Source organism: Balaenoptera acutorostrata, chromosome 16, assembly GCF_949987535.1.
Source record: "Balaenoptera acutorostrata chromosome 16, mBalAcu1.1, whole genome shotgun sequence".
Taxonomy (NCBI): domain Eukaryota; kingdom Metazoa; phylum Chordata; class Mammalia; order Artiodactyla; family Balaenopteridae; genus Balaenoptera; species Balaenoptera acutorostrata.
The window spans coordinates 47,049,221-47,119,982 of NC_080079.1; the positions used below are offsets into that span (position 1 = coordinate 47,049,221).

Consider the following 70,762-nt stretch of genomic DNA (forward strand, 5'->3'; position numbering starts at 1 on the left):
TAAGACGTAGCCTTGAAACAAGGTGGGGGTCATTCATTCAAGGGGTCCAGCATGTGAGAAGACACACAAGTGGCAGTGACATTGTGGTTTAGTAAAACACCAAAGTAGGTGGTCAGGCCAGAGACACAGCCAGGGCTCCAATAGTTAAAGCCACATATGCCAAACTGAGGAGTTTGGGAATTGTCCTCAAGGACGAGGGGATGCTGGGAGGTGAAGTGGGACCTGAGACATCAGGTTGGAGTTTTAGCCAGTTTCTCTGCTGGGTAGAGTAAGAAGCAAGTGGGCTTGGAGAGACCCAGCAGAAACACCCAGCACAGCTGATGGAGCGGCTCAGAATCCCACTGTTCACTTTCACCTTCGTCTCTTACTGACACGTGTCTTCAGCATGTTCCTCCTGGCCTACAGCCCTCAGTTTCCCCAGAGGTAAACAATACCCAAAACCATAGGGCGTCCCCTTCACTGCCCACCACCCTGGCAGGGGTAGGTTCGCTGTGCAGAATTTGAGGACAAGACCTCAGCAGTCACCCTTTCTATCAGATACTCCCCTCCTCCTCTTCCTCCTCCTAAGGAGGTTCAGGGGAGGGCAAGATGGTTCCAGCCCCGCCCAGGGGAGCCCACGGCAACCTCGTGGCCACCTCCACTCTGGGAACCCCACCTTACTCCTGGTAAGAGATGCTACAGCGGTCAGTGCACACAGGTTCAGTGGAACCGCAGCTGGTGGATCACGTAGGCAGGCGCAGGCCCCCAGGAGTGCTAACGCAGTCACAGATGCAAGGCAGGAAGGGTGGTGAAGGTCAGCCGGCCAGCCACTCTGGGCCCAGCCTGGAAGCTGAGCATACACAGAGGACATTTACTAACGGAGAAAGTTCTCTGACCTTCATTCTCGGCTTGGAAAAGAAAATGTGTTGAAACAGGTGGGGAAAATGGTAGCTTTAGGAAGGTTCAGACAGAGGAAGAGAAGAGATGTTACCTAAGACATTTTCAGGCCAGAATTTTTCCAGGTGGTACCAATCCCACTCGGGTGTGGAGTCCTGGAGAGCAGTTCCCCCCCATTTTGCTTCTGTGGCTTCTGCTGAAACATTGGTCAGTGAGCAGGTCTGCAGGCGCAAGTCAGAGCCAGGCGACTGCCAGAGACAAGGCTAATCGCAGTGCGCTGAAGACCAGGCTCGGCCACATGTGCTGAAAGTCCACTCGGAAATGTCTGTCTGGGCCTCAACAAGTCCCTAAAAACCAGTCGACCACACCCTGATGGGTGACTGGACCATTGGGCACTGGAGGGCTAATTTAATGTTTTAAATTTAAAGCTTTTAATGTTTTAATGTTTCAGTATTTCAAATCTGCAAACTTGGCAGATTTACCAAAATATTTATTAAAGTCTCTAGCGACTTATATTTGATGGATTGGCAGGGCCTAAGAGAGCTGTAGGAGTCTGGGCTCTGGGGCCTCTATATTCTGCTGATACTGCCAGCCCCTCCCTCTCTGAGTCAGGCAGTCCGGGGGGATCCATGTGCTGATTGCCTTTGCCTTTCCTCCCTCAGAGAATTCCTTTACGTCCCGGTGCCCTCCAGGATCCCTACAGCAGCACAAGAGAAACGTCCCTTAAAACATCAATAAGCTGATAAAATCATCACTTCCAGTAAGATTGCCAAAGTCTCAATAAAGAATCAAAAGAAACAAGTTGTTGACAGATCTGTTTATTTATATATATGATCACTGAATTAGTCATTTTGCCAATTGATTTGTGACTTAATTGGCTTTCATTGAATTGGAAGGGCAGCTGGGGACAGCCCAGAAAAAGAGACAATGAAATCTGCAACACTCCAGTGGGGAACTGGGCCTTGAGCAGGGAGAGAGAGGGAGGCACCAGGAATGGACGTGGCCTGGGAGCTGAGGGGGATGTGCGGATGGGGGAGGAAGGGGCAAGAAGCACTGATTCTGCGGCATCTCTCTGAGGATGTATAGCCTTGACTATGATTAAAAAGTAAAGAACGGTCTTCCCTTTTTTTTCTCATTTGATCCTCACACAGTCTTGTGAAGCAAGGCAAGACTTTTAATTCCATTTGCGGAAGACTAAACAAGCCTAGAGATGTGGTTTACCAAGATTAAAGTTAAGACTTTACAAAACTTAAAGCTCAAACCCAATTTTTTAGAGTCTAAGATCCATGTTCTTGTCTGTTTCACAGGTGAACTCTCAGTAAAGGATAGACCGACCCAGAGGATGGACCACTACGTTCTCAGTGCTTTGCACACGGTAGGTGCACAGAAAATGTATCTTTAATAAATGAATAATGATGATGACAGCAAGGATGATAATAATTAAAATAGCTAATGTATATTGAGTTTGCAGGAATTATTTAATTTTCAACCATATGTGATAGTTCATATTATTAAACCCATTCTGCAACAGCGTGATGGAACCAACAGACCTTGTAATGAAGCATGAAGAAGAAAATGCTGGACCAAGCAATGCTTTTCCCCCAGGAAAACTGCAGAGAGTAGCTTGATTGTGTAACAGGAAACCGCGTCTGTAATCCAACCCCTGGGTCCTCAGTTTATACTTAGGTTCCTGGGCCACGTGGTTCAAATATTTAGACAAATTCTAAATAGCCCAACTGTGCCTGTTAGCTATTTGTCCTTGGAGGGGATGATGTGAGGAAGGGCTCACAGCCCTCACCAGTTTCCAAGTCCCAGGGCTTTGCCTGTCCCGGTGCCTCGCCCATCACTTCTGCCCCATCCTCCACTCCGCCTGCACTTGTCCGATTGTACATGACCTCTTTCCTGGAGACAAGTATCTGCTTTCTCATTTCAGCCTGCCCAACACACCACAACCAGGGCAATCTGCTTTAAGAGGATCTCAGATCACAGTACTGGCTTGCTCAAAACTGCTGCGGGACTCCCCAGTACTTGGGAGCAGAGGGTCTCAAACAAGAGCCTGCCTCAGAGCTTGCTGGGCCCCCTCCCCAGAGTTTCTCATTTAGTAGGTCTGGGGTGGGACTGAGAATTTGCATTTCTTGTAAGTTCCCAGGTGGTGCTTGTGCTGCCCAGGCTGCTGGTCCAGGGATCACACTTTGAGAAGCTCAGCTTTAAATAAAAGCCAAAGGCCTCAACCTGGCATTCCAGCCCTTTCATCATCAGGTGGCAGTCCTCGTGTCCTGCATCTACTTCCATGAAATGTCTTATGCACATTCCGCTGTTAACAGTTAGGGCCGCCACGTGTGTTCTTGCCTCTGCATATCCACTCATCCTGTGTCTCTGCCACAAATGCCTGTGCCTCTCCACCTTCCCCACCGTTCCCCCAGCTTCTCTGTACATCTGTGTCTTACACAGATCCTTCCCCCTCTGCTCCAAGCCACCTGCTTCAGGAAGCCTTTCCTTACTTCTCTGAGCAGGACAGGTTCATTCCTTCTTTGCCCTTAGAATAATTTATCAGCTCCTTTCTTCTAGTGCTTATCAATTTCAACCTCAATGTCTGGTCCTATACGTCTGTGTTTTATGTGCCCTGCTACAACGTGGGCTCACACAGAGGCAGGGTGTAGCTGAGCCGATTCAAGTCTCCTCCCTGCTGCTTACTAGCTGTGTGAACCACCACACTCACCGCAGCCTCTCCAGATCTTAGTTTCCTCATCTGTAAAAGGAGAGGAATAATAACCTGCAATGGTCTTTAGCATGTCTGAAAGTGCTTTGATACTCAGTGGTGCTCGCAGCTGATAGAATGCAGTGAAGTGATGCTACGTGATTCCGAAGTGAGGTCACAAGAAGCCGGCCAGCTTCTGCCTGGTTCTCTTGGGCTGCTCCCTCTCGGCACCCAATCACTCTCCATGAAGGACCAATGCAGATGTTCCAGCTGACGGTCCCAGTGGATGTTCCGCGACAGCCTCAGCAGCCAGACCTGTGAGCCTCAGGTGACTTCGGCCCTCACTGCCGCCTGAGACACGTCCATGGAGCGCTGCCAGCTGAGCTGAGTCCACCCAGAGCCACGAGGATGGGTAACGAAATGATTGTTCCTGCCGCACGCCACTAGATCTGGGGGTGACTGGTTCAGCAACAACGGATAACTACTCTACATGCTTATTTGAAAAGTTAAATGAGACAACGAAGAGTTTGAGTTTGAGTACAACCTTATACAGTAAGCACACTGAGAGGAGGCGTCTTGGGGTGCATGCACTCGGCCATCCCCTCAACCTGACCCACAATAAAATTTTAGGTTTTGCCTATATGCCCTCTTCCAAGTTGTCTACTCTGTCACACAGATTAGACCCATGGTACACAAGCCACAGGCTTCTCCCAAAGCTCAGAGCAAGGCAGCAGTTCTCTTGACGGCTGGTCCTACCCAAGACCTAGGACAAATGTGACCTTGACCATCCCCTCTTGTCTCCAGTAAGGAAATGCATTCAGAGGCTGTGTGATGATGCCGGGGCTCTTGGCACAGACATGATCTTCAATCTGTACTTCCTCTGGCTCCTTAGATAATTATCGGGAAACTTTACCCTGTGTCTGATCCTAGTTCTCAAAGGGCCTTTGTGGATTTTATAGTGGGCAGGCTGGAAGACATGGACCCACATTCCTTGACACGCTTCCTGTTGAGAGGTGGTCTACACCCCCTCCCCCTGAATCTGGGCTTAACCAACAGAGCATGGAGCAGTGACGCTCTGTGTCTTCTGGGGTTCAGCCAGAAAAGGTCCAGATGCTTCAGCCTTCCAATTAGGTCTCTCGGGATTGTCCCTCTTGAGCCCCTAGGTGTTAGGGTTCTCTAGAGAAACAGAACTAATAGAAACAGAACAAATAAACAGAACTAATAACATGTTTTAAGGAATTATCTCACCTGATTGTGGAGCCTGGCAAATCCAAAATCGGCAGGGTAGGTGGATAGGCAGGCTGAAGACCCAGGGAAGAGTTGATGTTACAGTCTTGAGTTCCAGGGAAGTCTGGAGGCAGAATTCCCTCTTCTTTGGTAGAGGTGAGTCTTTTTCTCTTAAGCCCTTCACCTGATTGGATGAGGCCCACCCACATTATGGAAGATCATCTGCTTTATTCAAAGTCTACTGATTTAAATCTTAATCTCACCTAAAAAAACCCAAAACCAAAACCACAACAAAACAAAACAAAACAAAAAAACGCTTCACAGTGACATACAGACAGTGTTTGACCAAATATCTAGGTACTATGGCCTTGTCAAGTTGACACATAAAATTAACCATCACAGGTCCTTTCACTTGGAATCCAGTGGCCAAGAAAGGCTACATGGAAAGGCAAGGCCTTCGTGCCGTGGTTGGCAGTCACAGTGGAGCTTAACCTGCCGGCCGTCTAGCCCAGGTGCCAGACATTGAGAGAAGGCACCTCCAGCTGACTCCAGTTCAGCCCTCAGCTGTGAGAATCACTCCTGCCCATTCAGTTCTTTCCAGCTGAGGCCCCCAAGTGCATGGAGGGGAGACCAGTCACCCCCTTCTTCCCTGTTCACGCTCATGAGCCACAGACCCCATGAGCACAGTGAAGTGGTGGTGAAGTGGCTTTATGTCACTGTGTTTGGGATGGTTTGGTGGACAGTAATACATAACTGAACTACTCACATCTTTAGGAGAAATATTCCTACGTAGTCCTCAAATATTGCTGAGGGAGGATTTTGTTGGCATGGCTGAAAGCCTATAGCTCCCCAAACAGTACTCATTACACCAAATACTAAGACTTCTCACCTCTTCCTGTCTCATCTTTCTTTGTTTTCCTTCCCCAGAAATACAGCCTTCTCTGAACCAGCTCAAGAAATCTCAGTTTTAAAGTATTAACTCCCAAGTTCCCCTCATTTCATCTTCTCATGTTCCACTGAACCCTCAACAAAAGAAGTCTATAGGATGGATCACTTTAAAGCTTTAAAAGGAATCCAGTTATATATAGGCTCTGGAATTTATATTTGATAAATTACTTAGCTGAGGCTACGTCGGGGGTTACTCTATTAATAAAAAGAAAAAAAACATCATAATTACTTGAGTTAGTGAGTGTTTCTTTCCATCTACAAGGGCTCTCTTGTGAATTTCACAGTTTCCCTTGAGCTGGCTGTGAGCCACTTGTAATGAAGGACACTGGGAACATACACAAATAATAAGATTGCTTTGGAGGGAAATGCATTTCTTTAGGAAGGGAAGAGAAAGGAGCAGGCTATTTGTTTCCCGGACTCCACCGCCCAGCCCAGACCGGTGTAAAGAGCCATGTCCACTTTTGTTGAGTGGAGGGAACAAGGGGATGGAAAATCTGGCTCTCTGCATCCCGCCTGCAGAAGGACTCTAGGCTCATCCTTTCTCTTTAAACTTTTCTGAGCAAGAATGTTTGGAAATATGTCATTAGAACCTTGGTGTATCTCTAAGATATGAAAATAGGATTGCAGTGGGCAACATGGGGCACCCTTTCCACATGGGGCGTAAATGAGTCACAATCCAGCTGAGAGAGGCAAGGATGACTGTCAAATGAATTAGATAAAGGGGAATCCTTGATTCCACCTTTTCCCCTGAGGGAGCGGGGAGTCTCAGAGTCCTGCTTTCTAGTCCAAACTCAGCTCTTGGTGCCATTTCTTAAAAGGCACCTAAAAAACTTGAACAGTACGGAAGAAATCCATGGCAATAGTGAAGGAATTAAAAGACACGTCCTAAAGGAAAGAAGGGGACAGAATGCAAGTTAGTCCTCAACAAGACCTGTCGCCCAGGTCTCTCTCATCACCTGCAGACTAGGGGAAGAAGGGTTGAGGTGCCGAAGGGCATTTGAGACGTTGGTCCACTATAGAAGTTCTGATCAAGACTTTGACCGCATGTAGATGGGAGGAATTTCAAATGCCTTGGATGAAAGAACCAAGATTCAAAGTTAACTTACCAACCCAGAAATATGTACACAATTTAGCAAGCCCTACTGCAGAGAAAAAGACAGATGAGAACTTGAAAGCCTTGGACATGCAGCAATCATGCATCTTAGGGCTGCCTTGAAGGTTACTGAGATCTTGGGGCGTGTAGATCAGCTACAGCCTTCCGAATGCATGCACACTTCTCCTCTGCACTGCTCAGGGACCAGCCCTTTCACCCCACATTTTGGAGACTGTCGGTCTGAAAAGGCAGAGCCCCAGGGGCAGAGGACAGGGCAGCCGTGGGTGCACGGGCAGTTAAGAGTGCCTCCACAGGGTGCCAGCCACATGTGAACCTGGACGTGGCAGCTGCCCAGATCTAGCTTCCCAACCCGACCTGCCACATCTCATTTCTTAGTTAAACTAGCGTAGCTTCAGGGCATAACTTTTCTTGCATTTAACTTTCTGTACTTTCTTCCAAGGTGAGGCTTGGAAGCATCATACTAACATAGATTCCTCTGAATTGCCTGTACATTGTTAAGTTGTCCCTGGGTCTCTTTGGGGGAAGAATCCCATGACTTTTTTAGGGGGTGGGGGGACTCTGAAAGGTTAAAAAATTACATGTCCTATACTTTTAAAAATTAATCAATCTGTTCTTACAGTCAGATTCATACCAACCACTCATCCCACCCAAAAAGTGCCTTCTTAATACAGGGTCACCTGGAACTTGACAGAACACAGGACGTGCTTTCGAATTTCAATAAATTGGGGAAAGAGAGAACTTGGATTTCAGGGACTTGAAGGAAATGACAGTAATCTGCCACGAACTCTTAATTAGTGTACTGCATGTTGAAGCTCACGATTATTTTTAATGACCTGGAGTAATGAATCCAAAGTTTAAAAACACCAAAATTACTTAACTGGCAATAAAATCAGAGTGCGTATTGGAAGAGCAATTATTTATTTCTGCTCTGGAATTCTTTTGAAAGGGTTTGGACATACTGACCTCCCTGGGCGCAAGCTGGTCAGATGGAGTTCCCTGGTGATGATGTCTCTTTAAGGAACGTTCATAGTGAGCTCTGAGGAATAGCTCCCCTTTTAGTCTGGATGCTAGGAGAAGGCAGCAGGCCCAGGAGATATATATATATATATATATATATATATATATATATGTGTGTGTGTGTGTGTGTGTGTGTGTGTGTATACACACCACATCTTCTCTATCCATTTGTCTATTGATGGACAATTAGGTTGCTTCCATATCTTGGCAATTGTAAATAAAGCTACAATGAACACGAGTTCATTTCTCTTTTCAGATTAGTGTTTTTGTTTTCTTTGGGTAAATACACAGAAGTGAAATTGTTGGATCATATGGCAGTTCTATTTTCAGGTTTCAGGTACTGTTTTCCATAGTGTCTATACTAATCGACAATCCCACTAATATTGCACGAGGGTTTCAGTTTTCCTCTTGTACAGGGATGGGGGGAGAAATAGGGGTACCGGCGTAACGTAGTGACTTTGATGAGCAAGTTAGCCCATGTATGTGAGATGCTCAGCACAGGGCCAGGCACACAGTAGGACATATGTGTACGTGTCAAATATCAAACCTTGGCTTGAGAAAGATTTAGCTGGCCAAATGCATTGGAATGGAGGAAAACTGAAGAGGGGGACAAATGAAGATGCTACCGCATAGTACTGTTCAAAGAAGAAGACTTGAATTGGGGAGGCAGAGAGGGGACAGGGAGGATGGCAGGGGTGGGGCTCACTGGGCTTCACAAGGGAGTGATTTCCATTTAGGTGGATGGTGGTGTCTCTTACCGATTTATTCACTCAGTGAACAGCCATTGATCACCTGCTGCATGCAAAGGACCTAGTAATGTGTGGGGAGGTGGAGGAATACTGCAGAAATACAATTGCTTTCCAAGCAATCCTTCTATTTCTCATTTTTGATGTATTCCTTCTATCTCTGTATATTACTTGATGCTCAGAGGCCAGATTTCAGTAAGTTTGAGGGGTTGATGGGGCATCAGGCTGGAGGTGGTAATAGAAAATGTGAGACTGAATTTTGGAAGTGAAATGAGGACAGAGTGGAGACTTGGGAACGATTTACATGGAACAACTGGGCTAGATAAGCTCTGTGCGGGAGACTGGATAGGAAGCAGGGAGAAGAGGGCTGGAGAGACCCGGCAGGGATGGCGCTAAGCTGCCTTATCTCTCTTCTCCGAAGAGAGCACACACTAGAAAACGGAATTTCTGACGAGACCCATTTCTGGAAAGAGAGTGCTTCTGACTCGGGTGTTTGCAAGCAAGGGCTCCACAGAAGTTCTAACCTATGAAACTTCATATGTTGATCCCTTCAAAGTACCTCTAGCTTTTCAAAGTTCCATTTTGTTTAGTTGGTTTTACTTCAGAGAAATTACGTAATCACTCAGCTCTTCCATTGCTTCTTCCTCTGCTTCTTTCTCTGTGTCTCACCCTCTCCTTCATTTTCCTAGTCTTATTTTCTTCCGCTTTTCACCCTTTTTCTCATGTATTCCTAGTCCCTCCCTCCCTCCCCTCTCCTCTTCTCCCCCCCCTCCCCCCACCCCATGGAGATTGAGTCAGGAAGGAGGAAAGTGTCCACACTTTCCAGTTTGTTTTCCTGCACCGGAGCTGTGGCTTCAAACCAATAGAGAAACTGTTTGCGAGAAAGAGACCTCGGAGGATTCGGCCCTTATCAAAGGCACATCGGCGTCCGGGCAGTGGACTTCCTGTTTACACAGCTCTCCTCCTCTGGGGAGGCTCAGCTGAGCCTGGCCAGCTGTGGTCTGGGCAAGCCGCCTAGCTCCAAAGCCCAGCATCCCACCGGTTGGTGTCGGGCTCAGGCTTGCTGGAAACCCGCAGCGTCCACACCTGTCCCCCGCCACCAGCGCTCTCCACACCTGAACGTCCTCGGTTTCTGAATACCCACTTCCCCCGCATCCCCAGTCTCTCTCCGTCAGGTGCACTGGGGGCCTGCACTCTTCAGAAGCCAGGCTGGGACACTTCCTACCTCTATTTCCCTGTTGTGTAACTGGTCCAAAGGGGGCATGGCTGCCTGGGCTTCTCTGGGCTCTCTGGCCTGGAGCCAGGACCCCCGTGTCTCTACACTGCAAGGCACTTGGGGAGTCATCACCCATCCTCACCTATTTATTTAATCCCTGCTATGTTCTCTTCACTGTCCTAGGGGCCTGGTGCACAGGTGGAAATGAACAGGCTATCTGCCCTTACACGCTTACGTTCACAGACAGACGATGAGGGAGAAAATGTCAAATGATAAATGGGTTGGGGGCAGTTAGGGTGCAGGCAGGACTGAGGAGGAGAGGGGGTCTGCCTGAGGACCAGAAGAGGGCTCCCTGGGGGGACTTCTTTAAGTTGGGGGTGAAGAGGGGCAGTGTGGGAAGATGCAGGGGACAGTGCTCCAGGCAAGGGAACCCTAAGTACAAACGTCCTAGTCCTGAGGAGAGAGCAAGTGGGGCTTGGTCAAGGGACAGAGAAATGGTGGGGAGATTGGATCTCAGGAAACAGGTGATGGGGTGTTTTTTGATGAGCACTGGATGGTAACCAGAGGCAGAACTTCCTGAGCCTGTGCGTGGGCTCTAGAGAGATGCTTGAATTTTATTATAAAGGCACAGAAAAAAAGCATTGGAGAATTTTACTCAGGGAGAAAGGTGTGAACAAATTTATATTTTAAAGATCAGTCTGGCAGCTGGGAGCTGTTGGATACCCAGTAGAGGTGCCGTACAGAACCCCACTGGTGGACACGTGTCCTGCAGCCGGGCCTGGGGTTGCATAGTGGACACCAGGAGCTGAGCCCCGAGCCACGCGGACACTACACCCATGATCTCCGTGATCCTCCCACAGACCTGGGCCATAGATGTGCAGAGGGAGAGTGGCCAGGGAAGGGCAGAAACAAGAGTGTGACACAGTCCATGGGGACCAGCTGTCCTTCGAGTGCCATCCCGAGAGCCTCCCGTGCGAGCCTTTGCTCCCAGCCCTTAGGGGTTGGACAAGGAAGTGGCTTCGGTCTTTCAGGCCTGGAGACGTATAGCTTCAAGGCGACCATTCCTACCTTCACCTCCGATGACCCCCTCCTGATGGACACAGTCAAACACATAGTGCTTTTTCCACTAAGGCCCTCTGACCGTGGAGGAGTGGTTGGATGGACGGAGAGGACAGGGTGCCTTTCTAGGGGAATTGTCCCGTGTCCTGTGGGAGCACTGAGCTTGAATCTCATTCAGGAAAAGACTGTTCCCGAACAGCAAACGTTTAAGATGACAGCCCCCAAACCGCACTGAGCCAGACACAGAGCCCTCGGGTGACCGACAGCAAGATGCTTGTCCCAACTGACCACCAGGCTGGCGGCTGGAGTCCTGGGAAACTTACTGGAGGGAAGCTTTCTTCCTCAGACATCAGGTGGTAACACATCTGTGCGTGAAGTGACCTTTGAATGACTATAGATCCCCAGACTGCGGATCTTCTGCCAACTGTGGCAAAGCCCTTGAGAGTAGGGCTTGCCACCCCAAGGCAGAGCAAATTGGGCCTCAGGTATTTCGGGACCCTTAGCTGAGGATGGACAGAATAGGGGCTGAAGACCTTGAAGCAGCCCAGGCTAGACTGGGACCAAAAATGCCTCTTGCCACACATGCCATGTGAAAAACCAGAAGTGTGTATATCATCATCCATCTTACTGTACTCATGATTGCTCAAGGTATGGAATAGCATTTATAATAATTACATGAGAATTATCTCCATGTTTTGAGGACCTGCTGGGTGCTCATTATGCTAAAGATTGAAAATATATTATCTCATTTAATTCTCTCCACAGCTAATATTCTGCCAATGACAAGGTTGGGGTTCAGAGAAGTTAGATGACTTCTCTGAGGTCACACAGGCTGGAGCCCAGGGTCTGCCTAACTCCAAAGCCTGGCCTTGTAGCCTCTGAGCTTGATGGAGACCTTGAAATGAATGCAGACTAAAGTTATAACCTTCTCACTCCAGAGGGTGAATTGAGTCGTTCTTGGCAAATCCTTTTGCATCATCATAATTCGCTGAGTTAAAATCTTCCCCTGGGTATTTTATGCACAGATGCAGGGACCTGGGTCAGTTCTGTGTCCCCTTGGGGGTTGAAACCTGGGCCCAGAGTGAGCCAGGTCAGGGAGCAGCTCTCCGCCCCACGCAGCATACTGACTGCTGCCTTTCCTTGCTTCTTCTCCTTGCTGTTTACTTCTTCTACTGTAAAAGTAACATGGGCTTGTTACAAGAAATGCAAACATCATGGAAAGATATAATCTGAAAATGTGAAAGTGAATGTAGCAATCAGGGTCCCAGCAGAGATGAGACGGCACACTCCAGTTAACGCCATTTCAGGAGAGTTTAATAAAGGAATTCCTTACAAAAGTGCAGGCGGGACACAGAGTCACCTCCCCTGGAGAGGGGGGAGGGGAGGGAGCAGTCACCAGATACAGAGTCAGGGAGCAGGCCTGGACAGAGGGACAGAGTTCCCACCTTCCATCAGCAGAAGCGGAGCGGGGGGCTGGGGGAGGCGGGACGACTTGGCTCAAGGTTCCAGGGAATAAACATCCCGTCGTCCTCAGCTCCTGCTGGTGGTGCCGACAGTGGTGCTGGCCAGGTTGGTTCCCAGGGCAGAGGTCAGGCCCAAGAGTGTGGGACTGGGTCTGGAAGGTGACAGAAGATATTCCACACACTGCCCCAGAATCCCATCCTATAAAGTAACCTCTACTGGCAGCTATGTCTCTAAATACCGTCTTAGGAACTGAGTCCTCGAGACACTCACTAAACCTGGACCGTTCCTCCCAACCAAAGCCCCCGCAGCCCACTGCCCTCAAGCTCTGCAGGGCACTGAGTGAGTAGCGTGAGGTCTGCCATATACACGCAGAGAATTCCACTAATCAAATGAGAGCGAAAGAAGTTAATGAGAGGAAGCGGGAGCAGCAACCCAGAGGCTGGGTCCACAGTGACAGGCTGAGAAGAGGAAGAGGATGCCCACGGCTGAAGGCAGCGACCGGGCAGGACACCTGCCCCAACAAGGCTGCAGGACTGGTCCTGCCTCTGCCTCTGGACACCCCTCCCACTTCCACGTGCCACTCTCTCCCCGCAAGCCCTGAGAGCTTCCTGGGCAGCCCGGTGAGGTATAGGCAAAAGCAGGTATAATGAGGCATGGGGGCCCAGAGGCTGTGTGAAGCTATTAGAGGGTTTGATTTAGTTTTCAAACAATCCCTGGGGCTTTGCCTTTTCCCCAAGGCAAAGCATCCCAGGTCCAGAGCACAGGCTCGCTGTCATCCTGTGGTCCTGGACCTGCAGCAGCACATCCCCTGGGACCCGTTAGAATTGCACCTGTTTAGGTGTCACCCAGGCCTGCTGAGTCAGAAGCTCTGGGGTGCTGCCAAGAAATGTGTCCTAAGAAGCCCTCTGATCATCTCTCAAACTTGAGCACCTCTGGTCTGCAGCAGTGGTTTCCCACCGTGAGTTTCCCTAAGAGCAAAGAAAGTACTGCCACCTGGTTCCCACCCCCCGCCTCTGATTTTGTTGGTCACAGTCTGGGAATCGTGGTCCTAACGTGCAGCTCGGGCTGAGCCCCTGGCCTGGGCCTTCCCCCAGGAGGACTCTTGCCTCTAGACTTGCTGTTCCTATCTCTTTGCTTTCCTGTATTTCTTTTACTAAATCCTCTTCTTGGATTTGCCTTCTCTTTTTTTCAGCTACTCACGGAAAACAAGTTAGGGTGATAATCGTCTTTCCAAACATGTACTGCAAAAAAAAAAGTGCCTAAACAAGATAGATCCTTGTGAGCAAATCCTCTGGGGGTTTTGCACAGTATGTTAAAAATAATATATTCGATTTTTCCTAACGCTTCAGCCTGTAGTCTTGGGGACTTGCAGTGTTCCATATGAAACTTGCCAAGTGATTTTTTTTAAATAAAATGAATACTATAGTTTATGTTAATGTATTAACATACATTACAAATGTAACCACATGAAAGTTTTTAGAGAAATATTAACTTACCACATTATTCAAATTATGTCAATTTGACCAATGCAAAACCCTCAGGGCATGTAAGCAACAGCAACGAAAAAGGTACTGCTTTGTAAATAGTTAACAGGAGACAGTTTTGCTGCCTTCCTTCTTGGGATAGTAGGTCAGGCTTTGGCTAAAGAGAAGGTAAACAAACTTGGACTTGGCTGTGTGACAGGAGAAAACTTCCAGAGAGACAAGACCAAAGAATGCCAGCTGCCCGCAGGCGCTGTCCTATCAGGGACGGCCGGGGTGTGGTGTGGAGGAGAGTGCCTGCTGGAGCTGGCAGCCAGGGGGAGGACAGACCACAGACACAGACACGTGAGCAAGGGAGTGAAGATGGTGTGGAGATCTGTGCGTTGTGAGGGAAACAGGGTGGAGCAGAAATGGTTATCAGGGAGGCATCTTGGTGCAGGGGAGGGTCCAGCTGAAGGCTCAACAGAGCCATGGGGTGGAAGGTCGGGGAAGACGCTTGGGCAAAGGAAAGATGCATTTGAGGACCCTGGTGAGATGGTGTGATTGAGGATGGGGAAGCGAAGTGGGGCTGCAGAGGGGAGCTGTGGGAATTTCTTGGAGGGTTTCAACTAAAGGATGTTAAGATCCACACAGAGCATTTTTATTTAGTGCCTACAATGAATTCACACTTTCTTGAGCACACAGGGAACCCCAAAGCAAGGTGAGGCTGATCTTTCTTCTCCAGAATCTAACACGTCGCTACCTTTGAGATACTTTTCATTCTTCTGTGAGGAAAGACACTGAATCCAAAATCCTAAAAGGCTCGAGACCATTACAAAGGCTCTCCTCACATTGTTTAAAATTAAATGTTTAATATTATTTTGTAAATTATGTTTTCCTTCCATCCATTTCCATTTTTGCTTGGTTTTTCCCTCCAGGCTCTTCTTAAATCGCTGCATCTCTTTTCTCACCATGGATGACGCCCACTGGCCACGTCCAGGGAATCAGGTAGCCTCTTTTGTTTCTCTTTCTGGATGCTGGGAAGTGCAAAGGTCCGAAAACATGCCTTCCCTTGTCCTAAGCATTGGGGGCATACCCAGAGAGTCACAAACCAGGCTGGAGTTACTCCCAAAGACTGGCAGCAGCTCCCTGACTCATTCAGTTTGGGTTTGGCTGGGTCCTTGAGATGGGAGTTCTCAAAAGTGTCTTTAATTCCAGCCACAATTCCAAGCCCTAACCTGCCAAAGGTGCCTTCTTCTGTCTTTTGTTTCACTTTGATAGTGAATTGTGTGAGCATGTGAGCGAAAACAGTGGGGAAGTTGCATTTAGTTGCTGGAAACTTCACAAGTTTGTTCCACTTTCATCTGATTCCTGTAAAACAGCCCACGGTGTGTGTTGGGAGAAGAGATGCAAGTCATTTCCAAGCTGCCTTGGACATTCTGTATATGTTTCTAAGCAACCTCTGGGTGGAGACCCGTTTGAGCGGTGGGTGGCTTAGTTGAGGGGACGAGGTGGAGGACTCTGTCTTATTTTACTTGGAAACCATTTTTAATTAAAAAAAAGTTTTTGCATAGGAGGCCACCTGACTGCTCTGAGAAAGTATCTGTAACGCTGGCATGAGGTGGCGCTGGGGTCCCCTGGCAGGACAGCTGGTGAAATGAAATTGCTGAAGCTGGAACAGTTGGGAGTGAAGGATGAAAGTCGGGAATTTGAACTCCCAAGAATACATATGTTCAACACTGTGGAGATCTGTGGTTTGTGAACCTTCAGCAAAATTAAGAAATGGTAAAATCCAGATAAAAGAATTTCAGTTCACAGACAAAGGAGCAAAAATGCTTTTCAAATCACATCCTCATTAGCAGACTCATAATCAGATATGCCATGTGTGCTGACATGTCACAGGGATGGGCAACTCTAAGGAGCTTCTGGGTCCAGCCCAGGGCACAGTTCTCAACGCTTCCAGAGTTGCGGGTCAGGGAGCTGCAGCCGGTGGCAATTACATAACCTCGGTTGTTTGTTTAAATATTTTCTTCAGCAAGTAATTAAAATTTCTTGCAATGAGTGAGCGGTAGACCCAAGATGGAGACTTAGGAGCTGGAAATTTCCATGAAATTGGGCAGAGCTGGTGAGTCTTGATGATGGACCCAGGGGAACAGGGCCCAAAGCCCTGGATGAGTGGGAAATCTTGGAGAAGGGCTGAGCTAGGAGCTGGGGTCCCTGAGGATGGGGTGAGACTACAGACAGAGAGCAGCATGGGGATGAGGAAGGGAAGGGAAGCAACAGGCTGAGCCCAGGGTGGGTGGACTGGGGGCCTGTGTACCCTAAGGCCAAGGACAGAGCCTAATCACATGAATCTGAAAAGATTCCTGAATCCTGGCTTCATGAGAATGTCCTGCCCTGGGTACTTCAAACAGCCCAGGCCACCCCAGGAGGAGCCCACTGGGAGACAGCCCCAGGGAAAAAGCTGAAAGGGGGGTGGGGTGGGCTTTAACCCTTTATCCCAGCCTGGTCTCCAGCAAAGGAACAACCTCAACACAGACAGCTGAGGGGATGAACATCACCAAGAGCCCCTGGCACTTCATAAAGATATGGGTTTGATTACAAATGGAGGACATAGGAGGCAGCCCTGAAAAATGAAAGAGCCTCATGTTGGCAGCTTTGAGGGGCAAAACCAGGGAGGGGAACCCCAGCCCAGCACTGCACTCCTTGGAACCCAACATATCAAGCTGCAAAGCCCCCATTGCTAGCCTTCAAACCCCCACCATGCAGAGATGGGATGGATCTGGTCCGCGTCTGCTACTAATCCTGTGTGGCCCTGAGCAAGTCACTCCCTTTCTCCCAGGTTGAATGAGGTCGCAGATCTAGAGCAGCCAGCCCTGTGTGGCACGTAATCAGAACGTGGGGAACATTAGCGGGCATCATTTTTGTCCTTATTATTCCTGTTATCCTTTATCAGCCTCTACCTTGGCTCCCTCCATGCCACCTGCTCAGGGCAAGGTCTAACTGCCCCCCTTTTGCAACCCAAGAATGCATTTCTTTCACCCACACTCCTGAGCCCATGGCTGCGCGTGGCTGGGGGCGTGTCAGTCAACAGGGTCACGTCCAGGAGACACTTCTGCATACGTTGCATGCGCAGACCCCATGAGAGTCGCCGTCACGTCACCCCTCTATCCCAGGGCAGCCCCCAGCTAAGTGGATGGTGAAAGAGTGCCCACTGCCTTTTAGGCTCAGAGTGACTCCCTCCTGTCATCATAACCCCTCCCCACCCCAGCACCTCCCTTTCACCCCTCCATGGCTGATGGTTACTTCTGAGACACACAGGAAGGAGGACTAACAGGTGATACAGATGGTGCAATAAAACACGTGGAGACTCAAGGTTCTGTTACTTTTACACACATGGCTTGGGAAAGTGCTTAACTTGACTTTTCTGATACACAAAATAGGAACACCATCTCCCTTGCAGTGAGCACCCATTAGTGTGTGTTTTGTGCCGGGCTCAAGGAAGATGCAATGAATGCAACGTTGGTACCTTCCCTGCACTCAGACACCTGCCCTGCCCACCTCCAGGGCAATCCAGGGCTGTCCCTTCTCCCCTCTCTGTGAGCTCCAGATGAGGAACCACAGACAAGGAGAGCAGGGCTCAGGGAGGTACAGAGGCTTCCCTGGGTCCCCAGTGTGGTCTGGGACAGGTGGGCATTGACTGTGGGTCCAGTGACTCTTCAAAAGCTCTGTGGATTCTGATGTCTCCTCTTCCTGGGCCAGCCGCCCTATCTTGTACCTGGCCTCTGGGGAGAATGAGGCTCCCAAGGCTGGGCCAGGGATTCAGATACCCCAGAAAGCAGCTCTGGTTTGGGTGAGCAGAGGAGATGAGGGCCAGGGGAGGAAGTGGGACAGGGACCTGAGGCTTGTTCAGGCTTTCCTGAAGGGAAGGGAGGAGAAAGAGGGGAAAGAGAGCTGGGAGAAGCAGGCGTGAACTTAGCGGAGTCCACAAACTCATTCATCCTTTGATAAGGCGGCCATACAATTTATCATTCAAACTAGGACATTCTGAGAGAGAAAGGGCACTATTAGCGATTTTGTTGGGACAATAGGCAGACACTGGGACTGTTTGGGCATATCGGGGGCCAGGATCACTCCATTTTTAAGGACACTGAAAGGGCATCTTAACAGCATCACCGATACTCTTTATTGCCCCGGGGACTACTCCCTCTGGCTTCACTCTTTGGGAATCTTGAGATTCAGGCCCTCCCCTCTCTGGGACCCAGGCTCCAGGCCCTTTCTCCTTGGGCTTCCCGAGTACAGACCAGGCTTGGGGAGGCCAGTTGGGCTCCCCTTTGGAAGTGGACTCCCTGGAAAGGCATAATGATGGGGATCTGGCTCCTGCCCTCCTGCCACTTGAGAACATGGGCCAGGAAAGTACCCTGTGGGTTAGATCTGATTTTGCTATTCTAGAGAAGCCTACAGCTCTTTAGGAAAGAAAAAAAAAAAGTAGCCATTTGATGCATACTGTTATTATTACTGCATCCTCATTTTAGAAACATAAGAATTTTTTTAACTCATTAAATCAAGGAAATCTAGTGCTATCCTCTAACTTCTTTCCTTCTACTCAGGGAGGGTGAGACACATTCATCACTGGGTTTTATGTACACAAGACCAGTACACTTTTGACCACTGTCTACAATAAAAATTGCATTTGACATTATGAAACATACACACACACGTGTGAATTGTTCTTCCCTTTAGAAAGTGTGACATATGCCCATATTTTCCAATTTATTCTCTTCTTTTCTATTCAGTACTGTTTCATTTTTAAAAATTGCTGCTTTTGACGGGCTATACTGACTTCACAGCCAGAGTTTGCCTAGCATTTCTTCTAAATGGATTCTCATTTGGGGTCTGGAAATACGCTTGGGCCATATAGGGCAGAAGGGATCTGAAACCCGGCAGCCCTTGCCCACCGCCTCTGCCCGGGGCTCCGCTTTGCAAACAGCAAGGACGGGTTGTCTGGTGCACCGGAGCCAAAATGCCCAGGATCAGATCTGACTTCTCCACGTTCCAGCTCTGAGACATGAAAGCTCCATGGCCGCCCCGGACCTTGGTGCCTGTGTCCATCACATGGGAGAGGGCTGGTCTCTCGTGGGATTGTTGGGAGGACAAGAAGACCATGCCTAGAAAGTACTGCTATGGGCCTGGCAGGTACAGGCTGCACCAGAAATGTCAGCAGGATGGAAAGCACCTGACCAAGGGGTTTGTTTGTCCCCGCTGGGAACTCTGTCCTGCCCACATAAGGAAACGCGCGGTGAATGCATTAGCCTCTGGTTCCCCTTGGCCTCCTGAGCAGGGGGCAGGCCTTGGCTGGGCAGGTGATCTGTCAGGGGAAGAACTGGAAAGAGCTGGTCCCTCTCAGGCCTCGTTCCTAGGTGCCAAGGACTCGGCATGGTGCTGGGGGTTCCCACAGTGGCCAGAAGGACAGTCCCCTCCCCCAGAGCTCAGGAATGCTCAGAATGGCTGTTTCCTCACGGCCTACAAGCCTGTGTGACCTGGGCTGATGTTCCCGTGTTCAGGAAAATGCCTGGGAAGAGGCCAGGACAAGGTGAGAGCCTGTGGCTGCTTCTGGGGCCTTCTAGGCTGACCGGTCACTCCTCCCCCCGAGCAACTTGTACGGCTGCAGTGCACTGCTTGGTTGCTGCTCAGGAAAGCTGAGCTCAGACCCTGCTGCCACCCACCTTCCCGAGCTCTCGGCCCCTGGCCGGACCTCCTCCCGGGTCTGGCTGCCAGCATCTGCCTTTAGGCCAAGCCAGCAGCATCCAGGTGCCTGGAGCCCTCCACCTGGGCAGGGCAGTGGGAAAGACATGGGTACCCCTAGAAATGAGGCCGGGAATCCTGATGGTTATGGAGGTGGGAACCCCTCCAGTCTGTCACTTCCCACTCGTGTCTATTTGTGGTCACACAGCCTCCGTTTCCTGTAGCTGATCCCTGTAGATTGTTCTTTTCTGCTCAGTATTTCTGGAATCATTTTCCTCTAGGGCTCTTGCTGGGTCCTAATTTCTGGCCAGCCATCCTCTGCCCGTGATGAAGCAGCAGAGATCTTGTCCCTGGGGACCTGTATTGGCTGTGGCCGTCCTCCCCCTGAGCCCCCGGCTGCAGAGCCCAGGCCAGCTGGACCCCAGCCCAGCACTCGCCGCCCTCGTGGTCCGCACAGGGAGTGTGTGCAGGTCCCCATGGGGGGAGGAGCGCTCAAAAGGAGGGGCCTCTGGGGAAAGGGATGATTCTTTAAACTGGACTCACAGGAAATGAACCACTGTAGTTCTTCATGTGATGGGGACTTCAGGGGGAAGGGTCAGGCACAGGGGATTCTAGAGAAGGGTCATGTGTGTGACCACTGACATACGGACAGTAGAGTAAGATGAATTGGATCCAAGTAATGACTGACCAGTGTGACCTTGGGTGCATGAATGAACGCACAACCTTGCGAGCATGGCTATCTTTATTTTAGAGATGAGCAAAGAAAGCATCCAATATGATAGCATCCTGTTGATTTATCAGGCAGTCATTTAAAAAATATTTCTTTAGTACCTTCTGTGTACCAGCCGCAAAGGATAATTAGTGAGTGAAACAGACCGAGCCCCTCTCTTCCTGCGTGGTATTAAACCTCTCCTGTGGGGAAGCAGTCCGCACGCAAGTAAACACGGCAGGGGGTGCTGTGGACAGAAAAAAGCAGGAGAGGGTGCCAGGGCACATGCAGGTGAGGAGTGGCTGTACGGGATGGGGGGTCTGCAAAGGCTTTTCTGACGAGGTGATGGCGATCAGAGATGGAAGGAAGGGAGGGGGTAAACCATGTGCTTCCTAGGCAGAGACCACCAAATGCAAAGGCCCTCTGCCAGGGGCAGTCCTGGCCTGTTCAAGGGAGAGGAGGCCAGTGTGGCCAGAGTAGAGAGAGGTGACATCAGAGAGATGACAGGGGCCCACAGGTGAAAGCCTCTGTTGGCCACTGGAGGGTCTGAGTAGGGGTGACATCGCAATGCCCGGCCACCCTTGCTGCTGTTGAGAGGACACTGCAGGACATGACGGTGGGCCAGCTTAGGGGCTAGTGTAAGGATTCAAAGAGGAGATGACTGTGGCTTGGATCAGATGGTAGCATGGTGATTGGGTTCTGGATATATTTTGAAGGTAACTAATTGGGTTTGGTAATGGTTTAGCTGAGGGCTGTAAGATAATACAATAAATCAAAGACAACTAAAAGGTTTTGGCCTGAGCAACTGGAAGAAATGGAGTTGTTATTTGCAGAAATCGGGATGAGCAGGTTGGGGGAAACTGAGAATTAGCGGTTTCATTTTGCATATGGTAAATTTCAGAGGAGGAGCTGAGTTTACAAGGTGAGAGTCCAGGAGAGAGATCACTGGTTTCCTTAACCTTCACATGGAGTTCAAGGCCAAGAGAGTGAGTGAGTTCACCTGGTGCTTAAGAAGAGCATCTGAGGACTGAGTCCCGGGGTGTTCCTGTCTGGATGATGTCTGGAGGATGAGAAGGAAGCAGCAAAGGCATGAAGCCAAAGAAACAGCCAGGAGTGGTCTCCTGAGAGCCAACCAGAAAACGTGTTTCCAGGAGGGTGTTCCACGATGTCCAATGACGCCAAGAGATTGAAGAAGCTGAGGACTGATAACCGACCATTCGATTTCCCAGCAGGGCTCAATGACGCCCTCGACAAAGAGCAGCTCTAGTGGAGTGAGTGGTAGGGTGGGTTCAGGAAGGATAAAAGAGAGAGGAGGAGAGGAGGTGGATATAGGAAATACAGGCAACTTTTCTGAGGACTTTTGTGTGATAAACAGAAATACTGTAGAAGTTGTAGGGGGACCTAGGGGTAGAAGATACAGTATAGAGGCTGTTTTTATTTTTGCCTTGTTTTGCTTTCCAAGGGAGCTATCATAGCATGTTGGCATGATGGAGACAGTGAAAGATTGATGGTGCAGGAGATGGGGGAAGTTAGGAGAGATGTCCTTTTGCAGGTGAGAAGCACTGGGCTCCACTCCCAGGTGACAGCAGTGACAGTGGGTACAGGATGGACAGACAGTGGATGAGAGGGGAAGCTCAAGGAAATGCCCTTCTTACCTCTTCCTTTTATTCTGACATAGAAGCCAGACCATCAGCTGGGAGTGAGGAGGGAGAGGGGGATGAAGATTTAAAGAGAGAGGAAAGTGTGGAATCAGCACCCAGGAGAAGGAGGAGCAAATGGAACAGGGAAGTGTGGCAGCACTAAGGACCCACTTCTGGTGAGTGTCAGGAATTTAAACAGACCGGATAGCGGGGATGTACTTTTTTCTCTGAACTCCAGTCAGCTACAGAGGTGCAGGCAGGCGCCCTGTGGACTGAGTTAGATTGAACTGGGGATGGGTCGTACAGCAATCTGCAGCTACTCGCTTTCACTGCAAATCCAAGGCTCCTCCCACCCAGCCTCCCAATCCATAAGCACCCCTTGCCACTCTACTCTCCCCCCTCCATCTAGGGCTTCACTCTGCTTTGTTTCTGTTTGGTTTCATGGGCCAAGAGGTAGCTGCAATTCATTTGCTCTAAAATGAGTGTTAACTTCTGGAAACTTAGCAGAACAACCTCCTTGGAATTTGAGATTAGCTCCAGTCCCAGGTAGGACCACCAGCGCTTGGTTGTGGCTTTCCCGGGAAGCTGCTGCTAGGGTCTGTTGATGCCTCACGACTCGAGGACATCAGCTCACATATCAAATGTTTGTTAAACACCCACTATGACAAGCACTCTTCACCGCAGAGCTCCCCCAATCCCAACAGGACATTACAGAGCCTGCAGCCCAGCAGGGGATGCCCTGGGGATGGATGCACTTGAGAATCCATTGTCCCAGTTTGTTCTCATTGGACACATAGGCTGTGGGTGGACTGCAGCCTCCCCTCCACACATCTGGGGCTGGGCTAGAGCTCTCCACAGGCTGATGGTTCAGCCATCTCACCACCATTTACGTTGGGCAGGTTGGGTTGGTGCTCTTCAGGGAAGGAAGGGCATCTTGGTCCTAAACAGAATCTGTGTACTTTTTTATGGGGGGAGGGGCTTAGGGGATGCTTCTGGGTCATTTATCAGTCTTTACGAGGTAGCAAGCACAGGGCTGAGGGGTCTTTCCTTGGAGTTCAAGCTGAAGCCAGGGACAAACCGCAGAAAAGACCCCTGGGGAGGCTGGGGAGGAGGTAGGGAGGTCTCCAAAATGATTCCTTGTGCAAGTGCGAGCCCATGTCCAGAGCCTCATTGCTCCCCACCTGCCTTGCCCCCCATGCCTGTCTAATTGCCTCCAATGATGGTTATTCGGGTGTAATTAACAGAAATCCTCATCCTAGCTCTTGAGAGGGGTTTATCTGGAACACACAGAAGCCGAGGGCAGGGAGTGTGGCCGGACGTCCCTGTCCACTTCTCACCTGCATCTAGGACCTCCTGCTCTCTCACCCCCCTTCTCTCTCTGAATCTGTTTCATCCAGTTGTAGCTCCCTCTACGTCTCTCTCTCTCCAGCTACCCACACTCCTGAGAACAAGGCTCTCAGTTGTAGGCACAGAGAAACCCAGAGAACCCGAGGAAGTGTGAATCACAAATCTGCACTCCTCGGGCAGAAAACTGGACCGGGCAGCCAGGGTCAGGTGTCTAAACCATGCAATCAGGTGTACCGAGGGCACCCCTTCATCATGTTTCCCAGCTGTCAGGACCCCATCCGCATGGGGGGGGGCCAGCCCGTCTCAGCCGCCGTTGTGCAGTTTGTGCCTTACGCAAGGCTGCAGCAGGGGAGTGAGGGGCTGAAATCCAGCTCTCTCTGCCCTCATGCTGGGCTTCCCATGGGAGCTGCGCCCCTGGCAGAATAAGCTCCCATTTCTAACTCACAGCAGGACACCACGTGGGCTCACAAGGGCAGTCCTCGTGGGTCAGTAGATACTCCCCTCCCTGGAAATAATCTACTTCTCTCAGGTCTCAGCTTCAGCAGCACTTCTTTTAAGGAGCCCTCGATGGTGCTCTAAGCTTCCCTGACCCCTGGATGCACCCTGACCTACATTACCACGCTTTATGAAAATGCTCACTTAATTGCAAGACAGTCCCACAGACTACAGGCTCCCTGAAATCAGGGGGCACGGCAGCTTGCTCACCACAGTATCCATACTACCCACCTAGTACCGGGCCTGGCATGGCAGGTATTGTTGGCTGGCTAAATGAGGGCCATCAGCTGTGTAAAGCATGATAGGACATGGATTCATTTATTTATTATTATTATTTTTTAATGCAACATCATTCTGAAGAGTCAACATCATTCCGGGGAATTAATCCAGAGGTTAGGTTGTGAGTTCCTGGTGCTAGGATAGTGGTGGGACATGCTGGGACCAGCACTGCACAGGCACCGGGACACCTACAAGACCCAACCAACAGACTTTTCTCCATTTGTCGGCTAAGCGGCTGAAGCTCAACTTTTAAGATCACTTTGAGCTCCAGCTGGTATCAGAGCCTTGCTGAGGGTCTAAGCAGAGGCAGGCAGGATCTTATTCCAACACTGTAGACCCCGGGGAGCAGTGGGGTGAGAGAGAGGGAGCAAAATGGCTTCCACGCACAGGATCCCAGTCTAATCCTCACAACTCTTGGTGATTCTAAGCTCCAGCGTTATATGGGGAGACTGAGAGTCAGGCAGGGGTCTCAAATCACACAGTGAGCAGAGAGAAGACCAGGATTCAAGCACTGGCCTGCTAATCCTAACTGCCACGCCTGTCCCAGGACGCCACGCTGCCTCTTGACGTGGTCTCTGTAATCCTTCCTTCTCCCTCCAGTTAATCTGCAACTTGGTAACCACATTGCAGTCACCCTAGAAATACCCGGGATGTACTGAGCACGGGGGTGACGTGGTCACTTCTGGGCATGTGGGCAAGAGGGCCTGGAGGACAGAACAATCTGGATTTAGGCATTTGGGGGCTTTCGTGCTGGCCTCTCCTTTCCAGCATGGTTGACTGGATCAGAGAGAATGTGGTGGAAAGTGTGAAAGGCTGACCGACCTCTGTGAGGACAGAACCCTGTCTGTTGGGCTCAGCCCCTGTCCCCAGTATTCAGGACACTGCTGGCTGAATCAACATCTGGCTTCCAGCAGAGGCCCCGGTGCAGGACAGAAAATACAAAAGGTGCTGGGTGTTGGGCCATGCCTTTGGGGACGGGGCCTCTGTTGCCTTCTACTAAGCCTGAGAAGTACAGAGTGGAAGTTTCTTTCCCCACGGCTGACAGGCAAACACCCAGGCCCTTGCACAAAACTATCCCTTCTGGAGTAGCAGGCTGGCTCGCTTTTAAGAAGGGATTCCAGCAAAACCAAGGACATTCAGAGAAAAGGGAGAGCCTTTCCCCCTGCTAAGGACACAGACTAGGAGACGCAAGTCTGCCCCCAGAATTCTTGCCTATGATGAGTATGATTACAATGGCCTGTTTTTCACTGACTATTGCAGCTAGAATTACACAACCCCTCCGTGTTGGGTCTGAGGAAGAAAAACCAAGTCTGGAGAGTTCCAAATGGTAACACTAATTTCAAACCGTTGGCTGCTACATTTGAGTACATGTCTTTATTAGGAAAATTATAAGTGCATATACATCTTTTCATTGATATGACTTCAAAGTAGAAATTGTTGTTTCTCAAAAGGAGTTGTTACTTGTTAAAAAAAAAAAAAGCACACTGCATATAGAAAGCTGCCTTCTCCTGGACCATTTTCACATTATGTGGGAGATGCAATTTAAACAATACAAAATACAGTATTTATCACATTTAACACTGAACCCATCACTGCTCAGAGACTGAGAGTCCAGCGAGGTTGCAGAATAACAGCCTATGGGATTTTTCAACTTGACAATGTCAGTGATCTCCTTAGGGGACTTGAAGGTTTCCAGGGAACATTTCCCAGGGATGGGAAATTTCCCAGGGAATATGCATAGAGAGATCAGGACCCCACAGTTCTCATCCAGCTACAAAAGGATGCACCACCTGGGAAAGGTGATGAACTCCCAGTGAGAGATCCCATAGTGATAACACCAGGGGGCAGTCAGAAAAGGAAGGTCAAATCAGATCCAGTGAAAAGGCTTAGAAGTTCTCTGGACTTCACACAGTGGGGGCTGCAACCTTTTGCTACTCAGGCCCTCTGCTCAAAGCTGGCCCTCCTTTTTCTGGAGGACAGGCAGATAAGCAGAGGGTCCTTCGTGTGTCTCGCTGGGGTCTCAGCAGCTGGCCGGAGTGGGACAAAGAACAGTGCAAAACAACACAAGGCACAGATTCAGATTCCAACACACAGCACGTCTGTGAGTTCAGTCCCCCCAAGTCTTCTCTGCCTGGGTCCTGATGCAAAGGCTGGCAGTGGAGGACCACCCTGGAGGTTACATGGAGCCCAAGGGAAGGTCAGGTAGAGGCAGCGCTGGACCAGGAGGAACAGCTAGGTGACCCCTAATCAAAGTGATCCACGGAACTTGTATTTTGAAAGCAAAAGGGGATCAGGAGAGCCTTTTCCTTTGCAAATGGACTATTTAAATGCATATTTGCTTTAGCTGGGCAGTCTCCACTTAGGAGCAGATTGCAAGTAGAGGGATTGTCACACAAATCATTTTTCCTGCAGTTTCTCCTCTTATCTATTTTTCCCCCTATAGGGGAGAAACAAAAATTATTCTTAACTGTAGTCAAGATTTATTTAGGGCCATGTTAATTTTCTTGGAGAAAGAGATTTAATGGTTCTGGTTCATGGGTTCCAGGAGATGATAATTCCAAATTTTCCATGAGATTTTAAAATGTCTTGAATTACTTGGAAAATGACTCTACAACTGAAAATTAGATCATTTCATGTATACTGCAGGAGCCCTGTAGTGACAGGTTAACTTCAGAAGAGGGTTTTGAAACCAGCTCTGTATCCCTTATAACTAATAAAGGCCCCTCCATACTCTATTGTTTTCAATATAACAAAGCTGGTTTGAGGATGTGAATTTTTGTTTGGTTGATGGATTTGCGTCTATTTGCGTGAAGATCTAATTTAAAGGCATATTTACGGAAATGCCTAACACATGTTACTGATAACCCAAAGATTATTAAATCTGAGAACACCTACAATTCAAGATTATTTTACAAGAATATACTTTCTGCATGTTATTTACATCATCCTGTCAATTGATACATTTCCTTGTTTTGCCCTTCTTTTTTTCTACTTTCTTAATTAAAAAAAACTTAAACAGAGGGGAAAAGTATTAGTGAGACCAAATGAAAAACAAGACAAGCCAAAACCCCTCAAGTGCCTACCTTTTCAGAAAGTGAGATTTTTAAACTGTTTAATGCAACTCTACAAACTGCTCTCAGTAAAGGGAAACACCCTAAATGTCAGGATTTTTAAGCTACTTTCCCAACCAGCCCATTCTTTTCTAAGAGGAATGCCCTGCTGGATGTCCTGTAAGTACAAGATGACAGCGGCAGCAGAGAAGGTCCAGGGGCCACTGTGCAAAGTTAAGAGATGATGGGATCATCAAATGGTGAAAAAAATGAGGTTAGATTTTAATTAGGAAGGAATCTTCATGTCCAGGATTGATTATTTTATGGATTGGGCTTTCAAAACCAAAAAAAAGTTGAAAATTTTTTCTTGTTATTCCCCAAACAATGCTGACACCATGAAGACAAAACTCTCTGTAGTTCTGAGGTACCAACAATTATAGACGCCTTGAGGGTCTGCATCCTCGAAGGTCATACTGCTGCAAACCGAATTCCCTTGGGCTCTGTTGATCCAACATGGGTTTGTGATCATGGGGAAAACAAGGTTCCATCCAAAAGGATCACAGCCCTGATCAGAAACCTGGTCAAAGGCCCCAAGGGGCATCTCCTCACTCTCAGGCTTTGCATTTGAGGAACTGACAGTGCATGCACGGAGGACATTGGCTTTGAACAAAAACACAGGATTGGACAATGGACAATATCCCAAACAAGCCACAGATGTGCACAGTGCTTTCAGGACCGGGTAACACGAGACATTTTGATTTACTTCTTGGTGCCCAGTTTAAAGTAAAGCTTTGCTCTTGAGAGAGTCCTTTTCCTGGGTCATGGAGACAGTCTTGGATACACATGATGATGGATGAGAGAGAGAATGATGAGAAGGACGTGATGGGATGTAGAGGAGAGCTTGGGATGAGGGGTGAATCTCACCCTACCCTGGCCTCACACTCCTGCCTGCCTCAGCTCAGGGAAGCCCTGCGGTATTCGCCAAAGAGGCAGAACCCTGCTCTCACCCTGAGGAAGGGTGAGGCTCCTGCCTGGCGCCCCAGAACCTCTCCCCCCACCCCCCGCCCCTGCACAGGGCAGCCTTCACTAAGGTCTGCCCACGCTGACTGGTGCTGACACCTCCTGGTGGCTCTCCACCCTGGACATGGTGATGTGGGCAAGGCTCCCTCGGTCTGGGGTTCCAGCTTGCACAGCTCAGAAACCTCTGGCTAGATAATGGGTTCCGTGGGAAGGACATTATAACAAAGCAGGTAAAAGAATGGCCTTAATCTAAGTTCCTATCTGTCGCCAGTGATGCTGGATAATCAGACTAAATGAGAAATAAACGCCATATATTTTGCTACATAATCAAATGGTGAAGTAAGGCAAACTGTGCAAGACAAGGCCCTTGGAAATGCATTCAGGCCTGCCTGGGTGCAGGGGAGTGGCTACAGACCCTTCCTAACACTGATTTCAGACCTGGGCTCCTACTGTAAGGTTTCCTCAGGCGTCTGACCCAACCTGCGCCTCTCACATCTTGAACCTCCTGTTAACAAGAACAGAGGGAGACACCATTAAGGCGGGTTCCTGCAGTGGCCGGGCCGCACACCTGAGACGCTGAGTCCCGCTCCAGCCGGGGACACACCCCTGATTTCCAAATCTCTGCGGTGCTTCTGCCTTCCGAGACCCTGAGCAGGGGGACTGAAGTGAGAGAGACAGCATGGCAGAAGCGAAGGATAGATGGAAGGCGGGAAGCGGAGAGGGCAGGTGGGCACAGCAAGCACAGGGCGGATGGACGAACAAGGGCACGGAGATGGCATGGCACAGTGGTCACAAGGCAGGACGAAGTGCGATGCCTTAGCCCAGCATAGACATTAAGCCCCAGGACCTCTGGGCTGGCGCGGCGGAGTGGCCCCGGAGCTAGGCGCCCAGGCAGCCGGCACTGGGACCGCGCATGCGCACCCAGTGGCGGACGCGCCAGCGCTGCCTAGTCAGTTTCAACCCACAACGGAATGGAGGTCCAGCTCTTCGGCGCTTCCACGGCGACCCTGCCTTCAGCGGGGCTGAGGCCCGCTAGTCAGATACAGTGAGGCCCCAGGGCCAATGGAGTCATATAAGGACAGACAGGGGCTTGCCTATGTTTTTTAATGTGGGTCCAACCCTCTGAGTCCCCGCAGCCCCGGCTCCCCCCGGAGAGGTGGCAGATGCTGTCTCCCTGGGCACTGCAGAAAGCAGTTTGTAAGCTATTGCTTACCTCAGGGAAGCAATAGCTTGACCCACAGTTGCTACAGGGCAAACAGCTCTCCCAGAACAGACCTGTCACCCTCTCTGGCACAGAAAGGTACTGCTCCTGCTGTGTGAAAAAGGGAGCGTGCAGTCACAGGTCTGACCCTCTGCAGGTGCTTTTTTAAGAGCAGCGCTACCCTGGCCAAGGTCCTGCAGACCAGCACTGCTGCTGGCTTCCACGGAAAGGACTGCAGCCCTGGGTAGCCCAGCAGCCATCCAGAGGCCTTCGGAGGCACCACAGGCAGGATGAGGTAAGTGGGCAACCCACACGCCCAGGAGCAGGCCTGCCATCCCTGTTGCTGGCAAGAGGGCCACAGGCTGGGGGAGTTAGCCAGGTACAAGGGATGGCAGTGGGAAGTAAAAGTCTTTGGCTACAGTGCCCTAGGGGGACACTTCTCCAGTGAGGAAAAGTAATGGCTGTAATTCCTTATGCTGTAATTAAAAGGAGCGCACTAAAGCGTGAGGGGGACACAGCGCTCCGTGACCCAGGTGACAGGCAAGGGCCTTGGGTTTCTTCTCCTGAAATCCATGTGCTCCATCCTTCAACCATGTCGTCTTTCTGGACCCATGTACTGAAATTATGACCAGGGGTCTGGGGTACAGGGTGAGTGTGTGTCCCTGTGTGACAGGGGGATGGGGAGAAGAGTAGATATTCAAGGTTTCCCTTTTCAAAGCACTACTGAAGTCAGGGCCTTGCTCTCCCCTGTGATCCCCCTCCTTCCAGCACAAATTGGAGAGACTTGGCAAGAAAGCTCAGCCATGAATCTGTGTGTGTATGTGTGTTGAGGTCGGGGTGGTGAGTGAGGACTGAGGCGGCTGCGTTCCAGAACTTAATCACTTGGGGTCACGCAGAAGGGGGAAGGGGATAGGCTAGGAGTCCCCAGAGCTACAGGCCCTCCACACACCTCCTCTGCATCAGGGACCTGTTTAAAGAATCTACAAAGTGAATTGCCCTGCAAAGAGGCTCCCTGAGAAGCATTTCCACAACTGCCCTCTGGAAATGCAGAGCTGTCAGCCATTCTCCCCACACGGTCTGAAGAAACCCACCCAAGCTTGGAGGTAAAGCCACTCATACAGCGCCAGGCCCAGGGAGGGAGCGGCCAGAAAAGTCCTACCCCGGGTGGCAGAGTGGTGGAGAGCCAGGCAACAGGCATTTGGGGAAAGGAGTCAGTTATCGCCTGCAAATGGCACGGCCACAGCCAGCTCTGCCCCGCAAAGGCAGCGATGCCACCGGCAGTGGCAGATGAGAGGGTATCAGGCACATGGCCCTTGCTGGGTGAGATGCTGGCTGCTGGGCCAGCAGACCGCTCTGTGCACAGGCCAGGTGGCCACACGCTGGCCTCAGACGGGAACGCAGCTTGTAAGAGTGTGGAGCTGTGTGAGCTCTGAGAGCTCGTGATCATGGGCCTTGCGAGAGAGGGAGCGGAGGGCAGGGTGGAGGCTCATCAGCCCAGGGTGATGCTGGAGAGAGACCCTGGGCCATTCTAGATGGAGCCCTGGGCCATTCCAGATCCCAGGCTGTTCTAGATAGAGTCCTGAGCACACAGGCTCCGTGTCACAGACTCCAACCCCGGTCTTTGTACAACTACTTTCTTCTTAACTTAGCAGACCAGGAAAGGCCCTAAAAAGCACATAAATACAGGACCCGGGGTGGCCACAGTGGCGGCAAAGTGCTGCTCCCCCACGGAAGTCTGAGCGCCCGCCCGGGAGGCAGGGGCTCTGCCCTGGAGGAGGGTTAGGGCAGATTTACAAAGCGCCGGGAGACACAAGAGCAGAGTGCACTGTGGTCCTTCTCGAGGTGGCAGATAACTAGTTTTTCCTTTTCTGAGCAGCCTTTCTCTTCTTCTGTCGCTTCTTTTTTCCTATCTTTTCTTTTTTCCCCACTTTTTCTTCTCTGCGCCCCCTTAGATAAAATTAGTAGAACCATTAATAACGTTGAAATAAACAGGAGTCTTTCTCAGTCTGCACAATATTTAAAAGTGGCCCGTGTATTTGTTTAACCCTGTCTTTAGTCTCAGGCCTGGAGGCCCCTGGGCAAAGCACTGTCTGTCAGTACTTCATTAAAATAAATCAGATATTTTCCCCAATTCAAAAAAATGTTAGATGGGCTTCCAGAACACAGATACCCGTGAACTGGTGATAGCAGTTGGCCATTTGCCAACTTGCCCCTGGTTCCCGCTCTTGCCTGAGGCTTCTAACAGGGATGAGGACTTGATATCCGAAAGGGTGGGAAGGCACGCCCAAGGCCAGGCCGGACTGGTCTTCTGTCTCACCCCAACCTGCTCTCCTAGGGCTTCTTTACATCTCAATGCAGGGCTGAACTCTCTGCTTTATCTTTAAAATCTCTGCATTTCAAATCGAATAAGCTTTGGAGGTTGGAGGCCCAAGGTTCAGATGGCCAACCAGGAGAAGAGAAAGAAGGCAGCCTTATCCCACCTTCTCCTTTCTGGATGCCTGTGCGCACCCCCTGGGAATGACTGGGATTGTTCTGGAGAGCAAGGGAGAGAGCTGGTTAGCAGAATTTTATTAGAGCAACTTTATTAGAGCAATTGGCTCTTGACTGTCACATTAAAATGATTCAAGCTGAATGGTATTTAATGATTTATGGGGTAAGGCCACCTGTTCCTGAGAAAGCTTGATATTAGCCATGGGCTGGAATTATGGGATTTTTACATGGGAAAATGTGAAAGCTGGATATTATGAGGATTGAGTCTCTGGAGATTACATGGGGATGTTAGGAGAACCGAGGAACAGTAAGAAGGGGAAAAGGAATTAGTGAGCCAAATATTATTCTTCAGACAACTAGCCCCACTGCTTCTACCGGGTTTAAAAAAAAAAAAAGACATAAAAACTTGAGCTGCAGATCTAATCTGCTCCTGAGCAAGGCCCATGTGCTGTCACTTGCATGTGAACTCGGCAGGAGGGATGCAAGGCACCTGACCAGCAGGCCAGCTTATCTGAATAAATTCCAGAAATGTGTGTGAGCCCCATGTCTGACAACTAATGGACTTTATCTCAGGTAAATAAATTCCCACATACAGTAGGAGGTTTATGCCATGAAACGATGAGCATTTTATTGCTAGTGCATATAATGTCACATTTGATACAATTTTAGTACAAGTGAAAAAATACACTGTGGGTAACATTAAAAAGCTGCAGTCACACTTATATATATTTCTTTACAAATCGCCAGTAGTTTATGGTAATAGAGAAATGTAACCTACTGACATTCATATGGCTCCACTTCAAATATAGGAATTGTTCGACTATAAATATATTCTGAAATACATTTGTTTACTAAAGTAACGTTTAAAAAATTGTGCACGAAAATATATATAAAAAAATGCCTTGCAAAAAGTTACAAATACCACCAGGCCCATCTGTGGATCACATTTATGCAGGGGATTTCATCTTGCCAACATTTCTGACTGGAACCTGAAACCATCTTGTGGCTTCAGGAGGAGGGGTTAGTGGCAAGAGGCTCATTGATTCATCTATTTTTTCACTTCTGATTTCAGAAACCTCAGTTTGTAGAGCCTCCATGGCATACATAGGTTTCAGAGGCAATCACAGAAACCAAATTCCTCAAAGCAAGCTCTCAGATTGAAAACTGCATTTGATTCTGCAAAGACCGTCTTTCGTGGGAAGGAGGAGACGTGATCTCATACCCCCAGCAGAGGGCCAGCCCCGTTCTGGAGGAGGCCAGAGAAGGATCTCACAGAGGGCCTGCAGAGGAGGGGCGGGCAAAGGGAGGAGGGGGCCACAGGGTGGGAGCCCCTGCGGTCACCTTCCTCCAGCTGGGTGCGTACAGAAATGAGAAGCAGAAGCGAGATGAAAGCATATTCCGGGAGGCAGGGAGAGGCCGGGAGTGACCCGGAGAGGGTCTCTGAGCACAGTCCCCAGTGATGGCGGTTCTACATGGATCCCACCCATCCAATCACTGAGCTTGAAAGAGGAGGTGAAGGTAGTGGCCGCCGCCTAGCACTGGTCAGCATGTGGGTTGTCATTTCAGGAGGGGCACCCCCTGCAGGAGTCACCCACTGCCTTCCTCCGAGCCTCAGCGTCTGGAGGAAGGATGCTTATCTGAGCTCCCTGCTTGGCCGTCACCTGACTGTGCTCAGACTTCCCGGGGGAGAAAAGGAGAATCTCCAAAACAAACCAAATACAAAGCTTGAAGTAATCATCGATTTAAAAAAGGGTAATGAGAATGATGATGATTGTGATGATGATGAGGGAACCGACTGGTGGGAAATGCTATTGGGATGATACAATTTCTTAGAAAAACCCCAGTTATAAAACAGCCAATGTGAAAGGTACGGGGCACATATGAACACACGCTGCGATATTGTACCGTAGGCTATAAATGCAGTTGTCTACATGCTGGACAAACCTCTCGCCCGTGCCCAGGTCAATGCGCTGCCCCCCAGGCACACCTGTCCTCACCATTCAGGCCTTCCTCCCCCACACACCTTTGCCCTTTCATCTCACACGGGTTTAGCTTTCCTCAAGTGGATCTAGTGGAAAGTCCTTTTTGGTTGTTGTGCTTACTTGTTTAAAGCTTTCTCCAGGTATTCCTGAATCCACTTCAATTTCGGGTCGATGCACACTTGTCTATTGTTGTTCTTCAGCCTTGCCCTGCCAAAACAGAAGAGGCGACAGTGTGAGCTGATCGGAAGGGAACATGGCTGTGACCTGGACATCTGCTCATCCGACACCCAGGTTAGGACCCAACTGGAGCGGGGTGCCCCACTTGGCAGGCTCAGGCTCGGGAGGAACCCCAGGTGTGCTGGGGAGACAGCGCTAGCCGTGCTGCAAGTTTTACCCCAGAGACACCGGGGAGTGAAGAAAAGTCTTTAAGGAGTCCAGGGAGAATTCACACAGGGAACATTTGAGTTGGCTTTTTTAGGATAAGTAGGAGCTGGGCAAGTGAAGTAAAGGGGGAAGGAAAAGCAAGAGCAAATAGCCCAAAGGGGTAACAGTGCAGAGAGGATGTGAGGAATTTGGGAGACAGGACACTCAAGAAGCCCGCGGCCAGATGTAAGGGGCAAAGCAGTGGGGCTTCATCTGCAATTTTGTTTATGACGGGAACTTGTGGGGTGGCAGAAGCAGATTTTACTTTTGATGGACCATCTTGATAGTACATGGAAGACAGACTTAAGAATAAGCCTAGAGGCAGGAGACCTACAAAGAGGTACCGCATAGTCTGGGGGATGGGGAGAGGTGAGAGTACAGTGGGGGGAGGTGGGGAGGGCAGGGGAGAGGTAGGGTAGGTAGTTTGCCAGAAAATGGTTTCCAGAGAGATTTTACAAGTTCACTGAATGTTCATGGTCTCATTTGTTCTTTGAAAGTTCGTACTGCACCTTCCTCCCAATTCTCACCTTTACTCAGAGCCTCCCTCCCTGAAGACTCCTGGAAGAGGACCTGGACTTATCTCTGGATCCCTTTCCATAAAGCCCCTGGGAACCAGGTAATCTCAAGCAGCCCGAGGACACCACCGCCCAGCCACTTGGGGTCTAGGAGGACCCGTGCAGCCAGCACAGAGGCTCGTGGACACCACGAGTCTTCACATAGCCTGCCTGTTGAGTCAACGAGCTGTGCAGAGGGCCTGGCTCGGAGCAAGGCGGATCCAGGTCCAATTCTGGGGATTGCTGTTTATTAATGTGTTTGCCCCGAAAGACCTGAGGATTCTATCTGGCTTCTTCAACCTCGAGGCAAGGGAACCCACAGAGTCTGCACCGCAAAGTGGGCCCATCCTCGCTGAATTCATTATCTGATTAAATACTACTCAAAAGAGAGTATTTTATTACAAGCAAAGAAAATGGAAAAAAAAAATTCGTCTTCTAGTGCCCTAAAGCATATTGTAAATGAGAAACACATTCAAGGCAGCAAAGGCTAGAGAAAAAGAAAAGTCAAACCTAAAACCAGTTGGTGTTGGGTGGAAAGTCGTCAGGTGGGTGTAGCTTTTGCTCCAACTGCTGTGTCCCCGTCCTGCTTTTAGTGCTGGGACTTTTCAGGAGGTGAGCTCTGCCCGGGAGACCCCGAGCCTCAACTCCCCGACATCTAGACACACGGCCAAGCTCGCTGTGAGCGGCATGGGGACACACGGGCCCTGGAGGGCCGAGCAATGGACGGCCATGTGTGGCTTTCTTTCTGGACTTGGCTCAGCCTTCTGCTCTCCAGGAGGGATCTTAGCGTCTCATGTATGTGTGATTTTGGTATGTCTCGTTTCCCACATGGATGAAATCAAATGTTAGCAGCTGCCATCAACACCAGCAAAACTAAAACCTTGTGTGTTGGCTTTCAGAAAATGCAGTTAAGTGAGCTGGTAATTTTGAGTTTCACCGAACAGTTTAACGATGACTTCAACTGAATTTGAGTCTTGTGAGTTTGTGCTATGTGATAAAGGATTAAATTAGGGCACCAAAGCCCTGAAATTGGCAGAACTATTACCAGCAAGGGGCTGGCTAATTTACTGTACTTCAGCAGAAAGAAACTTTGGTGAATCCCATGTTTCTCCAGTCTAAGGGTGCATCTGAATGTGCTCCCATCTCTTGCACTAAAGGGAGGAAGCTTGGAAAGAAGAGGCAAGGGCCCTCTGTGAGTGAGCACAGCACCAAGGGTTAGGGCACCAAGGGTAGGAGCAGCTTTTGAAACCCCTGCCTGGTGGTACTGTCAGCTGCCTCTAATTATGCCAGGTTCGAGCCTGGACACTCGGCATGTGTCATTTCTCTAGCTTTAACAAGTCTGCGCATTGGGTGTTACTATGCCCATCAAATGTAACATCCCTGGAGGATGATGTTCGGACTTACACGATCTGAAGGGCACAATTCGGAGTGTTGAGGATTTTGAGATGCTTGACATTGGCTCTGGCGACGTGGCTCTCAAAGAATCGGCAAGGGCATCTGTAGCTCAGGCTGACCGGTTTCCCTAGAGAGGTAATGAGAACAAAGCAGCTTGTTATTATCCTGCTAGGCCTTGGGGATACAAGTGTGTCTGAGTCTGCAGCCGAGTGATCAGATGGTGGAATGAGGGTAGGATGGGGAACGATGGGAGGAGTCATGGGTGCATCCTGGCAGAGACCTTTCCCTTGGGCAGCACAGGGACCTCTGAGTGGGCTGAGGCTCAGCTTCTACAGGGCAAGAGGCCAGAAGAACCTGAGGAGAGCTGGACCCTAGGAGGGTAGGGAAGCTAAAATCGGAAGGCCCCTGCTCGGGTGTCTCAAGATAAAGGACATTAATCACAGGAGAGAACTGTTTCAGTCCAAGGTACTGAGGTTCCTAGTTATCCTTTGCAAAATAAACTCCTCCAGGGCCAACTGAGAAAGACTTCCCGATTCAGGGAACAGGGAGGGGGAAGAAGGAGTCTCTAGGCTCGCGCTCTCCCAGGAGCCACTGCAGCTGCCCTGGGAATGCTCCCCTCCCCCACCTGCAGTCTTCTCTGTCCTCACATTTACCTTAAGCCAAGGCAACCGCAAAAGAATCCCACTGGCTTCCTACCTGGGCGTCCCCAGAGGGCAGGCAAGGGCCCATCTTTTCCCCTGCACTTCCAGGGCTGGAGGCAAACGTGGCTTTCATTGCCTGTGCAGGGACGCTCCAGCCTCCTGGGTTGTATTACATCTTTGTTTGCCAGTTCACCAATTTGCAAAATGCCATAATTGACACTCATTAGTGTAAATTAGCAAAGGGCTCCTGCAGAACCCACAGCTCACCCTGGAAGTCTAGAATTGCAAGCCCCGGGGGGTGGGGGGGTGGGTACTGACATTTGTGTGTGTGTGTGCGCGCGCGCGTGTATGTGTGCACGCGTGTATGTGTGCGCACGCGTATGTGTACGCGTTTTCTGCAGATTTTATCCAAGCCCTACTTAATACCCCAAATTATTTGAATTTGTGGATCCTTTCATCAGGGAGTAAATGTATGTCTGAGAATATTTAGTCCAGAGATTAAAAAAAAAAAAGTTTGCCTGTTTACAGAGCTCCCAGAGGCCTCCTGGTGGTTCTGAAGTTCCGTATTTGGGGCAAGAGAGCTGGGGAAGCTTGTGAGTGAGGGACTTCATTTTTTTTCTAAAGGCTGAATTCCGTCGAGAGGTGGCATGGCCAACAAGTCAGGGGGAAAGCAGACCACCTGGCCCCCCAAGACCAAACTCGACTCCCTGAAAACCAGGAAGAAGAAAGCCTGGCTTCAAGGCTCTCAGTGACTCGTGGCACTGGAGAGCCTGGAGCAGGCTTCAGGTTTACACCTGGGCTAAGTCCAGAAAGTCGCTGCTGGGCCTGGCTTTTAGCAAGTGCACCGGGTCCCTGCAGAAGTCTGTATGGCCCTGTAACCAGATCACCTGGGAAAGTGGCCTGCAGCTGGGGGCTGGGTGGCCAGGGTAAAGGAAGAGCCGAAGGCTCCCCTCCGAGTGTCCTGCCTCCAGGTTCCCCTGAAATTCTCAGGGGTCCTTCAGAGCTGAGCAGAACCGGCATGTGGGGCCCACTGGTGAGTCAGGACTGGTCCCAACCCCAGAGCAGCAAACTGGAAGGTGCACAGTATGACAGCTGCTGGGGGCAGCGCTGTGCAAGATGGGGGCTGCTCCTCCCCCGTGTTCCTGAGATGCTGTTCTGAGTCCATTAGCCAAGCAATGGCGATCAGGCCAGAAATCAGAGCCCGTTCTGAGCTCAGAACACAAGCTTTCTCTTTTTCTCCTCTCCCCTCTCCACCTCCTGGGATTATCCATTTCCTTCCAAGGCAATTTTTATTCCTGCTCCCAGGACCCAGTTGCCTGCCTGTCAAGTGGAGAATTTCAACAGGTTTTTTAAAGTGACAGAGCCCCAAGTGTTCTTACCAAGAGAGCTAGGTGCTGTGTCCACCTGGTGACCTTCCTGCCAGCTTTTTGTCAATATTACTAACTTTTCCAACTGTTTTGCATATGGGTCCGTGTACAGGCAAGAGGCCTGACTTGTCCAGATGTTACGCAGGGTTCGGGGGAACTTGGCTTCTGGTGAACTTGGCTCCGCTCCGGAGCAGTCCTTCCACTCTAATGCAGAGACAAGAGCCCCCAAGCCAGCCCCTCCAGCCAGGCCTGGGAATGGGGCCCACCCTGGCTTTAACCCCTAGAAGCGCAGGGCAGCCGGGGGCCCAGCTGCTTGGCTGAGGTTAGCCAATGGAGGGAGGGCAGGAGCCAGAGTCAGAGCCTGAACAAGGGGACCCAGCATGGGTACACAGGCTCCAGGTGGTCAAAAAGTGCATTCTGGCCTACACGTGCAAGGAGAGCCCGACCAAGCGGGAGCCCAGGACCCTGACTTGGTCACTTGGCTGCCAAGAGGGCAACTCAGATGGGCAAGCAACCAACCCTTCCCGGAGTCAGGAGGAGTCTGTGGATGAGGCCCCCACTCCTTCTGTGCTCCCCCCAGGTCAGCTGTGCCCAGGACTCAAGGACCTGGGTCCTTGCATTCTAGTCACTTCTGCAGTTCCCCAGGGGAGGGGGCAGCTAGAAGAAGCACCGTTCCCACAGCTGGATGATGACACCTCTACTCTCACCAAACCACTCAGTTGTTAATACCCAAACCGGAGTGTGCCCCATGACCTGGGTTGGGGGTGTCAGTGTCAGTGTAAAGACACAGGCTAGGTTACTTTTTCAGCTTACAGAAAAATTCTGAATTCCCTTTGGTGCCAGTCTCTCTGCGGCTCTGACCAGCAACTTGCTACACTTTTAAAGAACACTTCCCAGGTGGTCAGCCACCGGCCAGCGAGAATGCAGCAGTGGTCTTCAGCCGGCACCTAGCAGACTGCTCCAGGGCCTGGGGCCCTGCACAGACCTCAGCTGCACCGAGCACAGTGTCCTTCAACCCTCTGCGGGATTTGTTGGAAACTTCGCAGCCAAGAAAGCTCAGCATGGCCTGACCATGCTGACATGGTTTATTTTGTGTGTTCAGAGGCAACAGTTTATTTTGGTTTGCAGCCGTGGTGTCCTGTAACAGGACAGTGAGATTTCGCTTAAGCCTCAGAAGGAAAAAAGCTCTCTCCCTCTCAGTGAAACGATACACCACCTTCCCCCACGGCCTAAAGCCTTGGTGATTGAACTTTGCTGCAGCGCTCACTCCGAGACAGAGTAGTGCTCGCCCGTCTGGCGACAAAGGCGCCAGCCTGCAGGTGTGTTTTGGGGGCTGGGCAGGCGCATGCATGACCCGGATCGCCCCTGGGCCTCTCCTGGGTGACCCCAGGAAGAGGCAGGGAAGGCACTGTCTGGATGCGCTTCCAGCTTCGCCGCGTCGCTGCGGACCGCGTTGCGGTACAGAAGCGCAGCCAGGCGTTCGCCGCAAACCCGACAGCTGCTCGGAACGGTAAGACTGCGAGGGACGCCTCGCAGCTGCACCCGATCGCATTGCCACCACAAGCAAGTCGCGATGCCAGACAGGCTTTGCAAAGCGCTCTCTCCAACAGGAACCGCAGACCGCCTTGGCGCGGGCCGGGGCAGAGCAGCCGTGGCCCCGCACGGAGCCAGGAGCCCATTCTACTCTGGAAACCGAGCTGGGCCGCGGGAAGGCACTAGCTGGGAGGTGGATGGTCAAGGGCCAGGGACCCGCGGCTCCCGACTCGGCTCCACACCTCCGCGCCCTCCCGCGCCGGCTCCGAAAGCGCCCTGGGCGCGCTCGCACCCAGTTATCCTGCCCGACCTCGCTCTGCAGCCCGCCAGAGGTCTGGCGGCAGCTCACGCGTCCCGGAACCCGAGCTCGGCAGCGGAGTGCGAGCCTCAGCGCGGGGGGCGCTACGCTGGGGACCTCAAACGCCGCACGCCGAGGGAGCGCGCCCCGCGAGGTGGGCTGCCTCGACCTCCCGGGTGCAAAGCGGCGCGGATTAGGTTCGCTCGGGACGGCGCGGGCCGGGGCAGAGGAGCCGTGGCCCCGCACGGAGTCAGGAGCCTGGCGCCTGTCCACGCCTCCGTCTCCGGGCGCACTCACCGTCGCTGAGGCACAGCGCAGCCAGCACGAGGGCCAGCACAGCGAAGATCTTGGCATCCATGGCAAGAGCGGGCGGCGGGCGGACGGAGGCAGGACGCGGAGGGGATGCGACTGCGGAGAGTGAAAGTGCGGCAGCAGGAGGCGCGCGCCCAGCACTTTAGAGGCGAAAGCGGGGCGGGGTGGGGCGGGGCGGGCGCGCGGCAAGGGGCGGGCCTGGAGCCGAATTCTGCCTGCGGCCCGGGGCTCTGACCAGAGTCCCCTCCCACGCGGCCGCTCCCCCTGTCCCCTCCCTCCCACCCCTGCTCCGCGCCCGGGATGCTCCTGGGACTGCGGTGCGCCCCAGCCTTTGACCTCTCGGTTGCGCTGGGCCCTGCGTTGTAGGCCTAACCTGCACCGAGGAAGCCAGCTGCTCAGTGAGGGTCGCGGATGGGACTGGTTACTGCTCCCATTATGCAGATGGAAAGATTGAGTCCCAGAGGCGGGAACAGAATGAGAACCGAGGAAAAACAAACAGGTCGGTCCTAGAGGTGAGGACCAGCTAGGCCAGCGGCGTCCCGGGTAGCGACTCCGATTCCAAGCCAAAGCTATAACTTATTAGCCGAGCCTCAGTTTCCTCAACTGTGAAATTGAAGCTCTAAAATAGAGTGCTCTGCCACCAAAAGGAAATAATGGCAGTTCGCCCCGGAGGCTCTTAGTAAACGTGAATTTACTTAGCCCTTTGCACCTCTGCTCTTTCCACTGTGAAATGGAATAAACCCAGTTCCCACCCCGCGGAGGGGAACTGTGGGATTTGACTTGAGATTCCCCACCCAACCACCACGAAGTGCTCAGCACTGCGTCTGACACATAGTCTGTACCCAAGAAATGGAAGGTAGAAATAATTGTTTACACTTCAGTTATTTTCTCCCTCTCCGCAAAGGATGCCCTGCGCCCCCCGAAGTGATGAAAGAACTCCCCTCTCCCCCCACATCCAGGAGGGTGCTCCTCGTCTTTCTGGTCCAGAGAACTACACCCACGGGGTTGTCTCTCGGCGGTGTCCAGCCCTCCTGGCAGGTTGCCGCACCCTAACCTGGACACCCGAGATGGCCCCAGCAGAGCACAGGGTTGCAAGCAGGAGGTCTGGGAGGCGCAGGGGTGAGAAGAGTGCCCTTCTGAGCCTCGCTAGTGGTCACAAGCCTCTCCGGCCACCTCCCTCTGCTCTTTCCCTCATAACCTGACAATGGAGTGGATTCTGTCCCCGCGTCCATTCAAGGGGTGTTCGGTGGGGACAAGTCTCTGGAGTCCCGGATCTCTGGCCTTGGGGGAGTGGGCGGGGCCCGCCCGGCCTGGGCTCAGCTGCTCCAACTGGGGGCCAAGGGAAGGGGCAATCAGCAGGAAGCTGCGAGAGCCCCGGGATTCCGGCCGTGGGGATGGGTGTCTTTTGCATTTTTCGTTTTGTTTTGTTTTTTCCAAACTACTTTCGCGCCCAATTAGGTGCTCTGTGAACCTGTATTCATTCATTCATTCATTCATTCATTCACTCCGGGCCGAGCCTGCTTCTGAGTGCTGGGTGTAGAGCCGGGAATCCCACTGACTTGGTCCCTGCCCTTAAAGAACTAACAATCCAATGGATAAGACGGTCCTCCGGCATCCCCCGGTCTCCATCTCCTCTCGGGAGACCTGGGGCAGGAAATCTTCCAGTTGGAGCCCTAGCCCGCTTCTGACAAGCTGGTGAGCGGCGGCTGAGCTCGGGCGCCCTCTGGTGGCGAAGTCTCTCATTTCCCCCCTTCCCCCCCTCCCCCGCGCCTCTGCGGTCCGAGTGGACCAGGACTCGGGCCCGCCCCAGATCTCTGCACAGCCGGGTGAAGCTGCAAGGTTCAGTCATATATCGGGTGGCCGGGACTTAGGGCCACACCACAGAGGCCAGAGCCCGGCGACAGCCGCGCTTGTGGAGCCTTACCTGCAAGTCCGGCCAAAGCCAATGTCAAAGCCTCTCGCTTGTTTGCTTTTGGTCACAAATCGGTTGTTGCTCCCACAGCCTGAGGGAGCCACTGGGAGGGACCCGCGTGGGCTGAAGGGAAACCAGGGCATTGTGTCTGGCCGCGCCCCGCAACCCAAGGACAGACATTAGTGTGGGACCCATCAGTGCCATCACTTCCTCCATTAATTCAGTAAAATTCTTATTGAGCACCTGTTATGTTCCAGACATGGGATAAGTGTTTGAAATACTTCAGTAAAGGAAGCACAAACAAACAGACGAAACAACCCAAACCCCTTTCCTCCTGGAGTGTACATTCTGGGGGATGGGGGAAAAGAAAATGGCACTATACATAAGGAATTAAGCACATAAACTATGGAAGGTCATTAAGTGCTTCGAGAAAATGGACCAGAAGGAAGGGGAGTGAGTTAGGATTTTAAATAGGGAAGCCAAGGATCTGTAAACTGTCCACAGTTTATAAGTTGGCAAGCTACTTAAATTTAAAACTCTGCACAAGTCAACACTCCGGGGACCAGACTGTGCCTTTTTAACCTGGGCTCTGTGCTCTGTCACAGGGGTGCCTCCCAAATTCAGGGTAGCAGGGCCCACTACCCTTTCTCCTCTGTCCTTTGTTTATGGCACTATCTCTGCTTAAAAGGCTCCACCTTTCTTTCTCTGCCAGGAAACTCAGTTCCCTGTCAAGGCCCAAAGCAATGCCACCTTCCCTGTGAGATGTTGCAGATTTCTCCCACACTCAGCACTCAGAGCTGCAGCTCCTCAGGGACACCTCAGTCATGAGGAGTTCAAGGTGAGAGGGAGGCAGGGGTCCGGCTGTTGGGTTAACAGACAGGTGCATCTCCAAGGCTCGATTTTGTGTTATGGTCTCTAGACCCCTAGTGCCAGTCCAGGTGCCTGCCCACAGCCCTCTGCCCAGCCTAGGCTCTTCACACCTTCAGAGTTCAGTGACTGCGCTTTCAGAGAAGGACCTTAGTACAGGGTTGAAAGTTTGCACCCAATCATTGTTTCCCAGTGTGAAACCAACAAGATGACTTCAGGTGGTACTCTGAAAACATTATTTTAAACAACATAGATTTATAAACTTATTTTTTAAAGTAATAAAAAATAACTAGCACATTAAAGCAGACATTTCAGATATTGCTCAAGACTGATTTCATGATTTAAGTTTTAAAAAATAAGTAGATCTAAACTAACAAAGCATGCAATAGTATAGGTGGTTGGGGAGATAGCAAAAAATCAGACAGTGGTACAAAAAGATCTGAAGTTTGAAAATAAGTAAAGAACATTTTTAAATTGCTTGACACTCCCCCTTTTATAAACGAACCATTTGGTCTCAAAGTGGTAAAACAAAATAATACAAGGGAGATATGGCATCTTCACTCTTGCCATCCAGATAAGGCCAGAGAATGCTCACCCAGGAGTGCTCAGGTCCTAGGAAGAGTGTGGGGATACATGAGATCCCAACCCCCAACCCTGGATACCCATGACCCTCCCACCCCAATCATGAGTCTTCTTTCATACAACCTTGAGTGCGGGCCTGGAGGGGCTACACCCTACCCACCCCTGCTCTCCCACCTTTGACATCTCGCATCGGGGTTCACTGGTATATGTCCTACCCTGGGAACCAGGAGGTCCGTGAGAAAGACAAAACCTCAGAGCCTCGATGCTATCATCTGTGGAATGGGTATATTATCTCTCAGGGTTGGCCTTCGTATTTACTAAGTGTGAAAGCACTTGGCACAGGGAAGGCCCTCAGGAAGATATTTACACAGGACTTCAGTTTGCTGTCTCTGAATTCGTCACATTTGGTTCTTACAAAGATGACACCAGCGGAATAAGCCCTAATATCTCAGCTTTGAAGACAGGAGCCTGAAGTTCAGAGCAGTTCAAGGCCTTGGCCAACATGGCAGAGCTGGCCAAGGACAAAGGCACAACTCTCTGGACCAGCGTCTCTGGATTCTGGAACATCAGTGTGTGCGGGGATGGAGGTCACTTCCGTGGCAGGTGTCTAGGGAACCTCTTGGAGTCCTGTTCCCAGGGCCCCGGCTTAGCATCTGTCAGGCTGACTATGTTTTCATTGACTGGATCCCAAATTGGCCTCAGGAGCCAGTTCCAAGAGCCCCAGTTCATCCTGGAGGGAAGGACCCAGGGAAGCTGAGGCAGGGCTCCTGCATGGGGCTCGCTCTGTGCTGGGTCTTGGCTGGCTTTGGGACACACATGCAGGCAGGGCTCACCCTAGGTGACGGTGCACGTCCAACAAGCCAGATCTTCTGTGTAAGGTGGCTGTACCCAAAGACTCTCCCTTGATATGGACACTTCTAAAGCAGGGGTGGTATTTTCTGGGACATCCTCGTGCCCCCAGCCTGCACACCAGCTCCCACACACCAATGCAACTCTGCCTGCACCCCATCGCCAAAATCAGTGGAGGCAGGTCCAAATTTGCTCTGCCAATCCTAACCCTACCCCTCTCTCTTAGTACCCTTGCCTCTGGGCAGACTGGTCTCGGCATCTGGAGCTCCATCAAAGTTTCTGGAGCTGGAGTATACACCAGCCCCTACCATAAACCCCTGGGTGATAGGAAGTGTGTGCCCTGGGGGATAAATAACATTTACACAGGAGTTACTCCGTGTTGTATACCTTTTGCCTCCTTTATCCCCACATCTACCTGCGAGGTGGGTTCAGTGTTAATCCCATTCCCCAGATTTGGGAACTAAGATTACATGGCTACTCTTTGGCAGAGCGGGAATTTAAACCAGCTCAGCCTGCCTGTGGAGTAGGGCTGTTCCTGGTGAAGGATAGAAGAGTAGATTTGCCACGTAAACTAGAGGACACCCAGTTAAATGTGAATTTCAGATAAATGTATCTTTTTTTTTTTTTTAGTATAAATATGTTCCAAATATTGCATGGGACATAGTTACACTAGAAGGAATTAATCGTTGTTCATCTGAAATTCAAGTTTAACTAGGTGTGCAGGATTTTTATTTGTTGAGTCTGATAACCCGACCCCAGGGTCTTACACTCTTCGCGACACAATGGGGCCCCTCTCTGTGGGCTCCCTGCCTGTAGCTTCAGGACCTGTGGGCAGAGGGTGGGAAGGGCATTGGGAAGGTAAGTTCTGAAATCACCCACTTTCTCAGTGAGAGAATTTCTTGAATTTTACTACAACAGAGTCTTATTATGCTGGCAAGTGGTGCATTAAAGCAGTATGGGAATGATCTTTTTTATTCTCCTTTTTGCTATGAACAGTTTAATGACACACTAGCCCCAATCCTGACCTTCCAGAAATAGTCCTGGTCATGCCTAAGGCAAGGAGATCCAGGCTTCTTCTCTCCAGCATCACCAGCCCTCCTCTTCCTCTGGTCTGAGCAGATGTATGTGAAGTCCAGCTACTGACACCCTTTCTGTCTGTTTAGGAGGCCTGGGCTGCGTATGGGGGAGGAGGAGAAGCCGTCTTGCCAGGAATGAGCATCACATGAGCAGTATCCTATCTGGAGGGATTCTCAGATATAGAAGGAGGTCAAGCACTGCTGTGGGTCATGGAGGAAGAGCTGGGCCTACTGCCTGCACAGCTGGTCCCCTAGTCAGAGAAGTCAGGATCCCAGCCCCCCTGGCCCTCCCTGTTCAGAGGAGGGACTTGTACATTTTCCTCCACTTCGCATCCCTGTGGCCAGAGTCTGAAGTCTTTCTTCACAGATGTGCTGGACAAGACCGCACACGGAGGCTGCCCAGAGAGGCTTTCAAAGCCAAGTGCAAAGGCAGGTCCCCCTGGCAGCCTGGCGCAGGGGATATAAGTGGGAGATGGGCTCGGGTGGCGAGGATTGCCAGCACCTCTAAGGTACGCATCCTCCCACCCCACTGCTCGGACGCAGACTGAGTAGGTTAAACAAGTTGATCATTAAAAGATATTTTTGTTTGGGAATAAGTTATCAATAAAACTTTGTAAATTAGCGGTGTTGTTGTTGTTTTTAAGCAATGCAAACCCAGGATGCTGACTGGGAGTTTGAGTCTCACCCATGAAATCTCACTGGCTTCCAGCTTCCAGCAACCTTTCTCTTCTTAGGTTCCCAGAATGAAGTTTTTACGTTTGTAATCAGACTGATGGATCACTGATACGCCCTTTGTCTCTGTAAAGTACCCAAGTTTTGCCTCACAGCCCTAGGCTTGCCACCAAGAGGAGCTATACTTCTTTCATAAGTCTGCAATCCAACCTTCCATCCATCCGTCCATCCATCCATTCACCCTTCCACCACCCATCCATACATCTATCCATTCCTCTATACACCCACTCATCCATTCATCCAACCATCCCCCCATCCGTTCATTATCCACCCAACAATACAACCATCCATTTGTCCACTTATCCATCCATCCATCCACCCCTCCATCTGTTTACTCACCCATCCATACATCCATCCATCCACCCACCCATCTACCTGGCTCTCCCTTTCAACCACTCCACACCAATTCTCTCCAGGTACAGCTCTAGCCCTGAGATGCCTTTTCCACCAGGAACAGAAAGATGTACCTCCTGATTTCTGGGCCACAGAGGAAGAAGAATCAAGCATCAAGGGCCCAAAACCCAGAGATCACCCAACAAGCCCTCACCTTGAAACAGATCAAAACCTTTGCTCTCTTCTTGCTGAAGGAATGGGCTCCCTGAAAGGCAGGGAGGGTTCCTGGCTTCCCACCCAGGCAAGGCGCTAAGGAGGGACAACATCTGAGTACTCTTTACCTCTTACTGCCCATCCCATGATTTTCTTCCGTAAATAACAACAACAACAAAAAAAACGGAAAGAAAGAAAAAAATAACAAAGAAACAAACCTTTATTTCACTGTTTACTCCTTTGCATTTAATGAGCAGTTGTTAACATGACTAAAACCATCTGATGATTTTTGCCAAATGGAAAAATCTCCCTACAGGGGCAATAAAACAAATATTCAGGATAGAGAGAGGCAGTCATAAAAGGCATTACCCGGTTGTAAACAGAGACGGGTGGTGGTGATGTATTACCCCTGCCTTGGCAGCTTTCAACAAAGTTCTGAGATTCCAGGAGGGGCTCTGACCCGAGGCAATATTTACTTCTGTGGCTTCTTCCGCAGGTCAGTGTGGGTATAATTCTGTCTACCAGTTGACTGCAGTTGAGGTTTTGAGCAGGAAGTTCCAACCCTGAGCGCTCATAACTCAGGAGGGGTCAGGAACCCCTGCCCAAAGCGGGCCAAGAAAAGCACATTGTCCTGTCCTGGCTGGGCGGGGTGAGAGTCCCTGCACACCAGGCCATTATCAACAGAGATGGGTGACTTCAGTTTGTACCTGGTCCAACAGCACCACTGGCTTGTGAAGTTGTAGGCTGTATTTTGTCCCAGTGCCCTCAGGAGGCCCATGCTTTTCTGATATTCCACCACGCAGAGACGGCAGTCTTAGCTGTATCAGAATCTCATGCCTCAGTAGAAAGAGCCCATTAGACCTCGCACAGGTCTTGAAGTCTGAAGGAAAAGCAAAGCTTAAACGTATGAGGCCAGGCGTCCTTCCCTAGGGACCAAGCGCCAAGCTGCCTTTTGAGGCTGCACTTAGCCTGAGGTCCTGTGTGTGATGACAGCCACAGTCTGGCCGAATGTCAGATCCTGACGAGTCCAGAGACGGGTCACGCTGCCAGCTCAGCTGAGCTTCCCAGGCGCACTGCAGGGTAAGCGTGCTTCACCCACTCTTCAGATGCTGACACGCAGGCCCAGACAGTGAATGGACTTCCCATCACCTGCTGAGCTGGCAATTCAGACCAGACTCTGCCCAGAACTCATGCTATGGCCCGTGTGTTCCCGGCTCGCTCCAGTCGGGGTGTGGAGGTGCCGGTCTTTTGGTTGCTTTGGACGTGGAAGGGCAAACTACCCCCTGACCCAAGGCCCACTTTGCGGAGCACTGGCTGGTGTGTAGCAGGGACCTGAAACTTCACGGTTAGGTTCTACCCTACAGCTGAGAGGAGGCAGTTTAATAACCCTACAGATAGCTGACCGCAAAGACCAGAATGAGGCCCGCAGTCCTTCGGTGTCTGAGGCCTGCTGTGGGGTCTGCAGAGCCTCGGAGGCCCAGGCCAGCTGGGAGCCCCAGCGTGGGCCATGGGCCTCCTGTCTCATACCCATTGGTGTCTTCCTGGAGGATTCCAGGCATGGTTCTCTGGGCTCCTGACGAGGGCCCCCCTCATCCCTGCCCTAGCAGATCTGAAATCCTCGCAGCTAAGGTCATGCCCAGGCACCAGCTTCTTAGAATGGAACATTGTTCGCAGGAGCTGGAAGAGGTGGTGGGATCTGCTCTTCCCTTTTGGTGGAGCCAGAAGCTTGGAGGACGGCATGCTTCCATTCTGTGTAAGTGCAGGGAATGCCAGCACTTATTATTATTATTATTATTTACGTCTTCCCAATTTACAACTCTTCTTGGTTTATGAAGCAGTTCTTGCATGCATTTCTCTCTCCTACCGAACCAGGGGTTCTCATCCCCATTTTGCTGGCAAGGAATGAATCCAGGACTCAAAGACTTGAGGGAGGTCCCTCAGGTGGTGGGTGGAGAGGCAGGGTCCTGGGGGTTTTCATGCCCTCAGCTGCAGGACCTCTAAAGGCTGGTGTACTCATTGAGAGGGTTGGGAATGCCGTCAGGAAGAAGCAGCTCATGCAAGGGTGAAGGTGCAGCTGCTTCATCAGATTTGACCTTAGCAAGACTTCAGGAAAACAATTCATTGCCTGTAGTCACTGCTGGCCACCTCAGTCTTAACACAGAGGCTTCTCAGGCAGGTGTCTTCAAGCAACTGGTCCCTGCGTCAGACCTGACAGCAAGAAAAACAGGTTTTGAGCACCCACTCCTCACCCTTGCCCCCTTGCTGCTTTCAGCCTGGCCCCTTAACAGGCTCTTAAATGGGAGCTTATTTTCTGTAAGCACCAGCCCCTGGAATTTGGGCAATCATGGTTTCAGTGAGAACCAGCCTGTCTGCAGGCCTAGGAACTGATAGGAGATGGGAGTGAAGATAAATTCATCTCTTTACCCAGGGCCAGCTCCCCATCAGCACTGGGGAAGGGGAAAGGGGAGGTGGAAGGAGACAGAAGGAGGGCAGGACAGGAGAGCTGTACTGAGGTCCGGGGAGGGAGGGCATTTCCCAGGAGCTGCATCTTGGTCGGAGGAAGAGGGTGCTTGTCTGTAAATGTCAGTCACCCTCCCTGGAGCAAGCCTCCAGTTCCAGGACCCCAGGGAGAGCAGTGAGGGCAGGGCCAGGCTGGGGTGGGCTGCCACCTGCCCATCCTCCACCCCAAACAAGGGCAGGCCTCTCCTGCCCGGGTCCACAGAAGTGAGACCCGCCTTTTCCCTCCTCTCACTTAGCCAGCCCAGGGGTGTCCTTACCCCAGAGTACTTCTGGGGCCAGGAGGTGGCCCAGGCTTTGAACAGCTGGATCGATTCTGAGAATGACCAGGAACCAAGAGGGGAAAAAAACCCCAAAAAACCAACAAACAAAAAACTTGTTTATTCAGGCAGAAATTCTTCATGTGTGCAAAATCTGACCTCCATCTCCCCAGGTTGCCAGATGGTAGATGTGTTTAGTTTGCAGATAAGATAAAGGAAGAAACTGGCCTGGATGGAGAGCTACCTGTCAGACCTCACAGTGGCCCACTGCCCACTTCAGGCTCCCCTTAGGGTCTGTGCCCAGTGAGGAGGGGCACCAGTAGGTGGCAGCACCCAGCGTGCCCCTAATGAAGAACCTAGTGGCAAGACGGGAATAAAGACACAGACCTACTAGAGAATGGACTTGAGGATATGGGGAGGGGGTGGGGTGAGATGTGACAGGGTAAGAGAGTGTCATGGACATATATACACTACCAAATGTAAAATAGATAACTAGTGGGAAGCAGCCGCATAGCACAGGGAGATCAGCTCGGTGCTTTGTGACCACCTAGAGGGGTGGGATGGGGAGGGTGGGAGGGAGGGAGATGCAAGAGGGAAGAGAAATGGGAACATATTGTATATGTATAACTGATTCACTTTGTTATAAAGCAGAAGCTAACACACCATTGTAAGGCAATTATACTTCAATAAAGATGTTTAAAAAAAAAAAAAAAAAAAGAGCCATAAGCTCCCTAGCCTGGCCCCCTCCACCTTCCCAGCCCCGCCTGCAGTGTCCGCGCTAGGACCCTGGGCACTGCTCAGCCAGTGCTAAGCTCAGCTCAGATCACAGCCGTGGAGGGAAGAGGGGCATTCAGCACTGCAGCCAGCCGGAGTCTCCCCCCAACAGCCGGGCACCTGGGACAGAACCCATCTGGCTTACATAGCTGCAGATCTGGGATGCTTTGGAGGCCAGCATGAGTGTGAGCCCCACACTTTCCGCCTCCGGCAGGTCAGCTTAGGGAGGGTGAGTTAATGGTGAGAAAGGCCAGCCGCAGCCACGAAGGCTCTGTGTGCCTGCCCAGTAAGCCCCCTGCCTCCTGGGATCTATTTGGGGCAAGAATCTGGAAAGGCACCTCTACTCCTGTCCTTGGGCACTCAGCAGCCTCCCCGGCCCCTCTCCCCACACCCTGGGTATTTGCTTTCCCCGAGGGACCAACAAACCGAGTCATCTCAGCGATGCCATGTCTCCAACCCCAGCAGTCACACCTGAGCACCAGAACTGGCCCTCCTGGGCACCCAGCGCCACCCTCGGGTGCTCCTTGCTTCCAGTCTGCCCTGCAGTGGCAAGGGTGCACTCCTCCCTTGTGGTCCCCTGGGCTCGTCCTCCCTCCCTTTCGGGGGGTAACTGGAGGTCCTGGCAGAGGCTGACCCCCAAGAGTATGGTTTTTAGGCAGAAGCCAGAGTGGACGGCCCGAACTCCCCAGAAGCTCTTCTGCTCCCTGGATGAAGAGTCCTCGGAGCTCGCCTGGTGCCGACGTGTCGTTACCCATCCCTCTGTCGCAGACGAGGAAACTGAGGCTCGGGGAGTTTGTCACCAATAAATGGAAAAGATGGGATCTGAACTCACGCTCAACCACAAATCCCAGCTTCTCCCCTCCTTTATGCGGCACACACCCTCTCAGGGCAGGAGGAAGGGGGCGTCTCATCAGGATGGGCCTGAGGTCTTGAGCTACACAAAGGAGGGGTGGAGGGCAGAGGAGAGGCACATCGTGGGGGAGATTTGAAAGGTTGGATGAAGGAGGGGGTTTCCTAAATGCTTAAGACTGAAAAGATCTAAAAGGTAAAGATGAGGCAGGTGGAGGGAGAGGGTTAGGGGAGCAAAAGAGGGGACGAGGACGCTGGGCTCATGTTGGGGGCACCCAGGAGCATGATTTGGTGGAGAATCAGATGCTAAACAGTGAGGGCAGGTTGTGGCCAGGCCACAGAGACCTCGAGTGTCTGACCAAGGAGTGGGGCAGTATCACTCACTGTTCCCACCTTTCCCAGCCCGTGGGCACAAATGGGCTCCATCTGCAGGAAACCGTCACTCTGGTCCCTTTCACTGGAGCCCCCCCTTCACAAAGACCCTGCTCCAAGGGCATCTGGCTGCAGCCGGCTATTTCACGTCCGGCCCGCACAGCTGTTTGAGGGCACGCTGACACCGGCCCTCCTGCTGGGACTCACCCTAAAGCCACGGTGCATGCCATGGGCTGAGTGGGACCACGCTTCTCCAGCTGCCAAGGCAGAGGCCGTGCTCCTCTCGGTGCTGGCTGGAGCGGCCGCTGTTTGTCCCCTGCACCACGCTCCAGCCCTCAGAGCTTCCATCTTGGCAGCTGTCCACCTTTGGCCATCTCAGACCCACTCAGGGGGCTTGGCCAGGAGCCAGAACGCCCCCCGCAGCGCTCCTGTCCCGCCACCTACAGCTTCATGTCTCTGCTTTTCTCTCTAGACACTCTCTTGGCCACCTGAGCCCGGCCAGTCCATCCCTGGCAGGACATGCCCAGGATGACCTGAGCCCCCATGGTTGGCCTCATTGGACCATGGCGGGGAGTGCTGCAGAGTTCTGGAGGATAAAGGGGGCCCCTGAAAATGTCTGAGCCCAGGACTACTGGGATTGCAGATGATGCCTTTATTTTCCTGTGTGCTTTGTTAATAAGCAGCAAATTTATTCTGGAGTACTCCCGAGGCTGATACCTGTGGAAGGGGAGGGAAGGAAGCAGGACTGAGCAGAGGGGGATGTCAAGCTATGAGGCAGCCTTAAAAAGGTGCCAGTTAAGAGCCCAGACTCTGAGGGAAAGGGGCCCTCTTGCTCCCACCCTGCTGGGTTGCTGGGAAGAGGACGACCGTGGGTGAGGCTGCTCTCTCCAGCAGAGGGCAGCTTCTGATGGGGCGGCTGCAGGGTGGCCTTCAGCCGGTGACACTCCCAGCACTTGGAAGAAACAAGTCCTTCGGGTGGAAAGGGGACCTGGTGACCCGTCACAGCATCTACTACAGTCCACCCCTTGCCTGGCCAAGCCCTATCTCTCAGGAAGTGTTTTCTGTGAGAAGGGGACCTGGCCGGTTAAGGCTCTGGCCTTGGACGGTGATAAGGACCCACGCACACGCACGCAGGAGGCTCCTGGGTGTGGGTAGTCTGTTTGGACAAGCCGGGAGGACAAGGCCTCTGAAGTCTCAGGGTGCCCAGTGGAGTTTCATGGGACACCTTTCAGAGTAGCGGTTTGGCTTGGTTTAAGATGAAATGTAATTTTAAAAAGCTTTTATAATGGAAACAGCAGGGATATAAAAGTTCCACCAGCTTGTTAGAATAGAACATCTACAAAGCTTTTGCAAGGGTTTTTTTTTTTTTTAATTAATTTATTTATTTATGGCTGTGTTGGGTCTTCGTTTCTGTGTGAGGGCTTTCTCTAGTTGCGGCAAGTGGGGGCCACTCTTCATCGCGGTGTGCGGGCCTCTCACTATCGCGGCCTCTCTTGTTGCGGAGCACAGGCTCCAGACGCGCAGGCTCAGTAATTGTGGCTCACGGGCCTAGTCACTCCGCGGCATGTGGGATCTTCCCGGACCAGGGCTCGAACCCGTGTCCCCTGCATTGGCAGGCGGATTCTCAACCACTGCGCCACCAGGGAAGCCCTGCAAGGGTTTTTTACAGTCACAGGTGACTAAAACCCAACTGAACAAACTCAGGCCAAGGTTGGGGGGGCACGGCGTTGGGATTGACTGTTTCTCTAAATAGACGGAGGAAGGGAAGGGCTGGCGGACTTGCCTCAGGGAAGATTAGATCTCTGGTTCTCTCCCCCTTTGCATATTTAAAGTATAGAAGGAGCAGTTGCTCCAGAGAAGAGGACTTGGATCCCCTCCTGTATTTCACGCCTGGGCTTGGTCCTAAGGCAGGTCGGGGGCCCTCAGTGGGGCCCCTGACCAGGGAGAGGGGAGGAGCAGAGCGAAGCATGCCTGGGAGTGCTCGCTGGAGAGCCGGGGCAGCCCAGCCCCAGCGGTTCGGCCAGGGGTGCAATAGATCTGGGTCTTGTGGCTGTTGTCCTGATCCTGGTGGAGGGTCCTTGCATTCTAATGCCCTTGCACTCCCTTTCCTCCCCAGCTGCTGGGATATAGATGAGGCTAGGCCCAGAGTGGGGAACTAGCAAGAGTAGAAGCAGGGGGCTGGCAGGATTCAGAATCCAATGTAGGCTCTCACAGCTGGCTTTTTTCTGCCTTATTTCTTAGTGCTGGATTTTTTTCAGAACGTAGTAGGATACTCAGGATGTCTGCTCAGAGACAATAATACACTTCCTCTGGGTCATATGGCCTGGCGAGGCCCCTTGAGGGTGAAGAGTGGCATTGCGGGGGGCTCACATGGATGCTTTGAGAGATTTGGTCCACATGGGTCCCTTAATCCTGAGCTCACAGTAGACAGTGCCAGACAAGGAGGGGGTGGAGGATACCAGCTGCCAGGTGACCGAAGAGCCAGGTCTGGGCATCACCAACCTTCAAACAGATGTGCCAGCAAGTGCACAAATTGAACATTCTCTTCTGGTTACTTCTGTCTGTTAATATCTGTGCGATAGCTACAGTGCAGGAAACGCAGTGAAGGAAGCGAGGAGGTGAACTTAGCTCTACTGAGCATATACTGTGTGTCGACATGCTCCTGGGACATAGACATACGTTAGACTTTTAGTTGACACAGGAACTCTACAAAGCAGGCAATCTTATTGCCATTTGTTAACTTAAGAAAGAAACAGGCATAGGAGACATAAATAACGTGCCCAACCGTAGAGCTGGTGAGTGGCCAGGACTAAAATCTGGGCTTTCTGATTGAATCCTGGGAGGACCACACTGCCTGTCTCTATCAGGCAGCGCGCCTGCTGTGTTCCAGGGAAAGTCATTTAACAGTGCTGAGCCTCCGCACTATCATCCTTGCTCGCAACAAGGCTGACCAAAGCCTTTGGTTACAGAGAATAAGTATGTGAAAGTGCTTTGGAAACTGTGAAGTGCACATTGCACCTCAAGGTGTCACAATTCTTACCATCTCAGCTGGTCACAGCACGGCTCCATCAAGGTCACAAGGGCACCTCTGTTTGCTTGCTTTCTGTTGATTTACAAAAGCCTCAGAGGGTAACGGGAACCCTGACGTCTCATTCCATTAACGCAGCACCTGGCCTGTCGTCATCTGCTGGCAGGTGGTTTTGCAGAGGAGGCTCTGAATGCAAAGCTCAGAAAGTGCACTAGACTCACGATCACTGGAATGATCAGCCTCTGCTTTCCTGACCTTGGGACCCTCATGCCCAGTGGACGCAAAGCACAGAGGACCCCTCCTTCCTGGAGGCCACTCCAGGAAGTGCTCTGAGGGACTGATGTGGAGAGAGGTTAGGCGACCTGTCCGAAGTCAGTAAGCCTGGGGATCTGACCCCAAGTCTCCTGATGTCCAGTGTGGGCAGATTTGACCAGGAGAGCTGTTAAAATAGAGGGAGCTGCACCCCAAACCAAGTGTCTTTTTTTTTATTAACCCTGGTGGGCCCAGCGGTGGAAGGACCTGAGTTCCTTGTTACAAAGACCTCAGGAAGCCCACTCCTCTCCACTGATCTGCAAACATCAAGAGCTCAGAGACCGTACAGGTGCCAGACTCTTCTCCACCCAACTAGTCCTGGGAAGCACAAATTGATTTACTTCTCTTTCAAGGAAGGCAGAGCGCAGATGCACTTCAAGGTAGAGATTTCTGTTTGTTTCTTACCCCAAGAAAAGCACAACTAAAGGCGCCAACACATTCCACACCCTCTTTTCAAGGCCTATTAATAAGGAGCCTGGGGCCAAATCATAAACATGGCAAACTCCGTAACCACCGAGGCCAGCAGAGCGAGGGCTGCATTAAGGGGGAATTTCAGCAAAATGCCGCACGGTTCCTAAATTCATACCAGATGAGCTCCAGAAGATTAAAGTTATTACAATAAAGCCCCAGGGAATCAATCATGCTCTGCCATATAACCTTCTCACTTTACCTCATCATTCACACAAATCGCTTTCTCCAGGGCTTTGAGGAAGATGTGGAATCAATGGAGTTAAATGTGGCAAAGGGCAGAGGGACAGCTTCATGGGTTCAGAAGACCCTGGGGCGTTCCAAGCTGGGCTGGACTTCAGGCTGGAAAGCCCCAACAGTGGGGAGAACGTGGCCTGGATGGGTGGCTGGGCCTGGCATGTGACTTATTTTGTGACTCGTCATAGTTGGAGGGGGAGCACAGGAGCGGGGGGAGGGGGTGTGATCCCTAACTTCCCAGCCTCCCTGGGCGTGGTCATTGTCCAAACCTTGACAAGAAACAGGCTAAAAGCTGTAAAGAAGCTTGGTAAGTTGTAAAGCATGGCATATTTCTCTTTGTCTTTTGTTGCTACTTTGATGTTTTCACTCTTTACACTTTTATTTTTCTCAAAGTTCCTCCCCGCCGTCTAAGATAAATCTCCTCTGTGCTCAGGAGCTACGAAGCCCCTGGGTCTGGGCTCCAGGCTCCTGTCTTGCAGACCACTCTGTTCCTGCTTAGAGGAGAGTTCTCTCTCCCAGAGGCCACTGTGGTCACGCCGCGCTCCTGCACCTCTGTCCTGGAGGAGGAGCCCAGCCCTCATTCCCCACTGCACCTCTGAGGCCAGGCGTCAATGCTCACCACTACTTTCCAGCAGAGTCCCAGAACAATTCACAGAGGCGTTTCAACCTCTCAGACTCAGACCCGCCTAGAGTCTTTGCCTGGTACCTGCATTTCGCTCCAGACCCGTCCTCTACAAACACCCCTAGCTCAGCAGCACTTGGTCAAGCCCCGGAGGCCCTTGGTCCAAGTACTCAATCGCATTCCATTTCCTCCAGCCAGGACACTGCTTTCAGTCTCAGAAACGTAGTTGGACCCAATGACCAAGAAAGATACTCACAAATTGGCTGCCATTGGCACATTGCCCCATTTCTCATTTATGCATCCTTACTTAAGCTAATATTTAATTTAGGATTTATGCATCAATATCTGTGAGAGTTTTCTGTACTTTTTCTGTGCTATCTCTTTTAGTTTCATGTCAGAGATGTACTACTAGCTTTCCAAAAAATAATTGAGATGCTTTTTTTCCCCCCCTAACTTTACAAACTAGATCAGTTTAGTTCAGTGTTTGCAAAAAGCTCAGCTAGAAAAAAGTTCGGATCAGGTGTTTTACAGAGCGTAGTTCTTTGAAAACTGTTTGGATTTGCTCTTTAAGCTTTCCTATCTCTTCTGGAGTCCATTTTGATCATTTGTATTTTCCTAGAAAAGAGGGCATCTTATTCAGGTTTTCAGAGTCATTAACACGTATGTATAATTCTGTTTCTTCTTTTTTAATACCTGTTTGTATATTTGTGCTTTCTCTTACTCTATTATTTCCCATCTTCCTTTCTTCCTTTCTTTTTCTTTTATTAGTTTATTTTTGTTTTTCTTGACTAGGCAAATAAATATTCTATTGTATTCTATTCTATTCTCCTTCCTCTCCCAAAGAAATACCTTTTGTATCATGATTAATTGTATGCTGCTTTTCTGTGTTAACTTCTTAATCTGCTTATATTCTGTTCAATATCCTTTTCAGCAAATTTAATTTTTTAAATGTATTGAATGGAATTCTCAATTCACTTGTTTTTGTTTTTTCATATTTATTACTAAAAATATTAATGGCTGTACATTTTCCCATGATTACAGTTATAAACAGAATCCCCAATTTTTTGATAAGGAGTTTTAAGAAAGTTCCATGAGCTATCTTCAGCTTTTCTTGACCAAAGTATTGTTTGGGGAAGAGTTTTTAAAATTCCAAAATTGTTCCTTGTTATTATTGGCAGTGACTAACCTTTGTTATGTATTTCCAGTTTGACTCTATTGACTTTATAGAAAGTAGTTTCTGCTATTTTTCATTTTATTTTCTTTTTTAATTTGAGATCTTCTTCATGAAATAATATAAGAAAATGGACAGTAGAAAAGAATGTAAACTTTCTGTTTGCAATGCATGGAGACCTATTCATATAAATAAACATGTGTTTACATAAATATATGTATGTGTTATATATATGATCAGTCTAATTAATTATATTATTTAGATTCTCTGCATTTCAATCATCCTTAATTTCTTGACTTATTGGTTTGAATGAGAGAGCTGCATTAAAATCTTCTAATGATTTTGTGATTTGCCAAATTTATACTTTTATTTACTCTGGCTATTGCTTTGTTTATTAGTGCTATGCTATTTAATAAATAAAAATGACTCTAAATCATTGAACAAAAAATCATACAGTATGTTATATTTTTATATTGAATATTTATGTTGAGTACAATATTTTTATATTGAATACAGTTCAATATTATTATGACACAATCCTCTTTTTTGGCCCCGAATGTAACTGTGTATGATATTAGCACCCAGATTTCTATTTAGGTACAAAGAACTGGGATATTTTTGCTATTCTCTTTACTTTCAACCTTCCTAAGTTCCTTTATTTTAATTGCATATTTTTGTAGAATGCCTGAGATTTGTTTTGTTTTGGTCCTGACTGAGATAAGCCTTTCTTCTGTGAGTTAGGTTTATACATTTATATTTACTGCATAAAATAGATGTTGTAAGACATAGCTTTTGTGTTCTATTTTAATGCTTCTTTGGTGTTTTAAAAAATTTCCTATCTTTTGAACTATGGTCTGTTTTCTTCCATCTCAAAAACCATCTTCAGGAATTTGGAAGGGATATAGCTGATTTTTAGTTGTATTGTATAACTTAAAATTTAAAATAAATAGATATACTACCGTGTTATAAGACTTGATATGTTAGTACAAAGTCAGATTAGAAAAATGCCTTGTGGCTCAAGAACTCTTCATGATTCGACTTCAGTGTATTTTTTCCTCTATTGAGTCACTTGTGATCTATTGTTATAAAGTCAGATGTCTCCTCACCTCAACCCTCCTGTCTGTGAAACCTGGTCACAGAAAATAAAAACCTTATTTGGTAACATGTTTCTCTAGTCCTTCTGCCCATGTGGACCAGCACTGGGTGGGAGAAGCGAATTGGGGTTTACCCTCGAGTCTCAGGGGAGTGCCAGCCACTGGCCCTCACCCTCCTTGCTGGAGGGCAGTGGGGACACGCCCTCAGCCAGACAACATTGTCCTGGGGTGGCTAGTTTTGTGATGTGACGACCTCTGTCCCTGAGCTCATTCCCAACTGTGGTGTGTCTGAGGCTAGTCTACAGAGATTCTGGAATGAGGCGGGACTTCCCTGGTTTTGTGTAGAAGAATATTTTTCATTTTTCCTAGATTAAATTATTTTGGTTCATTTGAGAAATTACTGAGCAGGAGGCTTGGCTGCAGTTACTTGAAATGCCATTTTTAATTAATTCTAAGTCTGTCTGTCTTCTCCAGGATGTGACTCTTTGAGGAGGAGGAGTGTCCTTTTCATGTTTGGGCCTCTAGTGCCCCGTCTAGATGCCAGCAGACAAGCAGGGCTCAGGGCATGTTTGTGGAGCCCATACCTTGATGGTGTGCAGGCTGGAAGCCTCTAGTCTCCAGCGCAGACAAGTGATGGTCAGGTTCGGATTCCCGTCACAGTTGCTACCAGCTAGGCCATATGCCCTTTCTGTGTTATAAATACCCAATTTGGACAATGTGACCCTTTGTCTTCCATCTTTATTGTAGCTAATAGTACCGTTTTGAGATAAGAACCTGGAGCACATTATGTTAAGTGAAATAAGTCAGACACAGAAAGACAAATATTGCATGATCTCACTTATATGTGGAATCTTTTTAAAAAGTCGAATTCATAGAAGTAGAGGGCAGAATGGTGGTTGCCAGGAGTTGGGGAGGTGGGGGGAATGGGGAGACGTTAGTCAAAGAGTACAAAGTACAAAGTTCATCTCTAGATGAATAAATTCTAGAGATGTAATGCACACCATGATGACTATGGTTAATAATACGGTAATGGATACTTGAAGTTTGCTAAGACCATAGATCTCAGATATTCTTACCACACACAAAAACTGGTAACTATATGAGGAAGTTGGGTATGTTAATTAGCTTGACTATATCATTTCACTATGTATAGGTATATCAAAATATCATGTTGTAAACATTAAATGTATACAATTTTTATTTTAGAATAACTAAAAATTTACAAATACCTCACCAGAAAAAAGAAAGCTTTATTTTCAAAAAGGAAAGATTTACTCTTTAAAACAAGCATTAAAAAAAATTTGGAGTGCATTTTCTCATGATCTTGATTTTTATTATGAAAAAAATCCAGAAATTCCTTGGGAAAAATTATTAATGGCCAAAGTTCTGAATGGAAAGTTTAACTTTCATTGAAGAAGAACCATTTTCAAGTTCATATAGGCAGTAAATTAGCCTCTGGAGCAATGATGCTGTCCTCAAGAGCCTCAACCATCTGGAGAAGTGGTTTCCATGTGAAAATTTACAGTTGCTTGGTTGTATTTTAGTGCCTTTAGTTTGGTTTCTCATGAGAAATTTCCTTTTGGTGAAGTTATTTAGATTTCGATATGGCTTGCGTGGTGACCACAGCTCCAAATTCTCATTATAAGAGAGTCAGTGCCTCGGCTATAAGTAGATGGTCCCTCTTTTTGATAGAATTTAATCTGAAAATGGATGTCTATTTTTTCTAAAATAAATTGCTGTTCTAAATTTGAAAGACTACTTCTAGATTCTATGTCAATAACCCTGACAAATGCTGGTATAGAAATCACTTTTTTTTTTCTTTTTTCTCCTCTCCTCTCCTCATCTCTCATCTTCTCTTCTCTCTTTTTGTAGTCATGAATGATCAATGGATTGGTAAATTTAAAGGATTTAATGTTGCGTCAGCAAGAAGATAATTGTGTACATGCCTATTTCCCAATTTGGTAATTTTTCATTGTTTCGAAGCAAAAGATGGATAAAAAGATAAAAGTCAACAGGCTAATATACAATATTAAGAACAGTGTAGCTCGTTATTGATAAATACGCCACATTATGTAGGCTTTGTTTTGGTCAACAAAGTTTTTTCAAGTATGTCTGCTATTTTTGTTGTGATCCCTTGGACACTGTTGACTTGAAGGACTAGATACAGAACTGAAAGATAAAGGAAATTATTCAGTAAAATCATTTTATGAGTGGACAAGTTTTCTAGTAACAAAAGGAAGTACTGATTTTTGCATAAGCTAAGGAAAAAAAGACAGTTGTGGACACTGGTCCCAAGCAGTACTCTTGATTTTAACCAAGTGATCACAACCCCCACACCACCCACCCACCCCAACCCTGCCTCCTTCCAGCTCTGATTCCCTCCACACCTGTTTAGACTCCATTGAAAGAAATCCTTACCTAGTCTATTTCTATTTTATGTTTTTTATTTAAGTATGTCTATATCTATACACTTGAAAAAAATCTTTTAGTCGTTGTGTTAGGGTTTACAATATACATTTTAAAATAATCTGACTTCACCTTCAAATAATATTATACCACCTCACATGTCATATAAGGATCTTTATTCCCAATTTTCCTCCCATCTTTAGTGCTATTGTTGTCATATATTTTACTTTTACATAAGCTATAAATATACTATACATTTTTACTAGTATTGCTTTAAAGATATTCCATTATCTTTTAGAGCAATTAAAAATAATGAATTTTATCTAACTTTCATTTATTCTATTTCCAGTGTTCTTCATTTCTTTGTGTAGATTCTGTTTTCTAACCTATGTCATATTCCTTCTTCCTGAAGAAATTCCTTTAACATTTCTTGTGGAGGAGGTCTGCTGGAGTGAATTATCTCAGTTTTTGTTTGTCTGAGAAAGTCCTTATTTTTCCTTCATTTTTGAAAGATATTTTTACAGACTATGGAATTCTGTGCTAACAGTTTTTTTTTCCTTAAGCATTTTAAAAAATCACTTCATTGTAATAATTTCTAATGAGAAGTCTATTGTAATTTTGTGTTGTTTTGATGTTTATCCTGTTCAGTGTTCTTTGAGTTCTTGGATCTGTGGTTTGGTGTCTGTCATTAATTTGGGAAAATTCTTGTTCTTGTTGCTATTTCCTCAAATATTTCTTTTACTCCATTGTCTTTCTCTTCTCCTGTCATCACAACTATGTTTGTCTTAAAATACTTGATATTGTCCCATAGCTTTCTAATGTACATTTTTTTTACTCTTTTTTTTCTCTTTGTATTTAAGTTTAGCTGACTTCTATCAACTTATCTTCAAATTCATTGATTAATTCCTCAGCTATGTCATACCCATTTGTGTCATACCCATGTTGAAGGCGTTTTTCAGCTATGTTACTATGTTTTTCATTTCTAGCATTTCTACTGAATTCTTTCTTAGAATTTCTATCTCCCTTCTGAAATTACCCTCCTGTTTTTGCATGCTGTACTTTTTCCATTAGAACCTTTAACATATTAGTCATAGTTATTTTAAATTCCTTGTCTGACAGTTCCAACTTCTGATTCTGGTTCTGATGCTTGCTTTGTCTCATGCAGTATATTATTTTGCCTTTTCATATGCCTCCTATTTTTGTTGTTGTTGTTGAAAGTTGGACATCTTATGTAGGATGGTAGATATTGAGTTAGGGATATAATTTTATGCTTGGATATGAACATGGTTTTACTTCTGCTAGGCTTTTTGTTTGGTGGTTTGTGTTAACATAGTTAGTAGTTGGGCTATGTTTGAAGTTTGTTGTTGCTCTGGTTACCCTCAGCACACCAGAGACCAGAGATCTCAGATTCCTCTGGTAATACCTTGTGTTCAGGGTGTAGCCTTATTTTCCAAAGGGTTTTTCCCACTGTCTGCACCCTGCTTGGCTTGGGGTCTAGCTGGTTCATGTTCAGTCCCCACTTTGTATTGCTCCCTAGAGAGAGTCTGTTTGTTGTCACTCTCCCAGCTATGTCCACTGTTATGTTTACTTGATGTTTGTTATCATGGTGTTGGGGAAAGGGGAAAAAAGAAATCTCTGCTGTTCTGGTTAAGCCTCAGTCTCAGGCAGGCACTGTGAAGCTGGGTGTCGGGGGGCATGACTTTCATGAGTCCTCCTTTACTTCCTTCAGCTATAACACTGGGCCTAGCACATTTTTCTGGGCTTCTCCAGGCATAGAGATTTACTTTAGCTGTTCTCCCAGATGCACTGTGTTTCTACCAGTGCCCTAAGGTGGCAATATTTTTGGCTCTTAGTCTGAAGATTAAATCTGTTTTTACCTTTCCCCATCCATCACAGTGAGTTAGACTATTTCAGAATTTTCCAAATCTTCCCTGTAAGTGCCTGGTGGTAGCTTCATGGAGAAAAAGCCTGCCAGAGGCTGCTAATGTCCCTATACCTCCATTCACCACCCCCTCCTCAGGAGTTTCATTTGCTCATGCTAGCCCACAGGTGGCATTTATCAACTTATCAAAATGTTTTAGTTGAATCTCCTTACCAGTTTATATGACACCCAGTGGTGTCTGCCCCAGGTAAGCAAACACTCAAATCCTGTTTCTCCCTGAATGTGTCTGTCTCTCCCCAGATTTTGGGTTGGTTGGTTGACCTGTGACCTCAGTTCTCTGATGGGTTCAAGAAATATCATTGATTTGCAATTTGTCTAGTGTCTTTCTTGTTGTAAGGATGATGCTTTTCTCAGCTCTCTGCATCTCTTGAGCTGAACCTGGAAGCCCCTTCCTTGGATCTAAGCCCACATAGAGCAACGCTTTCTCAGATATGTGAGCCAGAACTACTGCTTGCCTCTTTTTCCTGGAGAGAGGGCCCATGTGAACTGGCTGGTGAGGCCCTGCTCTTGATTTGAAAAACACATCTGCGCATGTTTGTATTTGCCAGAAACCTCAAATCGTTCAGCCAGTCTCCAGAGCACTATAGTTTTCCCATTTTGGAAGAAGCTTTGGAAAATGGGAATGAAGATTAAGTTGTGCTTTAACCAGGGTTTATGTATTCTGACACGAGGGGTGCCGGCTAGAAGAATTGTTATGGATGGAATGGGACCAAGGCAGAAACCAAGCTGGGCCTTTAGGATTGTCAAGGTAAGCCCTGGAGGGCCTTCTCAGTGCCCTGGCGCTGGATGGGCTGCCAGTTCCCTGGAGAAGTTTTTGTAATAGTGGTTTGAGAGAGGAAGTAAAAGCTTCCTCTTGTAAGCCGTGTCATAAACTCCCTCCACCAAGTTGTTTGTTGGAAGTGGTAGAGCAAATATTATTTAAGGAACAGTGTGGAGAGATTAGGACTCTGTCCAGCCAAGGAATTTAATCTCACCTGAGGGGGAAGTGAATACGTCCAGTTGCTAAAGAATGTTAAGTAAGGAAACTCAACCTGAACTTTTGGTCACATATTCTCCCCAAGGGAATGATGGAAAGTGCCCTTCCCATAGGGCCAGGGGAGAGAAGAAACTGGGGAGTCATAGGAGAGCAATTTGGAAATCATCTTATGCAGCCTTTGTATTAGTTTGGTAAAGGTGCTGTAACAAAGTACCACAGACTTGGTGGTTAAAACAACAGAAATTGATTGTCTCACAGTTCTGGAGGCTAGAAGTGTGAAATTGAGGTGTAGGCAGGGTTTGTTCCTTCTGAGGGCTGTGAAGGAAGGATCTATTCCAAGGCTCTCTCTTTGGTTTGAAGATGGCCATCTTCTCCCTATGTCTTCACACTGTATTCCCTCTATGCCTGTCTCTGTGTCCAAATTTCCCCCTTTCTTAAGGACAACAGTCATATTGGATTAGGGCCTATCCTACTCCAGTATGACTTCATGTTGACTTAACAAATTCCATCTGCAAAGACCCAATTTCCAAATAAGGCAACATACTGAAGTACTGGGGATTAGAACGTCAATGTATGAATTTTCAGAAGGCATAATTCAATCCATAACACTCTTCATTTTAGAGATGGGTTATTGAGACTCAGAAGGGAGACGAAGTGGGAGTGAGGCATTCAACAACAGGTATTTACTGAGGGCCAGCTGTATGGCATTGTCTGGGGCTAGCACTATGATTAAATCTAACTCGATTCCTGTTCTGTGGACTTCACATTCTAGTGAGAAGATTGTGGAGACAATCCACACAAACACACACACACAGACACACACACACACACACAAAGGCAATTCCAGGGAGGGATAAGTATTTTGAAAAATATTAAAGAGGGTGCTGCCCTATATCTAGAGATTACCTGGGTGGGTATGTTTTGGGGAAGAGCCCCTTCATCTAGGAGTGGCCATGGAAACCTTGGTGAGAAGTGAGATTTAAGCTGAGATCTGAATCATGATGTGGAGACAGCCACAAAATGGTGTGGCAGAAAAGTGTTGCAGAGAGTGGGAACATCTCATGCAAAGGCCCTATGGTGGGAACATGATTGGTGTGTCTGAGAAAAAGAAAGAAGGGCAGCCTTGCTGCAGTGGGTGAGAGGAGATGAACTGAGACGAGCTTGGAGAGGTAGCCAGAATCCAGATCATGCAGAGCCACAGGGGCCAAGGGCAGGAACATGGGTGTTACGCTAAGTGTATGGGGAGCCAGTGGAGGGATTTGAACTTGGTGGTTACTTGGCATTATTTACTTTTAAAGAAGATCATTCTGATGGTTGGGAGCATGCACAGACAAAGTGGTCCATAAATTCCCTTCTAGCCCTCAAATCCCACGTTTCATCATATCTGCACTTCTAGGGCAAGGTAATGGGCATTTAGCTTCTTCTGTTTCCACATCTCTCAAAATATTACCCATCCTTTAGGTATCCTTTAGTCTCAGCCTCAATGGCACTTTTATTGTTGAGTCAACTCTGGTTTCCCAGCTGGAGGTTGGGTCCTTTCTCCATGAATCCCTGAGGACTTGGTAGGTTCCCATCTCCTGGCACCTTTACATCCTGCCATGTGGTGGAGTTATGTGCATAGCTCATCTTCCCTAGAGGGAGGCATCTTCAGGGCTGGGCTCTGCAGTGCACAGGACCGCGCTCGGATTTGTTCACATGGTAAGTTCTGGATCAGTGTTTGAGGAGCAGAGGAAAGAAGAAAAGGGGGAAGAAGGAAATAAAATAAGGAGGAATGAAGGAAAAAGCACTGCTAGTTTAATACTGTGGTCATATTACAGGGTTAAGTTGGCTCAGTGAGCATCTATGAAGGGTGTGGGTTGGTGGGGGTGTGTGGAGGATGGTGTCTTCCCTGCCTAGACAACACACCTACACTTTCAGAAGAAAGAGCTGGAAGGGTGGTGGTGACGATCATATTCCATCTCGCAATATTATATAAAATAGTTATCACAGGGGGATTCAATAAAATTTGCATTCATTGCTGTGTTCCACAAAGTCTCCCTGTATCTGGAGAGTGGGTCCAGGACACACAATACTTCGCTTCAGTGTGATCAGTTCCCATTGTCCTTTGTTCACCGAAAATTTTCTGGAAACCCATTTTCTCCAGAAGGCCCTCTCAGACTTATTAACTCAATTATTCTCTGTCAACATGTGTACCATGAGGCACTTTGAACAACAACAACAAAAATACATATAACCACCATTTAACGAGAGCTACCATAGGGTGGATACTGTGCTAAGGGGCTTACGTGCATCATCTGAATTCTCAGGTAACTTTGAGTATAAGCACTATTATTATCCCCATTTTATAGATGAGTAAATTGAAGCTCAGAGATGCTAAGCAAGTTGCCTGAAATCACAAAGCTACTGAGTAAATGGAAGAACCAGGGCTTGCACCCAGGCCTGACCTGCTCTGACACCCACCTAGAAAAACCGTGGCTCTCTAGCTCGGCACTGCTCAGGGCTGCTCACAAGGCTTGTGGGAGCGCACACTGACAAACACCCTGCCAGCTCAGCTTTAAAGGAAGAAATTATTGATCATGGACTCCAAGGGAGGCACTTGAGAGTGCAAAGCGCTACCATACTACAAAACCAGATGGCAGTAGTGCCGGACCTTCTGCGGAGCTGGGAAGAAGAGATTCTGTCAGGGATCTAATTACCTAAGTGCACAATTAAGTGTTCAATCTGTGCCTCTATACACAGTGGGGACACAAGTTGGGAGGCCACAGGAGTCTTTGAAGCTCCGTGTTTTTGATGTTGCATTTCTCTCTTTCTGCCATTCTGGTCCTTGGGTGCTCTACAGCTACACAAATCTGCCTGCCACTTACTTTCATTTACAAAAATATCAGCACCTTCTTAGAATCATATAGCAGGTCACCTAGCCACCCACCAGGATCCAATCCTCTCTGCAGGTTTACTGCATTTAAGTTACTAGTTGGAAAACACTAAGCAAAACATGATTGCTGTTTTTATATATAAAAGTGAATTTGGGCCCATAATTGTGTAGTCAGAAAATTGGAATCAATGTGGGGAGCTCAAGGCCACTGTCAGAGTTAGATTTCCTTGGCTGTCTTAGCCAGTGTGTGGACTGTTGAGGTTTTTTTGCTCAGCCAATGAGATTGCCATTAGCTCCAGTGTCAGGAAGAGTGGGGGCCATCCAGGAACTGAAAAGGACATCTCCATCCTTGTCCTGCCGCACGGTAACGGTGCCCACCCTTAGAGCACCTCTGTCTTTCAGGAGACACAGATGTGTTTTGTGAGCATCAGTGATCAGTCATCCCAAACTGGGAGGCATGTGAACTCCACATTAACTCTCCATGGATTAATTTATCTGATTGGTTGCCCTAGTAGGACCACTGTTGTCTATAGTAAAGCTACCTTTTAAGAAATTATTATTATGCTTTATGTATACACATCTTGTCTATGTCGTTAGGTTTGGTTTGATAGGAAAGATAAAGAAAAAATAGATGTGTGATTATTGACAAGAAGCTGTCCATTGATTCTGGAAAGAAGTAGGGGACAGTCTTTGGGACAGCTGATCATGAAGGATAGTCAGGAAAAGGAAGACTTCTGCCTTGGCCAATCTGGGTTTAGTTAGAAAAAAGTGTCAGGCATTTTTGGACTTGATGAGTAGGACCTGAGTCTGAGCTGTCAGTGCCCCACCAGCCACTTCCCAACACACAGGCCAGCCCGGGGCGTCCAGAGGGTAGGGTGGTAGACTGTCCTCAGAGCCCACGCTTTAGGACACTTTTCCAGAGCAGAGCCTGACTCCGTCTCTTTGGACAAGGCAACCTCTGTGCTTCAGGCCTGGCTTCCTCTCTTTGCATTTCCTTTGTTTGTCTGAGTCTCTTTCTGAACATTCTCCCTGGGGCCAAAGTACATAGGTTTTCCCCCTGAAAACATGGAGTCCCATAATTGCCCATCTTTGACAGTAATCTTGACAGCTCCCTGGAATATTCTCTTTGAGAGTTGCCATCTAGATCGAGGCACTCATGTTTAAATGGGCCCTTCCCCTCCAGACACGAATCAGCCAAGCCCAGATCCCTTAATCTTATTTGTTGAGAATTCCCTGCATGGAGTAGCAGAAATGTGTGCCTGTCCCTCTCCCACTGGCCACCTTCTAGCTCTTTTGAGAATGATTCTGCCCCCTGCCATTGTGTCCTTGCTGGGACACATGACAAATACATGCAGAAAGAGATTTATACAATTGAGAAACAATGATTGGATGCTCCTCTGGTTTGTGAGAAGTAAATGTCACTTACCTTTCAGAGTGTAGCCTTTTCGGGCCTTCCTGCCCTCTGTGATTCTGAAAAGACTGTGTGTGTGTGTGTGTGTGTGTGTGTGTGTGTGTGTGTGTTGCGGGGAGAGCTCATAGAGGTGGGAGACTTTGGGCTCAGGCCAATGCTTCAGTCAAGTCCATCTGCCTCGTTCACACCACAGCAAATCCCATCTGTGTGTCTCCAAACAGTCACTGAAATTTCACATTCTCCAGTTAAGCCATTCTTATTTGTGTTTTAAAATCTAAGTCATTATCAAGTTTAAATAAATGGGCACTTTTTCTTCCAAGTGAACAATCCTCCAACCACTCTGGTATCCTCAATACCCATGAGTGGTAGTAAGAGCTAACATAGAATAGTGTATTTTAGCAACAACACACTCTGAGGGAAGGGACGAGGAGAGGCCCTGCTCAGACACGGCCAGTTTGTAAATGAAATCCAAGGGCACACTCCCGCTTACTGTGGCATTTCCCCACTGGATTTCTTGACGCTTTCTGTGGGAGATACCCAGCCTGTTTTCACGTTTGAGGCATTTATTAAATACGTTAAGGACAGAGTTTACAGGGGGGCCTGGAAGTCTTTGTTTTCTTTTTACTTGGAGGTTAACAACCAGACTTTGGAGATGGTGCAGGGGTTCTCGGAAGAGCACATGTTACCTAAGACAAATCCCGCAGTCTCTTTCCCTCTGAGCTGCTGGGGCCCGCCCTCCAGCCACTGCTCCTTTCTCATTCACTCATTCATCCATGCATTCATTCCACAAGCACAACTCAGGGCTTACTGACTCGACTAGGCATATATAAATTAATAGGAGTTGATATCTGCCAATAAGGCACTCTCAGTGGAATGGGAGTAGACAGACAACCACAACATGGTAAAAAGTGTGAGGATAAAGGTGCTAAGGACACAACCAAGGGGAAGCTCATGGCTCAGGGTGCACAGGGAGGGGGCCAGGGAACTTGTAGGGAAGCTTCCAGAGGGGGAGATGCCTCAGCTTTGCCTAACAAAGAGAGTGGGGGAAGGGCATTCTGAGCTGAGGGGCAGCTTGAACAAAGACATGAGAAAGAATCACAGCCTGGTGCTTCCATGGGGTGGTGGGAGATGGAGGCCTTGCCCCTTGCTTGGTGAGAGGCCACGAGGGAGGGCGTACCTCACGACTTCTCTGCAGGTTTTACAGTGGGTTGAGCGGCCTGCCCCAGCTCCACGCAGCTCCCACCCACACCTCCCTGCCGCTGGAAGTCCCTCTGCAGGGGTAGGGGTGGTCTGCAGTCCCAGACCCCCGACAGCCTGTCCTTCACCCCGGCTGCCTTAACTCTAGAGGACACCTTCTTGCTTCCCTGCACTTTGTTCCCCACTTCCTGGTTCCTGGATTTTCATTTCATTCTTACATTTCTGCCTCTTGACCATGAGCTGGAGTGGGAGGTGGACTTCCCCAAATCTCTAAATGTCCTCCTCCACCCTCTGGGCCTTGACAAGCCCTGCTGCCCCCTGCACCTGCCCCATGATGACCAGGACGCAGCTGACCCCCAACACGAATATTGCAAATAGGAGCAAGAGGAAGAATCTTTGCTTTGGGAACTCATTTAATCCTCAAAGTTCCCTTCTCTTGAAAGCCATCGAAGGCATGATTAAATGCAGTGCAGCTTCTACGGGGCTAACCAAGAGGTCTGTACGCTGGCTGTGCCTCCCAGACAGTTTTCTTTTCATATTTTGACAGTAGAGACCCTGAAGACATCTGACCCTAATGTTTACCCGGGACCCATTATCTCGGCCTCTCTGCTTATTAAGAAAACAGGACTGGGTGTCGACTCTGCACGGCCCCTGGGTGTCCACATCCGAACAGAATCTCCATCGAGCTTTGGGCTGATGGATTGGCCAGGGAGGAATTCCTCAGCACGCCCACTCCTGCCTTGGTGGCCCACGGCTGCACCCCTCCATTGGGGTCAATTTAGAAAAATGATTATTACTTTGGCCAAAAGCCCAGCGCCAAATGTGGCTTTTGTCCAACAACAGCCCACAGGCCAAAGTCTGTTATTTCTTCTTCACCCCCAGATGCTGTAACTTGATAAAAGGACATTGTGAACCCAACAGAACCTGATTTCAGATCTGAGCTCTCCTTTTACAGGGCTGCAAGTGACACCCGAGAGAAGATGCAGGAGCTCCCCCACGGCTTATGTGGCCCCCGGGACGGTGTCCAAAGGGTGGCCTCCATGGGCACACTGGGTTTCCCAGGGAAGTGATAACAGAGACAACTCTGCCCAGTGAGGCCTCAGCGAGGTCACCATGGGCCCGTTACAGGGACTGCAGTGGGCAGGGGAAGAGGGTGTCTCTGTGGCCATGGGTTCTGGGGGGTGAGCTGGGGCTCAGCTTCTCATAAGATGCGTGCTCTTGGGAGAGGCATTCCAGCTCTCCGGGGACAGTGTGGGGGCGGTGCCCACCCTGCAGCTGACACAGGGGCTAATGGGAGGACCCCTGCGGAGGGCCCAGCACAGTGTCGGGCACACAGGAAATGGAGGCCAAAGCAGCTCTGCTCTGGCATTCATTTCTCTCCGGC

General features: G+C 49.3%; 1 protein-coding gene across 3 annotated transcripts; it reads right to left on the bottom strand.

The window, feature by feature from the left end:
• Positions 1-12,212: 12,212 nt before the first annotated feature.
• Positions 12,213-40,453, bottom strand: CXCL12 (C-X-C motif chemokine ligand 12). 3 transcript variants are annotated; one of them, XM_007176314.2, is made up of 4 exons: positions 40,292-40,452; positions 36,165-36,282; positions 33,904-33,990; positions 12,213-12,516 (listed from the first exon to the last, which is right to left on the bottom strand). In XM_007176314.2, exons 1-4 carry the CDS (start codon positions 40,350-40,352, stop codon positions 12,432-12,434), a joined length of 351 nt encoding a protein of 116 aa, XP_007176376.1. In that variant the 5' UTR covers positions 40,353-40,452; the 3' UTR covers positions 12,213-12,431. The 3 variants fall into 3 exon arrangements, with proteins under 3 accessions (XP_007176376.1, XP_007176377.1, XP_007176378.1); XM_007176315.2 differs by lacking the exon at positions 12,213-12,516 and adding an exon at positions 25,396-28,615 and having other exon boundaries at positions 40,292-40,449; XM_007176316.3 differs by lacking the exon at positions 12,213-12,516 and adding an exon at positions 28,623-31,258 and having other exon boundaries at positions 40,292-40,453.
• Positions 40,454-70,762: the final 30,309 nt, after the last annotated feature.

Excerpts from the sequence above, each read along its gene's own strand:
- CXCL12 (XM_007176316.3), bottom strand. The coding sequence starts at position 40,352 with ATGGATGCCAAGATCTTCGCTGTGCTGGCCCTCGTGCTGGCTGCGCTG. Across the intron at positions 36,283-40,291 it reads TGCGCTGTGCCTCAGCGACG|GGAAACCGGTCAGCCTGAGC; the intron begins GTGAGTGCGCCC and ends TTACCTCTCTAG. Across the intron at positions 33,991-36,164 it reads AATTGTGCCCTTCAGATCGT|GGCAAGGCTGAAGAACAACA; the intron begins GTAAGTCCGAAC and ends CTGTTTTGGCAG.